The following is a 69,021-nucleotide window of genomic DNA, read 5'->3' on the forward strand; positions in this document are numbered from 1 at the left end:
AGCAGTTCACAAGAACTGCTGGTGCAATGATAAATGCAGAGAGCGTATGTTGTCGGCATTTATGGATGTGCAGCGGACATGATCCGCAATATCGGATCATGTCCGGTCGCACATTAATAAATAGGCCCCTATAACTAACTAGTTTGTTTCAAATGTATTAAAGGGACATTAAACTGCTGTGTACAACTACAGCATTATAGCTACTACCTATAATACTAGTGTTTTTTCTCTTGTGCCTTCAGCTCTCTTTAAAGATGTTCTCTTATTTAAACCATTTAGAAGTGTTGGTTAAAGAAGTTCTGCTTTTTTAACATTGGGCACCACCATCTTGAAGTTTAAGTTTTCTTACACCATGTGACCGAAGCAGTGCACACTCACAGATCAGTGATATCGTTGTCTACTTGACAAGCCTTATTGTGCAATTCAGTTGAAAGCGTAGAATACAAAGCCGGAGCTGTATGTTTGCCGGTGGCTGTATTTCTCTATATTTTTTATATATGTTATGTACTTTTTAAATTGAGCACAAAAAACTGCAAACATGTAAAGCCTGTGCTTTCTGTTGTGCATGATAAACCAAAGTGCAGGTACAGCTGTCAAAAAGTCAGTAGCAGCATTGGTCTGTAAAATGTACACTGCTTGTGTCACAGGATGCAGCAATACGTGTTTTACAAGATGGCGGTGCCCAGTATAATGATACAGAGCTTTACCAATTGCTTTTTGTAATGGGTTAAAATAAAAGAACGGCTTTAAAGAGAGCTGCAGGAAAAACAATAACATGAGAAGCAACCAATGTACAATCCAGCAGTTTAACTATAGGTTACATGCTAGTGCAATGCACTACTGGGAGCTAGCAGACATCAATGACAAGAGACAAATGTGTGTAGCCACCAGTCACTAGCTAGCTCTCAGCAATGCATTGCTGCTCCTGAAAAATGTATACTCTTCAACAAAATATATAAAAAGAACAAAGTAAATCTGATAAAGGAAACAAAGTGACAAGTCTTTTAAAATCTCTATCTGAACCAGGAAAGTTTAATTTTGACTTTAATATCCCTTTAGTTTAGAGTGTCAATGCATAAAAATCCATATAATCAGTTGTTATGCCCTGACCACAAGGGTGCACTCTCACTAGAATGCAGTATAATAATAGCAGTGTTTATTATAAACATATTGCAATCATATAAATCAGTAATAAGCTTTCAAGCATGATAATCATTAAACTATAAACGTTACTTTTCTTTGGATTTTGAATAAGGCATTAAGATCATTATTCAAGAATGGGCAGAATAACAGCTACTTCCTGGTATACCATCACCAGACAGCAGATGTGAGAGGTGTTTCTCTCTCTGATGTTGCCCAGAAACTTCTCCCACGATCACTCCTTCCAAGCTAGTCCACCCCCTTTACCAAGTCTAATAATTTAAATAGTTAGTGTAGCAGGCGTATCTAAGTGTTATGCCAATCATATTTCATAGCAATTGTGTTGGTTAAATGAACAGTTTTTCTTAAAAGAAAAAAAAAATCCTTCTCACAGATAATACCTTGCATAGGAATACAACCCCCCTTCTCCTTCTAGATAAGCACTGTATGACTATGAGAACAGACAGCAGAACAGAACAGAGAAATACATATGTAACTTTACCTAAAGGCAATAATCTTAAAGGCAAACGTGCTAAATAAATATATATGCTGAATAAATGTAAACATCCTGTGTGTATATGTTCTCTAATAAGCAAAGGTGTAATATAAACTGCTAACACATTGACTATTGATTAATTAATTGTGTACATAATTGTGAAAAGTTTCCCATCTCTTACACCAGTCTTTATAAATATCAATAAAAAGCATTTGTAAATGTGAACCAGTGCTGTCCTTGAAATCAGTTTCATTCTCACCTTTGTTTCTCAGTTTACTGTGACAGATAATACAATAAATTAGATAATTTGTTGTTTTTTTTATTGAAGAATCAGAAATATTGATTAGGAAAAAGAATATATAAAATTTAAGATTTTCCATTCTAATGCTACTTTAAATTATGAAAATATCTGTAGAAAGTATACTATTATTGCAAAAAATACAAAGATGTACTGACGCCACACCTCTTAACGCTATTTAATTCTATAAAAGATTATAATTCCTTCTTCGATTAGGCACTAATTATCCCTAGACTAGGCAAAGATCCTACCAAAGTAGAGAATAATAGACCAATTTGGTTATTAAATACTGATATTAAAATCTTTGCTAAATTACTGGTGAATAGACTGAATAGTCTTCTACTTGACCACATACGTGGGAATCAGGTAGCCAATGAGGCAAAGGATAACACTATCAGGGCGATATAGTAATTGACAATGCTTCGTCTCATCGAATCTGCTGGTTATTGTGTCAACAGATGTGGAAAAAGCTTTTGATCTCGTTTGTTGGCAGTTTTTTTGGAGGGCTATGCTTTACAAATGGGTCTAGGATATGACTGATCCTTTCCCTATTGCAAAATATCTGTAGAAACCCATTTATTCTGGATCATTATAGATAATAACATGCTGTGTGTCCAATAAGATGAAATTAGCTTTAAAAACCATATTGTATATGTAGATGCTCCACATAATTTCAAAATAAATATTTATTTTAAAAATACAAAGATAAATAAATATTTAAATATTTGAACACTATTTACACATTTTTTTGAACAGAACATTTACATTTAGCAACAAGAAGACCAATTTTCAAACTAAAGATGTTTTTTTTCACATTCACATCGATAGTTATATCACATTCATCAAATAACAACAAAGTTAAGGCTATTTAACTAGCAATAAAACTTTTAACAGTAGTTGGTATCCTATTATAGTATTAAAGGAATAGTCTAGTCAAAATAAAAATGTCATAATTTGTATAGAGTATGCAATTTTAAGCAACTTTCTAATTTACACCTATTATCAATTTTGCTTCTTTCTCTTGGTATCTTTATTTGAAAATGCAAGAATGTAAGCATAGGAGCCGGCCCATTTTTGATTCAGCACCTGGGTAGCACTTTCTGATTGGTGGCTAAATGTATCCACCAATCAGCAAGCGCTACCCAGGTCCTCAACCAAAAATGTGCCAGCTCCTAAGCTTACATTTAAATAAAGATACCAAGCGAACGAAGACAAATTGATAATAGAGTTTATTAGAAAGTTGCTTAAAATTGCTTGCTCAATCTGAATCATGAAAGTTTAATTTTGACTAGACTATCCCTTTAATATATTTTATATAAAGTATGTGTAAATGTAAAATAATATGTGAACAGAACATAAATGCCAGAACAGGCTTTAAAGGGAAATTAAACCCACATTTTTTATTTCATGAATAAGATAGAGCATGCAATTTTAAACAGCTTTCCAATTTATGTTCATTATCTAATTTGCTTTGTTCCCTTGCTGTCCTTTGTTGAAAAAAATACCTAACTGACTCTTTTTATTGGCTAGCTAGCTCCCAGTAGTGCATTGTATTAAAACAAAGGATACCAAGGGAACAAAGCAAATTTAATATTATTATTAAATTGGAAAGTTGTTTAAAATTGTTTTCTCTAACTGAATCATGGTAGAAAAAATGTGGGTTTCATATCCCTTTAACTCATGGAAAAATAAGTAAATCATTCCTTTAATATGTATTGAATCCAATGCATCAATGGGGGAAAAAAGATACAAATGTTCTCTTTTCTGCTGGTGAACTTCATCATTACATATAAAAATATTTTATTATAAAAATAATATTAATTACTGTTGTTTAAATACATAAATAATTCACATAGAAAAAAAATGGTCTGTGCATTATTTTGTTAGACACGCTCAAAATTAATAAATAAATAAATAAATATATCAATATAAATAAATACAAAAATAAATACATCTTAGTAACTTTTTGTAGGAGGGATTCTTAAACACATGAATCAACATTCTCCCTAAAACAAATAGTGCATTCTTTTAAACTTCTCCAATAGGACTGCTATCTTTCTTTCAAACAGCCATCCTCAAAGAGAATTATTGTCACAGGTATCTCAAAGGGAGATGGTTAAATAAACTGTAATAAATACAAATAATTACACATTTCATTGTCAAAATGTTTTGGTTTTCACTTCTTCCCTGAGCTTAAGTTGCACAATGGGCTATCACTTGAATGTAATATTATGAATGTTTCTTTGGTTTTAACATTGTATAAATAATCTTAGACATCTTCAATACTTTTGCTCTCAAGACCTGATCCTTTGCAGGAAACACACAAACACTTTCACTGGCACATAAATATTGAGTAGCACCTACTAATAGTTTCATGTTCCTTACATTACTGGGCTATAGCAGAAATCACTTGAGGTGGAAGGAAGTGGTAAACCAAAATGGATTACCTATAGGTAGATACGAGATGTAGTTTTGTTTTAGCTTATTACCCAGCTCTTGTAAATTTGGGTATTATTTGTGCTGGTCTTCCTTTTTAGCGAGGGCTTAGGCAACCCATTTTTTATCCAGAATTCTGAGCCAGTAACCTATAACTATTTTTTATCCGGATTTTTTCCCATAAACTTTTCCTTATAATATGTAGGCTCAAAATATTTGTGATGTTCTTCACAGTGAGAGGAGAGAGCAGGCGTCAATAGACAATACTTTTATCCAATAATAGAACATGGCTCAGTGTCCCATTGTATCCATCCATTCGCCAAACGATGGTGCAAAACTGTCAGCAGCTTCTGAAATGAAATGTTTATAAATTCGTAGGACTTGGCAACCCATCTGCTTTTGTTCAAAAGGATTGCTGGATGGATATTTTCCATAGTAAACATTCACATCAGTTACATGGTACTTTTTGCAGAGGACACAAGAAAGATTGGAGATAATCGCATTAATGGAGCTCAAAGTTCTAGTAAGATTTTTTAGCAAATGATGCTGTTTTGGGTTTAATTGTTTCTGTTGTGTTGTGATGTTGCCCAGTGCAGCAGTCATATATGTGAAGATTTTGAACATTTCAACCAGTTTCTCTTCCTCACTTGCCTTACTGAGATTATACTTGGGAAAGTCACCATAACTTTTATTGCAGACTATATTCAAATTTGGATGAAAACCTTGGCAGTGGACCTTGAAAGAAAAAAAAATACATATTTTAGGGAAACAGTAATATAATTATTAAAAAAAAAAATTTTTATACATTGTATTAAGTTGCGGTTATTTCACATTCTACCACTGTTTTGGTGGTAATTATATCTGAATTACAGCACCGTTTGTAAATTTATCTGAAAAATTAGTCCTCTTATTTAAGATACAGGAAAATCTACACAATTCAATCATCAGATTTAGATCTGAAAACTTTAAAGGGCCAGTGTACAGTAAAATAGTATTTCCAATGACTGTTTTTGTTCTTTGCAACTACAACCCATTAAAATAGATTGAGCTTGCAGGTAAAATCAGATCTCAATGTTTTATCACTATCTGTACACAGAAATGCTTCTTTATCTTATATCTTTCTGTATACGAAAGCCAAATACTTAGACAGAACAATAGAAAATTAACATTATATTGCTATCGCTCCTATACCCTACTGGTAGGGTAATTTCTTATGCTGAATATGTTTATATAACTTGTCAATAGCTTATACTTAAAGGGACACTGAACCCAAAAAATTTCTTTTGTGATTCAGATAGAGCATGCAATTTTAAGCAACTTTCTAATTTACTCCTATTATCATTTTTTTTCATTCTCTTGGTATCTTTATTTGAAATGCAAAAATGTAAGTAGATGTCGGCCCATTTTTGGTGAACAACCTGGGTTGTTCTTGCTGATTGGTGGATACATTCACCGACCAATAAACAAGTGCTGTCCACTGTCTGAACAAAAAAAAAATAGCTTAGATGCCTTCTTTTTCAAATAAAGATAGCAAGAGAATAAAAAAAATTGATAATAGGAGTAAATTAGAAAGTTGCTTAAAATTGCATGCGCTATCTGAAACCCAAAAGAAAAAAATTGGGTTCAGTGTCCCTTTAAAGATACACTAAATAAATCCTAGATAGCATGAGGCATTCAAAGAAAAGAATAGTCTAAGAAATACATGTAGATGTATTTTTTTAAGTTTAATTAGATGTTTAAATATTGACAAAATATGCGTAAAGTTGTAGAGTATATAAAATAATAGAACTGCCATGTTGTAACTTAAGTTACCTTCTCTACTGTGGCCAATTAGGGACAGTTATATAAATAGGTCACTAGAGTGTGCAGCCAATGGCTTTGTGGAATATAAGTGTTCTGCATTTCTAAAAGGAACTGAAAAGCTCACAATTTCAGAATGGAATTACAGAAAAAGGGACAAAATAATTAATTATAATCTATATACGATTTATCATTTAATATTACCATCTCAAAGTATTTAATGTCCCTTTAAGTATAAAAACTTTCAGTATAGCTAGGTTTACCTCAGGCTAAATCAGCTATTTGAAATGCCAAAAAAGGTTAAAGGAGCTATTTGTAAACAATATAATATGCTCGGTCAATTAAATAATAATAACAAAAACCTTCATTAAATTCCATGTAGACTTTTTTAACAACTAGTAAACTTCATAACTGCAATACGACCTAGCCCTGTGTTTTTCAATGTTTTTGCTATGATACACCAGAGACAGATAGTACCCTTAGGCAGAGGTTAATTAATTAAATGCTTCCTGACTTTTCAATGATGTCATCACATACACATTCCCCAATGTCTGGTTGGCTGATTTGGCTGCTAAGTGTAAGAATACAGAATATTAGAGAATAGCAATTGCTTGCAATGTTCATTTATTAATCAGGCACTAAAGAGAGTGCTTGACTGTTTTTTTTTTCTTAAAATATATTATAAGGTACTACATATGTGTAAAAAGCCTGTTAAAAATACTCAAAATAAACTAAATCGGGACTAAACAAAACTGAAAATATATTCAGTATTTAGTAAATTATATTAATGATATATATATATATAAAATTCCTCATATATTGCCAACTTCAGACACTCGTGTCTGGTGGTTGGAAATGACTGATCTATGCTATAATAGGTGTATGTGACAATTAACAAGAGGCCTGTAGTAATAGTTTGTTTAGCTATGTTTCTATTTATCTATATTCTTATGAAAGAAATGCATTTGTTTTGTCTAAAGATGCATTGAACAGAATGGCATACTTACATAGGTGTCATAGAGGGTCCCAGCAGATGAGTTCAGAAGCAGCAATTGTTTCTGGATTTGGTGCCTGATAAGACTGTTGTCACTTTTGCAGTCTGTAATTTTTGTACAGATCTGTCCTGCTAAGTTCAGTGGGATCGCTCCTCCTATCACTACATGCCAGTACTGGAGAAACAGTAGTTGCACAATTCCTATTCACCAGAAAAAAAACAAAACATGTGTTTTAGATTATTCTACTTAAGCACTTTTTTTCCGACATGACAAAAGAGATCTAAAATGTCACTATTGCGTGATTGCTTAAATGATTTGTTTTAGCTTGTGTCATCACAATATTAGCTAGGAAATTGTTATAGCACAGCTTTTCACTTGAACGGCCACCCTGCAGCTTATTATCAAGCCAAAGGATGGTGATTATTTTTAGAAATTATGCAAATAAAAGTAAAACGCTATACAGTGTGTTTATATATATATTATATATATATCTATATATACAACCTTCAAATAATCATTGCTTATGATACATGTAGTTCAATCTTTTGTACCTCTGTTGTTGCAAAGAACCTGGCACACACATAGGGTATCGTTCCCCAATTTTCTGTCTCCTACATCTACAAATCTATCTATTTGTTGCTTGAAAGGGTTAATATAAGATCAAAAGTACTAAACTTTCTGCATAACTAAGACATTATGCTTTATGGGCCAGATTTTGAGTTTAAAGTTGGATAAGCCCTGTATAAGTTTTTTTTCCTATGTTACATGAACATTAAAGAGCTACTAGCACCTTAAAACCTATTTTTTTTTTTTTTTTTTTTTAAAACACAATTCTAATGTAATAGCTGTTTTCTGTATCAATTAGTCATTATCACAGCAGCCTGCTGGGAAAGCATATGATAGTTGGAAGTTAACCCAAGCCTTGGCCACCACAGTCAGCATCACCGTGAGAAGCTTCAGAAAGTACCAGATACATTAGATATTTTAATTTAAAAAAATTGAGGGGACAGGGGAAAAGCACACAATCAGACTACATCCATTACACAATACTTCACTGTCTTATTAAAAAACTATGTGTGTATATGTATGTGTGTGTGTGTATATATATGTGTGTGTGTATATATATATATATATATATATGTGTGTGTGTGTGTGTGTGTATTATACAAGAAACTATTCTAGGGATAGAGCAGACTACACATACACAAACTCCCCTGTACAAACATTTTAAAATTGTAATAAAATAGTACAGTTAGCAATACATTGACGTATACCATTGTAGAGACTTGTACTAAACACTTTTTTGAGAGTTCAAAACTGTCCACTAAAAGTTTAGTTTTAAATTCTTGCACTTCTCAGTATTTAACTATTACATTCTTGGGTTAAAAAAAAAAAAAAAAGTAGTACTTGGAAGTTGTCCATTTCTTTAATGGATAAGCAACATAAAAAAGTATGCTGCAGCCAGTTACTTCTGCCAAAGAGAATCAAACATATAATTACATATTTTACATTCCATCAAAAATGTTTGGTATGTCATTTTGTGACAGTTCCCAGAAACAGAGTTAAAGTTCTATTACTATTGCAGTAGCGAGTGATCTTTGCAAAGAACTGAAAAGCACCAATAAAAAAGTATATACCTGTTAAAACCTTCATGCTACACGTGTTCACAAATTCCTTTGGGGCAGTCAGTTCTATAGCTGGTAGCTGTAAAGTATCTTACTGAAAATTATGCAAAGCCTTGACTTTTATAGTAAGGAATGAATGTAAAAAAAAAACTTCACTTGAGCCAATCAGCAAACAGGAAGCTAACACAGGAAAATTTGATTTTTTTTTTTCCCTTGAACAGCCGTCATCAAAAGTTGTGGTTTTTTTTTCTAGTCATTAACCATTTAAATGAAAATGCATCTTGGACAGCTGCAAGCTTAAAACATTTTATATTCTGTAAAAGAGTGACAGAAAAAATGAGTCGCTGTTTGGCTCATAATACCCATAGTGAGTCTCCAAAAACCCCAAAGAAAGTGATCCAAAGTGTGTTAAAAGGTGAGAGCTGAGTCACACAACTTTCTCTCTGAATCAGCTCTCATGGGCTTATAGAAGTGAGACTCTGGGGAGTAGAGAAGGACTGTAACAAAGTGATGAGAGAAGAGAGGTTTCAGGTCATTTTCTAAATGAGTGAATGGGAAATCTATCCATAGTATGACTAATAAAGGTTACAGTGTGTGATCACAAAAGGGTAAAATGTTGGCTAGGGATTTTAGTTTAACATATATAACAAAACCATACACATTTTTACCCAGACAAACTTCTATAAACATTAGGGTCATGCCCACGTAAAACGCAAGACATAGACATTACACAAATAGATTTTAATCAGATGAATTATCTACTGCTCATAGACATTTTTGTTTAGTGAAGGATGCAGTGTTCATGCTTTCCAGTTGTCAGTAAATCTGCACAGCAGAAGCTACTTTAACAGGTATCTTTCTGGCTGCCTGTGGTACTTACCTGTGACAGCATAAGGGCCCCTCCAAGAAGTATAATTATAGGAACCAAAATCTATAAATTAAGAACAGATTAATGGGAATGAAGCCAACAGGAACTGTCAAATGTTAGGAAGATACGTGTGTATGTGCATGGATGGAAAATGTAGAACCTTTCCTTCTATGACATTTAAATTATACATTAGTCTTGGACTAGTGGGAATTTCCAGCGTATGCATGTATTTATGTGTGTGTATGTATACATGTATTTATGTATGGGTGTGTATGTATACATGTATTTATGTATGTGTGTGTGTATGTATACATGTATTTATGTATGTGTGTGTGTGTATATATACATGTATTTATGTATGTGTGTGTATGTATACATGTATTTATATATGTGTGTATGTATACATGTATTTATTTATATATGTGTGTGTATGTATGCATGTATTTATGTATGTGTGTGCATGTATACATGTATTTATGTATGTGTGTGTATGTATACATGTATTTATATATGTGTGTATGTATACATGTATTTATGTGTGTGTGTATGTATACATGTATTTATATATGTGTGTATGTATACATGTATTTATTTATATATGTGTGTGTATGTATGCATGTATTTATGTATGTGTGTGCATGTATACATGTATTTATGTATGTGTGTGTATGTATACATGTATTTATATATGTGTGTATGTATACATGTATTTATGTGTGTGTGTATGTATACATGTATTTATGTATGTGTGTGTGTATGTATACATGTATTTATGTATGTGTGTGTGTATGTATACATGTATGTATGTATGTGACATATGTGTGTGTATGTATGCATGTATTTATGTATGTGTGTGTATGTATACATGTATTTATGTATGTGTGTGTATGTATACATGTATTTATGTATGTGTGTGTGTATGTATACATGTATTTATGTATGTGTGTGTATGTATACATGTATTTATGTATGTGTGTATGTATACATGTATTTATGTATGTGTGTGTGTGTATGTAGGCATGTATTTATGTATGTGTGTGTATGTATACATGTATTTATGTATGTGTGTGTATGTATACATGTATTTATGTATGTGTGTGTGTATGTAGGCATGTATTTATTTATGTATGTGTGTGTGTATGTATACATGTATTTATGTATGTGTGTGTATGTATACATGTATTTATGTATGTGTGTGTATGTATACATGTATTTATGTATGTGTGTGTGTATGTAGGCATGTATTTATTTATGTATGTGTGTGTGTATGTATACATGTATTTATGTATGTGTGTGTATGTATACATGTATTTATGTATGTGTGTGACATGTTTCTGAATGAAATTTTCTCCTTTAATACATCCACAATTAAAACTCAGCCATCCATATATTTATGCTCTTTATTCTCAGGTGCACGAGTACATGCAATGTTTAGACCATCACAAAAGTCCCAGTAAGGGCTGAAACATTAGCTGTACTAATGCACTCAAGGTGTATATATATATACTGTATATTCCATCAAATTGGTCAGTATTGCTTCAGACTTGAAAAAGGAAGACACTCTTCTGAAAGCTTGTCATCTTATAAATGTATAGTTAGTCCAATAAAAAAATCAATGCAATACTCTTGTTATTTTGATATCTAAATCTCTGGAATTACATGGCTACTCCAATCAACATATATATATATATATATATATATACATATATAAATAAAGGAACCAAAGAGAGCACTTGCCATAAATTAAAGAATATATTTAATCCAAAGTGTTGTATACAAAACTTTGGATTAAATATATTCATTAAATATATTAAATATATTCTTTAAATATATTATTAAATATATTCACTAAATATATTCTTTAATTTATGGCGAGTGCTCTCTTTGGATCTTTTATTTGTATATAATGTGGGATGCACCCCAGCTTTATGGAGTATAGCGAGTGCTGGACTTTTTGTACTTTTATATATATATATATATATATATATATATATATATATACACAAGAGTAGAAAAATATCACTATGGTTTACTGGTCAAGGGTTAAAAGCTCCAAAGCTACTAGCCCAGAGGAATGAAGTTACTAGTCCACTCAATGTTAAAGATAGGAAAAATTAAAATTTCTAAGTCATCTGATGTAATTTCTAAGTTGTCCTGGACTAGTGGACCACTGGAAATTTCAAATATATATATATATATACATATATACACATATATATATATATATATATATATATACACAGACATATATATATATATATATATATATATAGAAACACACACATATATATAGATGTATGGATATATATATATATATATTTATATATAAACCATATATACATACACAGCCATATGTACACATACACAAAGCCATATATGCACATACACAGCCATATATATATATATATATATTTATATATATATATATATATATATACACACACACACAGCCATATATACACATACACAGCCATATATACACATACATACACACACACACAGCCATATATACACATACACAGCCATGCACACACGCAGCCATACACACACGCACACAGCCATACACACACAGAGCCATACACACACACAGCCATGTATACGCATACACAGTCATACACACACACAGCCATATATATATATACACACACAGCCATACACACACACAGCTATATACACATTGAGCCAGATACACACACACAGCCATATATACACATACACAGCTATATATACACGCACAGCTATATACACACAGAGCCATACACACACACACACACACATGCACAGCCATATATACACATACACAGCCATACACACACACACATACACAGACATATAAACACACACACAGCCATATATACACATACACAGCCATACACACACACACACATACACAGACATATAAACACACACACAGACATATATACACATACACAGCCATACACACCACACAGCTATATATATATATATATATATATATATATATATATATACACACACACACAACCATACACACACAGCCATATACACACTGAGCAATATACACACAGCCATATATACACATACAGAGCTATATATACACACACACATTGCCAGAGGCGTAACTAGAAACCACAGGGCCCAGGTGCAAGAATCTAAGACGGGGCCCCCCCACCACCCCTCCCTCCTCCAAAAAAAGGTGAATATAATACATTTTGTTTTTTTTTTTTACATTTAACACAGAAAAAAATGTGAATCAGATTACATGTCTGCAAAAGGAGGTACCCTGTGCCACAGTCTGTGAGATGGTCTGACCCCCTATTACTGTATATATATATATATATATATATATATATAGTGACACTATTTAACCCCCTCAGTACTGTATATAGTAAGTTAGTGACACAGCCTGTTAACTGCCGGTGAGATGGCTGGCCTGACCCTACCCACCCAGTACTTTATAAAGTGACTACAGTAGTCAGTGACATGGTCCACCCCCCCATGCTGTATATAGTGGTACTGTATAGTGACACTGTTTACCCCCTGCCCGCCCATGCTGTAGTAACAAGGTCTGTAATTTGCTGGTTCCACAAAGATACACAAACACACATACATACACATACATACATGCATAAATACACACACAGTCACATACATACACACACACACACCATACACACACACATAAACACTAATGGGTAAAACAGAAACACTAACCCCTGTAGTCATGTCACACTCATGATATCAGTGCAGGTAGTGGTAGGTTCACGTTTTTTATTAAAACATTTTTTTTATTTTTTTTTAAGCTGGGCCCCCACCCTCAGGGGCCCAGTCGCACCTGCGACCTGTGCACCCCCTGTAGTTTCGCCCCTGCACATTGCCAAATATACACACACAGAGCCTTTTTTTTACACGCATATACTCACTTATCCAAAAGAGAAACAGTTGAGGGTCAAATACTATAGCTGAGAAACTCAGCAATGCATCACTATACAATGCACTGCTAACTGTTTTAGAAGTGGAATTTTAGAATATTTAGTCTATAGCACATTTAAATCTGAATAAAGTACAATGGTTTGTTTTATGTATTTCATTTCTCCCCATTCGGAAATACCTACCAAAGCCTGGCATTCTTTCTATCTGTTCAGGACAGTTACATTGTGCAGACCTAGTTTCCTTCAGAAAAAAAATCCCTAGTTCATGCATTTTAAGATCAGTGCTGTGGAGGCATGCCTAGGCAAAGCTCATATATTAGATTACTTGCAATTTTCCAGGGAAATGATAATGACATTTTGAACCAGACTTTCAGAAACAACATAAGGAATTTTGAGTGTTACAGTTCTTGTCTAACTAACGTGTTTATGAACTCCAGGTGGAGAGTTATTGACATTATTATTTTAAGCAGGTAAAAGGAGTAAACTGAACATCCAAGTGTCTGTATGGAACACAAGGCAATCTGTGACTTCTAGTATCATATCAAAATGTGACACTAGAGAATTACTTAGTAAATTCAGTTTGTCTTTTTTTTTTTTCCTTTTTATTTTTAAACCAGCATTATTGAAACACACCTACTGGATGGCATTCCATGCATGCACCAAATTTCTGTATCTTGTGTGCTCCAAGTTTCTTCTCTTGTTCATATACTTGTATTATCAGTGTTATTTATTTGGAAATTCCTTTGGATAGCAAGTGTAATTACTAAATTTGTAATTTAAAAAAAAAAAACATTCCATACCATCAGAGTTGTCAAGTCTCAATATGAGATGGTGTGACACACTCCTTGGGGTCTGTTCACTGTCTCACACTACACAAAGTAGTGTGTATATATATATATATATATATATATATAATGTTTGGATACATAATTAATATCTTTACTTAAATCTGATTTTGTGTAATTTAAATGCAAAATAATTTATATTTATCTAAATTATATTAAAGGGACATGAAACCCAAAAATGTTCTCTTGGTATTCTTTTCTAAAGGAACAGTAATCAGTGGCGTATTTAGATTTTGTGCTGCCTTAGGCTCACAAAATTCTGCTCCCCCCCCCCCCCCCCACACACACACACACCCTAGGTTTTAGGCTTTTCTTCAACCATTTTTTGGTCAGGTCAGGGTATAATTTGACTTTTGTTTAGAAAATGTTCACCCCAGGACGTGTATGTGTATGGCTCAATTATTTATATAAGGGACAGACTAGGTATAATATCCACATCATGGGCTCCATGTACTAAGCAGTCAGCGAGCTACCCGCAACAAATCTCGCGTCAAAACTCGCAAACTGATATGTACAAAGTCGTCAACTATGTTCAAACTCGCATCTTTAAAATTGCGAGCGTACTTATCCGCCAAACCTCGCTACCTCTCCATTTTTCACTGTAATTAGACACATTTGACCACCAACTCGCCAAAAACGAATGTACTAAAAAATCTATTTGTCCGCTCGCTACAATTTCCGCTCCCACCTCGTTATTTTTGCCTCGCCACCTTTTAGGTGGCGGGCAAGGTACAAAACAATAGGAAAGTCAATCTAGACGCCAGTCTAGACATATATAAAAGGCAGTAATATCAGCATTGTACAGCATAACTGGCGTCTAATTTGTCTCTCATTTCCATGTACATAAATTGCGCCAAATTTGTCGACTGTAATTAAAGAGTAATCTATATTTTAAATTTGTATTGTATAGTTGTCAATCTTTATAATTATTTTTATATTAATATTTATATATTATCAGATCCAGATGAAGCCATATCCAAATTGTAAATAAATATTACAAAAATAACGCTCTGTTATCACTCTTCAAAAAATTTGGAACAATAATAAAGTTGTTTAGATAAGTTGAACTTTTATAGGAGCAAAATTCTATTCCCGCGACTACTATGATGTTCGTGACACCTTGCATGTCACGTGTTAATAATTGGCCAGACAATTCAACTGAAAGTTAAGTACATCAGCTTAGTCGCGGCGAGCGAGGCGTCAAATTTATCAATAATCCGCCACTGCTCGCGGCGGGCTAGACTTGTCTATTTATTGGGGGATTATTAGTACATAGTGACAGCAGACACCATTTCGCCCGCGGCGAGTAACGGCGAGTTTATCCGCGTCTAAAATGACGGATGAATTGACGGCTTAGTACATGGAGCCCCATGTGTGAATTAGATGCTGCAACACCTGAAAACTGATATCAGAACCACTTGAAAGCAAACAATACATAGAATGTACAAAATAAATCAAACATTCCAAAATGCATAAACTAATAAGAAAGTCTATGCACAAAAACCAAGTGACCGGTCACTGACAATATTAGCACCAAATAATGAGAGTGCACAGAGAGCTGCAGAATACAGCTGGCATAAAGGACACAGATAAAGTCAGCTACACCCCATCTGAAACCTGGACTCCCCGGAACACACCATGGAGGTGAAGCCAGGAAAGATAATAACGAGGATCTAAGCTTTCAATCTCTGGTCTAATGCGCAGGATAGACTAAGCATAAATTAGGGACAACGATACAGCAATAGAATAAACAAGAGATGAAGCCGAGTACACTATACCTCTACTATCCCTAGGACTCCCTCCCTTGAAATAACCAAAGGAGCTATACCTGGGTAGTAAACATACTTGGGGATCTAGGTGTCTCAGTTTTCTCTAATTTATGCAAACATATAAGCAATCAGTAACTTAGACAGAATGTCCTAGGGATAGTAGGGGTGTAGTGTACTCGGCTTCATCTCTCGTTTATTCTATTGCTGTCTCGTTGTCCCTAATTTATGCTTAGTCTATCCTGCGCATTAGACCAGAGATTGAAAGTTTAGATCCCTGTTACTATCTATCCTGTCTACACCTCCATCCATGGTGTGTTCTGGGGGGTCCAGGTTTCAGATGAGGACAGGCGCAGGCCTCAAGCCTAACGTGTCGTGCACATACACCAGACTAGCACTTGCGGTTATAACTTCCTGCTTACCTGGTGGCATCAGCCACATTCCTAACAAAGAGGGAAGAGTTGGGTGGACTGGCCGCGAATATCTAGACATGACGCGGCAGGAGCCGGACAGCTGTGAATCTCAGACAGGACTATCATGATATTGGTTTCAGTCTGAATCCAGCGGAGGTGTAAGAGGGCGGTGCGTCTGGCCTCAAGGAGGCGACGGTGGGTATGAGATGAGGGCCCGGTAGCCATATTTGGTTTTGGCAAAGCTTGAAACGGTTGTAGCATGCACTTTCAAGTTATTTTTTATTTGTTTTAATGACCGCATATTCAGTGCAGCCATGGCAAGTGCTGCCCCCCAAAATCTGTCGCTCTAGGCACTGGCCTTGTTGGCCTATGCCTTAACACGCCCCTGACAGTAATGCATTACTGGGAGCTAGCTGAAAGCCAATAGCAAGAGGCATATTTGTGCAGCCACCAATCAGCAACTTCTGAGTCTAGCTAGGTATACTTTTCAGCAAAGGATACAAATAGAACAAAGCAAATTAGATAATTTAAAAAATGGAAGTTATTTAAAATTGCATACTATATTTGAATCATGAAGGAAAAATGTTGAGTTTCATGTCTCTTTAAATAAGAATAATCAGAATTAACACATATTTACTCTTTAAAATAAAAATAAAATAAAAAAACTGGTAAGCCCAGATACCCTCTTTATTTGATCATGCTTTGAAAGATATTTTTATTACATTGTTTTATAGAGGCTGGGCATTAACATCTGAATGTGACTGTAGAAAAACAGAGCAAAAGGATAAAATTAACATTGATAAAGGGAGAGTGTACTGTAATATTGTTTTCCCTTAAAGGGACATGAAACCAAATTTTTTTTCTTTCATGATCAGTTAGAGAATGCAATTTTAAACAACATTCCAATGTATCAAATGTACTTATTCTCTTGCTATCATTTGTTAAAGAAGCATCAATGCATTACTGGAAGCAAGCTGTACACATTGGGTGAGCTAATAGCATGAGGCATATAAGTGCAACCACCAATCAGCAGCTACTGAGCCGAACTATGTATCCTTTTCAACTAAAGGATACCAAGAGAACAAAACAAATTAGATAATAGCAGTAAACTGGAAAGTTGTTTATTATTACATGCTCTCTCTAAATCATGAAAGAATAAAAATTGGGTTTAATTTTCCTTTAATTTCATTACAATGACTTGTTATACCTGCTGCATTGTTTAAAATCTATGGGTAACTAGCGCTGCGGAATCTGTTGGCGCTCTACAAATAACCGATAATAATAATAAAAAATAATTGCCCTTTATGTATATGTTATTATATCAGCCATCCTATTATATAAAAGGCCAAGTGTGTTTGTCCGAAGCTGTCATGCGCAGTAGAGACAGCACGAGGACAAACACACCTGGCCTTTGAGTCCCTACCTGATCCAGATCTGCGGCAGAAGTGGGCGTGGCCGGACATTGGGGGGCGTGGTCGGTCGTGGAGGACCGTGAAAGGGGCGTGGCCGGGCTCGGTTGCTCACGCAAGATAGAGGGGATAGAGAGAGAGAGGGAGACAGAGAGAGAGGGAGAGAGAGAGAGCACAAAAGAGAGGGGGAGAGAGAGAGCACAAAAGAGAGGGGGGAGAGAGAGAGCACAAAAGAGGGGGGGGGGGAGAGCACAAAAGAGAGGGGGGGAGCACAAAAGAGAGGGGGGGAGAGAGCACAAAAGAGAGGGGGGGGAGAGCACAAAAGAAAGGGGGGGAAAGAGCACAAAAGAGAGGGGGGGAGAGCACAAAAGAAAGGGGGGGAAAGAGCACAAAAGAGAGGGGGGAGAGCACAAAAGAGAGGGGGGGGAGAGCACAAAAGAGAGGGGGGGAGAGAGCACAAAAAAGAGGGGGGAGAGAGCACAAAAGAGAGGGGAGGAGAGAGCACAAAAGAGAGGGGGGAGAGAGCACAAAAGGGGGGGGGAGAGCACAAAAGAGAGGGGGGAGAGAGCACAAAAGAGAGGGGGGGAGAGAGCGTAAAAGAGAGGGGGGAGAGAGAGCGCAAAAGAGAGGGGGGAGAGAGAGCGCAAAAGAGAGGGGAGAGAGCGCAAAAGAGAGGGGGAGAGAGCGCAAAAGAGGGGGGAGAGAGCGCAAAAGAGAGGGGGAGAGAGAATGCAAAAAAAAGGGGGGGAGAGCGCAAAAGAGAGGGGGGAGAGAGCGCAAAAGAGAGGGGGGAGATGCACAAAAGAGAGGGGGAGAGAGAGAGCACAAAAGAGAGGGGGAGAGAGAGAGCACAAAAGAGAGGGGGGGAAAGAGAGAGCGCAAAAGAGAGGGGGGAGAGAGAGGGGGTAAGGAGGGCGCAAAAGAGAGGGGGAAGAGAGAGAGCGCAAAAGAGAGGGGGAGAGAGAGAGCGCAAAAGAGAGGGGAGAGAGAGAAAGCGCAAAAGAGAGGGGGAGAGAGAGAGCAAAAGTGAGGGAGAGAGAGAGAGAGAGCAGAAGAAGGGGGATAAAGAGAGGGAGAGAGACAGCAAAAGAGAGGGGGAGAGCGCAAAAGAGAGGGGGGAGAGAGAGTGCAAAAGAGAGGGGGGAGAAAGAGAGCACAAAAGAGAGGGGGGAAGAGTGCAAAAGAGAGGGGGAGAGAGCGCAAAAGAGAGGGGGGAGAGAGAGTGCAAAAGAGAGGGGGGAGAGAGAATGCAAAAGAGAGGGGGGGAGAGAGCGCAAAAGAGAGGGGAGAGAGAGAGCGCAAAAGAGAGGGGAGAGAGAGGGGGGAAGGGAGCGCAAGGGGTGGGATCGCTGTACTGCAAAAAATGGCCCGTGTGAACGGGCTTTAGGACTAGTTTGTAAATAATTTAATACACACCAGCAGGTAAAATAGATCACTGAGAAGACATTAAAGGGACATGATTCAGACAGAGCTCCCATTTCTGTTATCAAATTTGCATCATTCTCATTGTATTCTTTCAAGTCTGGAGCGCTACATGGCAGAAAAAATAGTGCTTTTGCAAATGTATAACATTCTTGAAAAACTGCTGCGATTTAGTACTGTAGACACATGCATGTTCCTGAGCTCACCTCCCTGCATGCTCGTGCAAGCTCCATGAGCTTACCTCCCTGCTTTCCAACAAAGGATATCAAGAGAATGAAGATAATGTGATAATATAACTAAATTGGAAAGTTGTTTAAAACTGCATGCTCTTTATGAATGGGAAAAAAATGGGTTTCATGTTCCTTTAAGGAGAGAAAAATCAAAGTACACTGTCCCTTTAAACAAAAAATCACATGTAAATGAAAGGTGGTAGGAAATGCTATGTCACTTACAGCACATCTCTCTCAGTGATGCAGTCTGTAGGCAGATTTGTGAGGCTGTCAGTTCTGCAGCTCACCTGAAGTATGTTCATCCTATATTATAAAAGACAAGTGTTTGTCTGAAGCCGTCATGCGCAGTTCAGACAAACACTTGGCCTTAGATTCTATTCTCGCGCACCTCGGCATAGCTGACAGCTGACAGATTGGGAGCGCGAGGTACACAGCATACAAGCAGCTGTGAGATAGGGAGCGCGAGCTACTCAACAGCTGTGAGGTCTGCTGCGTGAGAAGCGGCAACGCGCTCCCCAGACCTCACAGCTGTTTGTGGCCGACGGGAGTGTCGCGAGGGGCGTGGCCGGGCGTCGCGAGGGGCGTGGCCGGGCGTCGCGAGGGGCGTGGCCGGGTGGGTGTTGCCGCGATGGGGCGTGGCTGGGCGGGGTCCCGCGAAGACAGAGCCACGCCCCTCGCGGCGCCCGGCCACGCCCCTCGCGACACTCCCGTCGGCCACAAACAGCTGTGAGGCAGAGAGCCAAAGAGAAGGGGGGGGGCAGAGAGCCAAAGAGAAGGGGGGGGCAGAGAGCCAAAGAGAAGGGGGGGGGGCAGAGAGCCAAAGAGAAGGGGGGGGGCAGAGAGCCAAAGAGAAGGGGGGGGGCAGAGAGCCAAAGAGAAGGGGGGGGGCAGAGAGCCAAAGAGAAGGGGGGGCAGAGAGCCAAAGAGAGGGGGGGCAGAGAGCCAAAGAGAAGGGGGGGGCAGAGAGCCAAAGAGAAGGGGGGGGCAGAGAGCCAAAGAGAAGGGGGGGGCAGAGAGCCAAAGAGAAGGGGGGGGCAGAGAGCCAAAGAAAAGGGGGGGCAGAGAGCCAAAGAGAAGGGGGGGGCAGAGAGCCAAAGAGAAGGGGGGGGGGGCAGAGAGCCAAAGAGAAGGGGGGGGCAGAGAGCCAAAGAGAAGGGGGGGCAGAGAGCCAAAGAGAAGGGGGGGGGGGGCAGAGAGCCAAAGAGAAGGGGAGGGGCAGAGAGCCAAAGAGAAGGGGGGGGCAGAGAGCCAAAGAGAAGGCGGGGGAAGAGAGCCAAAGAGAAGGGGGGGAAGAGAGCCAAAGAGAAGGGGGGGAGAGCCAAAGAGAAGGGGGGGAGAGCCAAAGAGGGGGGAGAGAGAGAGCCAAAGAGGAAAAAGAGCCAAAAAGGAGAGAGAGCCAAAGAGGGGGGAGAGAGAGCCAAAGAGGGGGGAGAGAGAGCCAAAGAGGGGGGGGGGGGAGAGCCAAAGGGGGGGGGAGAGAGCTAAAGGGGGGGAGAGCCAAAGAGGGGGGGAGAGAGAGAGCCAAAGAGGAAAGAGAGCCAAAGAGAGAGACAAAGAGGGGGGAGAGAGAGCCAAAGAGGGGGGGGCAGAGCCAAAGAGGGGGGGGGAGAGCCAAAGAGGGGGGGGAGAGCCAAAGAGGGGGGGAGAGCCAAAGAGGGGGGGAGAGCGCCAAAGAGGGGGGGAGAGAACAAAAGAGGGGGGAGAGAGCCAAAGAGGGGGGAGAGAGCCAAAGAGGGGAGGGGAGAGCAAAAGAGGGGGGGGGCAAAGGGGAGGGGAGAGCCAAAGAGGGGGGAGAGAGAGAGCCAAAGAGGAGAGAGAGCCAAAGAGGGGGGAGAGAGAGCCAAAGAGGGGGGAGAGAGAGCCAAAGAGGGGGGAGAGAAAGCCAAAGAGGGGGGGAGAGAGAGCCAAAGAGGGGAGAGAGAGAGCCAAAGGGGGGGGGGGAGCCAAAGAGGGGAGAGAGAGAGCCAAAGAGGAGAGAGAGCAAAAGAGGGGAGAGAGCCAAAGAGGGGGGGGGAGAGCCAAAGAGGGGGGGGAGAGCCAAAGAGGGGGGGGAGCCAAAGAGGGGGGGGGGAGAGCCAAAGAGGGGGGGGGAGAGAGCAAAAGAAAGGATGGAGAGAGCCAAAGAGGGGAGAGAGAGAGAGCAAAAGAGGGGAGAGAGAGAGCAAAAGAGGGGAGAGAGAGAGCAAAAGAGGGGAGAGAGAGAACAAAGGAGAGGGGGGAGAGAAAGCAAAAGAGAGGGGGGAAAGAAAGCAAAAGAGAGGGGGAAGAGAGAGCAAAAGAAAGGGGGGAGAGAGCAAGGGGTGGGACCGCTGTTCTGAAAAAATGGCCCGTGTACACGGGCTTTAGTACTATCATATTTATATATTTATAACTGTTTAAAAAATGTGAAGAGAGAATAATTTCATAGAGGGTTCAACAAATAAAATAAAATTCAGCGATCAAATGTTTCCTATAAAAAAAAAATATAATCCTTTCTTTGATCATAGCTTTACCTTGATATAAAGCCATGCCACACTCTTCTGACAGGGATTGTCCTGCTAATAGACAGAGCAGGTGTAAAATATCGGACAGTCTTTTATTTGTCCCGCGAAGACAGAGCCACGCCCCTCGCGGCGCCCGGCCACGCCCCTCGCGACACTCCCGTCGGCCACAAACAGCTGTGAGGCAGAGAGCCAAAGAGAAGGGGGGGGGGGCAGAGAGCCAAAGAGAAGGGGGGGCAGAGAGCCAAAGAGAAGGGGGGGGGCAGAGAGCCAAAGAGAAGGGGGGGGGCAGAGAGCCAAAGAGAAGGGGGGGGCAGAGAGCCAAAGAGAAGGGGGGGGGGCAGAGAGCCAAAGAGAAGGGGGGGCAGAGAGCCAAAGAGAGGGGGGGGGCAGAGAGCCAAAGAGAAGGGGGGGGCAGAGAGCCAAAGAGAAGGGGGGGGCAGAGAGCCAAAGAGAAGGGGGGGGGCAGAGAGCCAAAGAGAAGGGGGGGGCAGAGAGCCAAAGAAAAGGGGGGGCAGAGAGCCAAAGAGAAGGGGGGGGCAGAGAGCCAAAGAGAAGGGGGGGGGCAGAGAGCCAAAGAGAAGGGGGGGGGCAGAGAGCCAAAGAGAAGGGGGGGGCAGAGAGCCAAAGAGAAGGGGGGGGGCAGAGAGCCAAAGAGAAGGGGAGGGGCAGAGAGCCAAAGAGAAGGGGGGGGCAGAGAGCCAAAGAGAAGGCGGGGGAAGAGAGCCAAAGAGAAGGGGGGGAAGAGAGCCAAAGAGAAGGGGGGGAGAGCCAAAGAGAAGGGGGGGAGAGCCAAAGAGGGGGGAGAGAGAGAGCCAAAGAGGAAAAAGAGCCAAAAAGGAGAGAGAGCCAAAGAGGGGGGAGAGAGAGCCAAAGAGGGGGGAGAGAGAGCCAAAGAGGGGGGGGGGAGAGCCAAAGGGGGGGGGAGAGAGCTAAAGGGGGGGAGAGCCAAAGAGGGGGGAGAGAGAGAGCCAAAGAGGAAAGAGAGCCAAAGAGAGAGACAAAGAGGGGGGAGAGAGAGCCAAAGAGGGGGGGGCAGAGCCAAAGAGGGGGGGGGAGAGCCAAAGAGGGGGGGGAGAGCCAAAGAGGGGGGGAGAGCCAAAGAGGGGGGGAGAGAGCGCCAAAGAGGGGGGAGAGAACAAAAGAGGGGGGAGAGAGCCAAAGAGGGGGGGAGAGAGCCAAAGAGGGGAGGGGGAGAGCAAAAGAGGGGGGGGGGCAAAGGGGAGGGGAGAGCCAAAGAGGGGGGAGAGAGAGAGCCAAAGAGGAGAGAGAGCCAAAGAGGGGGGAGAGAGAGCCAAAGAGGGGGGAGAGAGAGCCAAAGAGGGGGGGAGAGAAAGCCAAAGAGGGGGGAGAGAGAGCCAAAGAGGGGAGAGAGAGAGCCAAAGGGGGGGGGGAGCCAAAGAGGGGAGAGAGAGAGCCAAAGAGGAGAGAGAGCAAAAGAGGGGAGAGAGCCAAAGAGGGGGGGGAGAGCCAAAGAGGGGGGGGAGCCAAAGAGGGGGGGGGGGAGAGCCAAAGAGGGGGGGGAGAGAGCAAAAGAAAGGATGGAGAGAGCCAAAGAGGGGAGAGAGAGAGAGCAAAAGAGGGGAGAGAGAGAGCAAAAGAGGGGAGAGAGAGAGCAAAAGAGGGGAGAGAGAGAACAAAGGAGAGGGGGGAGAGAAAGCAAAAGAGAGGGGGAAAGAAAGCAAAAGAGAGGGGGAAGAGAGAGCAAAAGAAAGGGGGGAGAGAGCAAGGGGTGGGACCGCTGTTCTGAAAAAAATGGCCCGTGTACACGGGCTTTAGTACTATCATATTTATATATTTATAACTGTTTAAAAAATGTGAAGAGAGAATAATTTCATAGAGGGTTCAACAAATAAAATAAAATTCAGCGATCAAATGTTTCCTATAAAAAAAAAATATAATCCTTTCTTTGATCATAGCTTTACCTTGATATAAAGCCATGCCACACTCTTCTGACAGGGATTGTCCTGCTAATAGACAGAGCAGGTGTAAAATATCGGACAGTCTTTTATTTGTATATTACCTAGATGTGCAGCACTATCTAAACTTTTGCATCCTGAAGCGTGTCTGTGTGGGCATGTCTGGACGTAGTTCATTTCAGAGATGGTCAGGAAGACTTGTTAATAATTATGCAACATTATGATGCAACAAGTGGAAATGAAAGTTTTATTAAAGCATATTTAGGCTTTGCTAATTTTAGAGAATATTACCGGAAGCTTTTTTTTAAAAATTGTTAGTTTGTTGAGAAAGAACAAAATATATCTTACAAGTAGTAAGCAGTGTATTAAATGCTATAGAAAGTATTACATTTAAACAAAGGTAAAATGGGACACTTTACCAATTATATCATACTGTTAGCTAACTTTATCCACTGTTAATATTACTGCAGTTTAGCTTCAGTTTAGTATGTCAAGGAAAACTATTTTTATTTCAAAAGCCTGTTTTATTTTAGAGGCAAAAGTAATTTGATTCTAAAACAAACTGCTTTTGCCAGAAACCATTGAAATAAATATATATATATATATATATATATATATATTATAGTAGGCTCTATAGATCCTCCTCAGATGTCTTTAGAGAGGAACTGGCGAAGCTCAGTATATATTACCTAAACTACAACTGTATAAGAAGTGAAAGAGGTGCAAGTTTTTAAGCTTCAAAATAAAGCCAAGTGGTTTTAGTAGTTAATTCACATGCAATCGTATTAAATTCCTCAATATAATGTGAATAATGAATATATGTAGAGATGGACACATGGTAGTATTGTGTTCGGCTAAAGAACACATAAACAGAAATGACATTTGGAATAAGAGAAAAAAACATAATACAGGCACAGTCAAAAATAAAAAAGTTAATAAGACACAGCACTCAAACTGCTTCTACCATGGAGTAGATACAATAATAGTGAATACAAATTGTAACGTGTTACTTGAATGATATACTGATTGCTTGCAGTTATCAGCACTTGTGTGGTTTTGCACTACACACATGTATTTATACTGTGAACTAAGCTAGAAAAGATAATGAAGGAGTTGCCGATGAATTATGAACAATGTAGTACATTATGGTATAAATGGGGTTAGACTGGAGTGAGATTAAGTAAACTTGGGTTGAAGGATAAAGAGACAGAGTAGATTACATTCAGGGATGATCAAAAGAATTACAGTGAATAATATGGGCAGAATAGGAAGGAATATAGTCTGTTAAGTGTGCTCTGGCGCTCTCTACTGGTGGTTCCTTATATCCTGCAAATGACAAATGGGAGCAGCAGGAAACAGGTGCAGTTGTATGGTCAGGTGATATTGAAAACATTCTAGTGTGTACTGAAGAATGATGTGCCAGTCATATGGATATAATTATTGCATTGTCATTATTACCAGTGTAACATTTTCTTTATTTGAATGAAATAACATACTAAAAAATGTATAGATTCCAGAATATATACGCTCCTTACACAGGCAGTCCAGTACTGTGATCTGGGATTTCTATTATATTTTTGTAGTCACATAGTTTTACAGAATCTTCAACTCAAAATGCCTATGGACAGTGAGATTTAAACATGTCATTTTGACTTGATTAGGAACTAACGGAGAATACATGATAAAGAAGCCTCGGCTGCTGACTGAGTGGTTGATATGGACAATTCTCACTTTTGTATTGGCAGACAAACTTCTTCTACAGCATAAACACAAAACATTGTTTTTGCAGATAAAGGTATCATTTAAAGCTGTAATACGTTTTGGCATACTGTTTTTAAGTCTTTATTCTTTTAAGCTTTTGCTTGTAGGCATCCAGCAGATCAAACGATCCTTTAAATGACAGTGTATGTAAATACTTTTTTTTAATACATGTGAAATAATTAAGCACATTAAATATTATTTTGCTTGTTTGACTAATTTCAGTTTTATTATTATTGTAAACTTTTTAAATGTCAATTTAAAAAACATAGATAAAAACTTTCAGGAAGATAATTTGTGTATACTATGTTAATTTTCATAAGCTAATAGTGACAGCTACCTTAGCTGTATTTAGGTGGATATACCTCCATTAGTCTGACAAGAAACAGTAGGTTTATTTAGCATATTAAAAAAAAAAACATCTTAACAAATATCTGTAATGCATTTTTAAAATGCGCTGCTTATGATGCAGCAAATGAAACCTGACCATAATATGATCTTTATCCTGGGTTAACCTAGAGCACTGGTTTTCAAACCAGTCTTCAGGCCACATTTTGAAGATAGCTGAACTGGAGCACAGGTGAAATAATCAGTTGATTAGTAAACAAGGTAATTTTTCCTGCTCTAATCCAATGTAATCCAGAAAACCTGGCCTGTTGGGGAGGCCCGAGGACAGGTTTGAAAACTAGTGGTCTAGGCTGACAAGGCCAAGGGGCACTTTTTGTGATCTGCCTCTTTGTACTGCCATCCCATTAAGTGATATATTCCACACACAGCCACAGGAGTCAGGATGCCATCTAGCACATGCCAGTGTGATCTTATTCATTCTCACCATCATTATGCATTACTTGCACATGCTGTATCTGCTGTTCCTGTTACTTATAGAGCCATATCCTACCACTGGTTACAGGTCAGTGTAAAATTACCAATTGCATATGGACTGAAACCTGCAGAGATGTTTGATTCATGGAATACCCCACATTGGCATATTGCACTCAGAGTGGGGGAGATGCTGCACTCCAGCCCTGGATATTCCCTTCCCTTGGCATGTCCATAACCTCATATTTATTAGGAGAGCGAGTGGGTGCCTTCTCCCTGTCTGAGTATAATTCTGAAAACTGGTTCATTCTTCTGGGGGTTTTACAGTGGGAGGGGATGTTGACAGACTAAAGAGAAGAGGGTTCTTGTTCAGACAGCATGAATATCAGCAATGTAGTAGTGCCATTAAACAAAGTTAAATTGGAAATAAATAAATAAAAGTACCAATTGCAAAACTAACATGATTAAGCTTTGTGTCTAATGATATAGGTTAGTGTAGTTATGCCTGTGCTATTAACCCTTTCATGACCGGGTTAAAAAGTTTACATCGGAACAGCGTTCCGATGTAGACAAATTAAAATCACACGATCGTGAGATTTCAATTATGGGTTGGGATCTTGGGGGGTTACCTATGATGCTAGGAAGCCTAGTAGGCTTCAGGACAGCCGTTTGCGATTACGGTGTATTCCGTCATAACGGCTTTAAAGCCCAGTGCCGTTGTGACGGAATACAACGGCATAACAGCATTAAAAGGTTAAGTATTGTTTGTTGGATATCACCTCAGTTACGAGTTATACATGCTGTAGTGTGTGTAGGGAGGAGCATACATTGTAAAACTGGACAGCACTGTTCATTTTACTCCTTCAAATAACCCTGCAGCATGTATAATTCATAACTGCCCAGGAAAACATAGCTGAGGTGGAAGCCCTAGTTCCGTCTGTCTGTCCATCTATCTATGTATGTTTGAATTATATAATTAAAACAGATGAGCCCCCAAAATACTGAAGAGACTTACAACTATATCAGTCAAAACTTAGAAACCAGAACTATATGTATATTGTGTAAGCCACATGTATATTGTGTAAGCCAGGGGTCAACAAATCTGTTTAACATTTTGGAGCCAGTAAGAATATTCAGGAGACAGGCACACTTTTAGGAGCCAGACAGTGGTATTTTTATATAGATATATGGAGAATAACCCAAAAAGTTAGGAGCCAGGGGTAAAATTCTAGGAGCCAGTGGCTCTCAGGCTCCTGGGTTTGTTGAGCCCTGGTGTAAGCTAATGTTTTTATTTTTGAATATGACAAAATATTATATTATGTGTGTATGGTACTGTTTGTGCATATACTGTATGTCTATAAATCTATGCTAGTGTCTGTGCGTGCATCTGTATATGTGTGTTTGTATGTATGTGGCAATAACTGGCAAGCTGTATGAGTAAACTGTGGGTGTCTAGGGCTGTAAGATGCCCATTATTTAAAATTGTGATGAATACCTCAATATTTTAGGTTGTGAGGGGTTCATTTTTTCTTTGTGTGTTAATTATTTTGCTTTTCCAGATGAGCATTTCCCTGTGTCTATCCTTAAAAAAACAACAACATCCCCCCTGTAGTAAATAGATTCACTTGAGCACGTTTCACTTAAAGGGACACTGAACCCAATTTTTTTCTTTCGTGATTCAGATAGAGCATGCAATTTTAAGCAACTTTCTAATTTACTCCTATTATTAATTTTTCTTCGTTCTCTTGCTATCTTTATTTGAAAAAGAAGGCATTTTTCTTTGGTTCAGTACTCTAAACAGCACTTTTTATTGGTGGATGAATTTATCCACCAATCAGCAAGGACAACCCAGGTTGTTCACCAAAAATGTGCCGGCATCTAAACTTACATTCTTGCATTTCAAATAAAGATACCAAGAGAATGAAGACAATTTGATAATATGAGTAAATTAGAAAGTGGCTTAAAATGTCATGCTCCTATCTGAATCATGAAAGATTTTTTGTTTTTGTTTCAGTGTGCCTTTAAGCAAACATTATTACACACAGAGACCTCTGGCCTCAAGTCACTAAAGTGTCAACACAGAGACATGAGAGACAGAGCCACATAGCCCTGAGGTGAAATAAGGGTTAGCGCTGAATCAAATCAGAATAAGATTTGTCTAAATATTATGCATTTAAGACATCTCTTCTACTATACTTATTTGTTAGAAAATGTATTTGGGAATTATTTCCTGTGTGGGCCACCATTATAGAGTTTCTGGGTTAGCAGCACTTGAATATAAAATTTAGTGTTATATATATGTATAGCTAGTTCTGGCATAAGTTTATGGCCCCTTGTGAAAAATCATCCCAGACTCCTCTGTGTGCCCTACCAGAAGAGGCAGAGTTAGCAACCTGATATCCCTGGTATTACCTATATTTTGGAGAATTAAGAACTTTGTCATTCTACATGGGAGGCTGCATTAAACAGCATAAGTGACCGTCTTTCCTTGCCAAGCTCCATTGGGACAGATATCTATGTTAGTACATTATTATGTTCTGGTTTTTGCGTGTAATTGTGTTTAACTCCTTTTTTTACATACATTCACTGTGACTCTTTTTGTTCATAATAAATGTTCCTTTATTAAGTTTTTGCTTTTGTCTAATATTTGAACCATGTTACCAAAGAGACTTGCAATAGCAGTACTGTGTTTTTTAGATTTATTTTTAATCTGGGTTTTTCCTTTAGGATTTCCCATTTAATAATCTTAAGGTGGTGGCAGCATATAGATAGTTTAGTGTGGGTGGCATTTAAGGGGATTTTGTGCATATTTCTATGTCTGGTACAGACAAGGGAGTGTTTCTTAACCATTGCACCCTCCTGAACTTGACTGGAGTGGCTAGATTGTGACAAACTGAGTAAGGTTGAAAGGGTCAGTTAACCCTTTCTGTGACAAACGGGTGACTATTGCAGGGTTGATTAACCCTATACGTCACAAAAAATTAAAGTGGGCATCTCTTATTTAATTAATTGGAGGTTCAATCAATGTGAGCATATAGATGATGATGAGGTTCTTGACAAATAATCTAATCTGAAGTCTGACATGGGCATATGGTTGAAGGGAGCTTCAGTGTCATGGGGTTTGATGTTTGGTCCAATATGAGCATAAGGTTTACCAGGGGTTTCAGGGTTTAAGCTATGGTATGATATGGGCATATGGCTGACATGGGTTTCAAGGCATGGGTCCAATATGAGGTGTAATACATACATATGGCTAACAGGAACTACAGAACCATTTTTTCTGTTCTGAGGACTAATCACCACTCTTCCAATTATCAAGTATTTTTATGGAGGATAGCTGGCAACCCTACCGTGTGCAGGTATCTGCCATTTGCACAATATGTATAAACATGTTTGGCTATCGAGGTATGTATGTACATAAGTGTTTGTATCAGTGAATATGTGGTGTGTGTGTTTGCCAGGGAGTATACGTCTGTGTTTGTCTTTGTGTTCCACTCAGTGAAGGTTTAGCAATGGAAAGTGTGTGTCTGCTGAGTGTATCAATGGCTATCTGTCATCAAACTTTAAGTTTGGATTGAAATTCTGTTATATAGATCTTTCTTTTTCAAGTGCTAAGATTTCATGAACTGTAAAGTGAAAAAGAGTGCACACTTAGTTTCAATCTGGCAATATCTACAAATGTAAGCAAAAATTCCAGATATGTTTGTATATAAAGATTGGATATAGCAATTTTTGTACATGTGCACTGTGGGGAAAACCCCACCATACAAAAAAATAACACTATATTTAACATGTGCTCTTGTGATTGGGGTTATTACTGCAGTTACACAAGTGCAATGTTTTTTTTAATTAAAAATCATACTTTATTATTATTTGAAACCTTAGAAAACATTGTGATATTTCTTTTTTATAACATCATTTTTTGTGGGGATTTAAAGAATGTATTACTTTTGGAGGAACAGAAACTGATTTGCTTTATTTTCAATTGATGAGCTCTGGCTTGAGGAAATGCTATTTTTGAAATGAGCAGTAGTGATTTTTACACCTCAGCTGAAGTGTTTAAATCAGAAATCTATTTCATGTATCTTCAACTGTGAGATGCGGTTTAGGTTTGGTTTCATATAAATGGGTATTCTGTTACTGTGGCAGGAATAGAAAGTAAAATGCAAATGATTTTTGTTTATGATCGCATTTGGTGGTGAAATGGTGGCATGAAATATACCAAAATGAGCCTGGATCAATACTTTTAGTTGTCTACTTAAAGAAAAATATATAGTTTTGACAGGTAAATAAAAAACAAGGCTCTATTTCTGTTTAAATAGAGTGATATCAGAAATGCTAAAAATTCTCTGGTATTTTGGGCAAGTTCTTCTCTGAAATTCCCGGTAGCAAAGGGGTTAAAGGGAAATTAAACTAAATTTTTTTTTCTTTCATGATTTAGATAGCGCATGTCATTTTAAACCACTTTCTAATTTACGTCTTATCACATTTTCTATGTTCCCTTTGCATCTTTTGTTGAAAATCAGGGATGTAAACTCATGTGTCTGGAGCCCTATATAGTAGCAGAGCAATGTTATCCATTTGCAAGAGCACTAGATGGCAGCACTATTTTGTGCCGTGTAGTGCTCCAGACACCTACCTATCGGCTAGATTACGAGTTGTGCGTTAGGCTGAAAAAGCAGCGTTAACAGGTCCTAACGCTGCTTTTTCACTACCGCTGCTATTACAGGTCTTGCAGGTTTAGGGCCACCGCACACTTCTTTGGCCTTACCGCAAAATGACTTGCGTAAACTTCGTAAACCCTTTTTTTCTATGGGACTTCCATAGCGCCGGTATTACGAGTCTGTCCTGGGAGGCCAAAAAGTGAGCGGTACACCCTCTACCTCCAAGATCCGTAATGCATTATGAGTTTTACACTACAACGCCGTAGCATAAAACTCCTAACTAAAGTCCTAAAAAGTACACTGACACCCATAAACTACCTATTAACCCCTAAACCGAGGCCCTCCCGCATCGCAAACACTAAAATAAAATTATTAACCCCTAATCTGCCGCTCCGGACATCGCCGCCACTAGAATAAACATATTAACCCCTAAACCGTCGCACTCCCGCCTCGCAAACACTAGTTAAATATTATTAACCCCTAATCTGCCGCCCCAACATTGCCGCCACCTACATTATTCTTATTAACCCCTAATCTGCCGCTCCGGACACCGCCACCACCTACATTATACTTATTAACTTCTAATCTGCTGCCCCCAACATCGCCGACACCTCCATTATATTTATAAACCCCTAATCTTCCGCCCCCAATGTCGCCACAACCTACCTACACTTATTAACCCCTAATCTGCCGCCCCTATAATAAACATATTAACCCCTAAACCGCCGCACTCCCGCCTCACAAACACTATTTAAATATTATTAACCCCTAATCTGCCATCCCTAACATCGCCAGCACCGACCTACATTTATTAACCCCTAATCTGCCGCCCCCAACGTCGCCGCCACTATACTAAATGTATTAACCCCTAAACCTAAGTATAACCCTAACACCCCCTAACTTAAATATAATTACAATAAATCTAAATAAATATTAATATTATTACCTAAATAATTCCTATTTAAAACTAAATACTTACCTATAAAATAAACCCTAAGCTAGCTACAATATAACTAATAGTCACATTTGAGCTATCTTAGGGTTTATTTTTATTTTACAAGTAAGTTTGTATTTATTTTAACTAGGTAGAATAGTTATTAAATAGTTACTAACTAACTATTTACTAACTACCTAGCTAAAATAAATACAAATTTACCTGTAAAATAAAACCTAACCTAAGTTACAATAACACCTAAAACTACACTACAATTAAATAAATTAAAAACAATTAAATAAATTAAATTAGCTAAATTACAAAAACAAACAAACACTAAATTACAGAAAATAAAAAACAAATTACAGATCTTTAAACTAATTGCACCTAATCTATTAGTCCTATCAAAATAAAAAAAAGCCCCCCAAAATAAAAAAAACCCTAGCCTAAACTATCAATAGCCCTTTAAAAGGTAATCGGCTCTTTTACCTGTAAAAAATTTACCTGTAAAAAAAAAAATACAAACAACCCCCCCCAACAGTAAAACCCACCACCCACACAACCAACCCCCCAAATAAAATACTAACTAAAAAAAAACTAAGCTCCCCATTGCCCTGAAAAGGGCATTTGGATGGGCATTGTCCTTAAAAGGGCATTTAGCTCTATTGCAGCCCAAATCCCTAACCTAAAAAATAAACCCACCCAATACACCCGTAAAAAAACACTAACCCCCTGAAGATCGACTTACACTTCTGAAGACCGGACATCCATCCTCAAGGAAGCCGGGAGAAGTCTTCATCCAAGCCAGGCGAAGTGGTCCTCGAGACGGGCAGAAATCTTCATCCAGACGGCATCTTCTATCTTTATCCATCAGACGCGGAGCGGGTCCATCTTCAAGACATCCGACGCGGAGCATCCTCTTCATCTGGAGTCTTCTTACTGAATGACGGTCCTTTAAATGACGTCATCCAAGATCGAGCCCATTAAATTCCGATTGGCTGATAGAATTGTATCAGCCAATAGGATTTGTTATACCTTAATTCCGATTGGCTGATAGAATTCTATCAGCCAATCGGAATTAAGGTATAACAAATCCTATTGGCTGATACAATCAGCCAATAGGATTGAGCTTGCATTCTATTGGCTGATTGGAACATCAGCCATTAGGATTTTTTCAACTTTAATTCTGATTGGCTGATAGAATTCTATCAACCAATCAGAATTCAAGGGACGCCATCTTGGATGACGTCCCTTAAAGGAACCTTCATTCTTCAGTAGTCGTCGTCAGAAGAGGATGCACCGCACCAGATGTCTTGAAGATGGAGCCGCTCCGCATCGGAAAGGATGAAGATAGAAGATGCCGCCTGGATGAAGACTTCTGCCTGCCTGGAGGACCACTTCTTGCCACTTGGATAAAGACCTCTCCCGGCTTCGTTGAGGACTTCTGCCCACTTGGAATGGTGGAATTAACTTGCAAATTAGTACCGAGCCGCTCATAACGCAAAACTCGTAATCTACCCGTAAGTCTGAAAGCATCTCTGTTTAAAAAAAAAAAAAAAAAAAAAAACTGGCTTTTTAAGTATTGCATTCTCAGACTGGCACAAGTTCAAATGATGTTAATGTTAATTGATTAGTGGCTTAGTATTCTCCGAGACATGTAAAAGGCATTGAGCTTAGACTAAAATGCTAAAAGAAGCAAATGTGCTCTACAAACATGCTAAAACTGTGCACTGGGTATATCCCTACTATAATTTTAGCTATAAGGTATCGTTAAGGAGTTCATAGAATACAGGAAGGTGTAAATAGTGTACATGTATCCGTGTTCTTTCCAGAATCCATTTAGCACTAGATTGCAAGTAGTGATGTCGCAAACCTAAAAATTTCGGTTCGCGAACGGCGGACTCGAACTTCCGCAACTGTTTGCGATCCGGCGAACCGGGCGAACCGCCATTGACTTCAATAGGCAGGCGAACTTTAAAACCAACAGGGACTCTTTCTGGCCACAATAGTGATGGAAAAGTTGTTTCAAGGGGACTAACACCTGGACTGTGGCATGCCGGAGAGGGATCCATGGCAAAACTCCCATGGAAAATTACATAGTTGATGCAGAGTCTGGTTTTAATCCATAAAGGGCATAAATCACCTAACATTCCTAAATTGTTTGGAATAACGTATTTTAAAACATCAGGTATGATGTTGTATCGATCAGGTAGTGTAAGGGTTATGCCCGCTTCACAGTGACAGACCAAACTCCCCATGTAACGCACCACAAACAGTCCATTTGCACAACCACGAGATAGATAGATTTGATAGATAGATTACATAGATCAATAGATGCAATATACATTTGATAGATACAAATTACATAGATCAATAGATGCAATATACATTTGATAGATACGATTGATAGTTAGATAGATTTTATAGATAAATAGATAGATTTGATAGATATATAATTTCCCAGACAGAGAATTACAAGATGTGCTGTCTGGGACCCATGGTAAGGTTCACAGAGGCAGTTGCGGCGCCAGGGGACGTGTATATGGCATGGATTTTCAGAACCGGGAGATGGAAAAAGATGCTTGGTCGGTACTCCTGCTTCAAATTTGGGGCACTGCGCGTGCAATCTATTGTGCCACAAGATATGAGTGGTGTGTTAAGTAGTACTATTCTGATCAGTTTAATACCTGTTACTCCCCCTATCGGGGGAGGTGTATATGGCATGGATTTTCGGAACAGGGAGATGGAAAAAGATGCTTGGTCTGTCCTCCTACTTCAAATTTGGGTGAAACACAAGTGGCTGTCACAAATCAGTCCGGCCACGAGATAGATTTGATAGATAGATACATAGATTACATAGATCAATAGATGCAATATACATTTGATAGATACATAGATTACATAGATCAATAGATGCAATATACATTTGATAGATACATAGATTACATAGATCAATAGATGCAATATACATTTGATAGATACAAATTACATAGATCAATAGATGCAATATACATTTGATACAAATTACATAGATCAATAGATGCAATATACATTTGATAGATACAAATTACATAGATCAATAGATGCAATATACATTTGATAGATACAAATTACATAGATCAATAGATGCAATATACATTTGATTGATAGTTAGATAGATTTGATAGATAAAGAGATAGATTTGATATATATATAATTTCCCAGACAGAGAATTACAAGACGTGCGGTCTGGGACCCATGGTAAGGTTACTTCCTTTTGCACAATCGAGTACAGGTTGGGGTCCGGGATTGCCTTTTGTGCAAAGAAATTGTGGCCGGGTACCTTCCACTGCGGTGTCCCCTATCAGGGGACGTGTATATGGCATGGATTTTAGGAACCGGGAGATGGAAAAAGATGCTTGGACACCCAGTACAGGTCGTTCTCCTTCAGCCTTTTTATACGAGGGTCCCCGACCCTCAACAGGCACGACAGCATGAAAGACCCCATAAGCTATGACTTCCTTTTGCACAATCGAGTACAGGTATGGCATCGATTTTAGGAACCCGGAGATGGAAAAAGATGCTTGGTCGGTCCTCCTACTTCAAATTTGGGGCACTGCGCGTGCAATCTACTGTGCCACCAGATATGAGTGGTGTGTTAAGTAGTACTATTCTTAGCAGTTTAATCCCTGTTATGTGCTTTTTTTTTTGTTTGGTTTTTGAAGCCACAGTGCAGCACCAGAGGCCAGAAAAATTAGGCATGTAGACATGCCTAAAAAATTAGGTATTGTTGCAGCCGCTGCTATAGCAGCGGCCAGAAAAATTGATGTTTGTTTGACAGTTAGAAAGTGCCCTAAAACATTGTGGCTTGAACCCTAGTTGTTGGCGGATAAGTCACGCAAGTCATCTGGCATTCGAAGATAAAATACAGCAGCGTGTGGACCATTTTTAGCCCAAGGCAGCTCATCTCATCAGGCCTTTTTTACTCGAATGTATCGCCCAATGTCAGTCCCTTCGGGATCCATCCCTCATTCATTTTAATAAAGGTGAGGTAATCAAGACTTTTTTCACCTAGGCGACTTCTCTTCTCAGTGACAATACCTCCTGCTGCACTGAAGGTCCTTTCTGACAGGACGCTTGAAGCGGGGCAGGCCAGAAGTTCAATTGCAAATTGGCATAGCTCAGGCCACAGGTGAAGCCTGCACACCCAGTAGTCAAGGGGTTCATCGCACTTCAGAGTGTCGAGATCTGCAGTTAAGGCAACAACACGTCTGGAAAGCATCCTGTCCTTGCCGGCGTGGTTGTGAGAGGAGGAGTATTACTTTCACCTCTTCCCCTGTTAGATTCCTGTTGTGCTGTGACATCACCCTTATACGCTGTGTAAAGCATACTTTTTAATTTATTTTTTAACTGCTCCATCCTTTCCAACTTGTGGGAATTCGGTAAAATTTCAGTCACTTTATGCTTATACCGGGGGTCTAGTAGCGTGGACACCCAGTACAGTTCGTTCTCCTTCAGCTTTTTTATACGAGTGTCCCTCAACAGGCACGACAGCATGAAAGACCCCATTTGCAGAAGGTTGGATGCCGAGCTACTCATGTCCCGTTCCTCGTCCTCACTGATCTCACTGAAGGTATCTTCTTCCCCCAGATAGGTGACAACAAGCACCCTGGGATGCCTATTGTGCTTGGTCTTCCTCCTCCTCCTCAAAACCACATTCCTCCTCTGACTCCTCTTCCTCACAATCCTCTTCCTGCGTTGCCGCAGGTCCAGCAAGCGATGCTGATAAGGCTGTTTCTGGTGGTGATGGTGACCACAACTCTTCCTCTTCACGCTCATCTATGGCCTGATCCTGCACTCTTCGCAGGGCACACTCCAGGAAGAAAACAAATGGTATGATGTCGCTGATGGTGCCTTCGGTGCGACTGACTAGGTTTGTCACCTCCTCAAAAGGACGCATGAGCCTACAGGCATTGCGCATGAGGGTCCAGTAACGTGGCAAAAAAATTCCCAGCTCCCCAGAGGCTGTCCTAGCACCCCGGTCATACAAATACTCGTTAACGGCTTTTTCTTGTTGCAGCAGGTGGTCGAACATTAGGAGTGTTGAATTCCAACGTGTCGGGCTGTCGCAAATCAAGCGCCTCACTGGCCGCTGGATATCTGACAAGTGCGCCATGGCCGTGTAGGAACGCCTGAAATGGCCACACACCTTCCTGGCCTGCTTCAGGATGTCCTGTAAGCCTGGGTACTTATGCACAAAGCGTTGTACAATCAGATTACACACATGTGCCATGCACGGCACATGTGTCAACTTGCCCAATTTCAATGCCGCCACCAAATTACTTCCGTTGTCAGAAACCACTTTGCCAATCTCCAGTTGGTGCGGAGTCAGCCACTGATACACCTGTGCGTTCAGGGCGGACAGGAGTGCTGCTGTGGTGTGACTCTCTGCTTTCAGGCAAGTCAACCCCAAGATGGCGTGACACTGCCGTATCCGGGATGTGGAATAGTACCTGGGGAGCTGGGGGGGTGCCGTTGATGTGGAGCAAGACGCAACAGCAGAAGAGGACTCAGCCGAGGAGGTTATGGAAGAGGATGGAGTAGGAGGAGTAGAGGAGGTGGCAGCAGGCCTGCCTGCAAGTCGTGGCGGTGTCACCAACTCATCCTCTGCAGAGCCAGGCATTCCATGCTTGGCAGCCGTCAGCAGGTTTACCCAATGCGCAGTGTAGGTGATATACCTGCCCTGACCATGCTTTGCAGACCTGCTATCAGTGGTCAGATGGACCCTTGCCCCAACACTGTGTGCCAGACATGCCATTACTTCCTTTCGCACAATCGAGTACAGGTTGGGGATTGCCTTTTGTGAAAAGAAATTTCATCCGGGTACCTTCCACTGCGGTGTCCCAATAGCTACAAATTTTTTGAACGCCTCAGACTCCACCAGCTGTATGGTAAAAGCTGGCGGGCTAAGAGTTCAGACAAGCCAGCTGTCAGACGCCGGGCAAGGGGGTGACTTGGTGACATTGGCTTCTTACGCTCAAACATGTCCTTGACAGACACCTGACTGTGGGCAGATGAGCAGGAATTGCTCCGGAAGAGAGACGGATTGGCGGATGGTTGAGAGAGGGCAAGGAGCACAGCAGTGGTTGACGTGGCTGAAGGTGCTGGACCAGGAGGAGGGTGGCGGCTTTGAGTTTGTGTGCTGCTTCTACTCATGTGTTCATCCCATAGGCGTTTGTGATGTGAGATCATGTGCCTTCGCAAAGCAGTTGTACCTAGGTGGGTGTTGGACTTCCCACGACTCAGTTTCTTTTGGCACAGGTTGCAAATGGCATTGCTGTTGTCAGAGGCAGACACATAAAAAAAATGCCACACTGCTGAGCTCTGCGATGACGGCATTCTGGTGGTGGCAACAGCATGCGTTGATTGGCGTGCTGTCTGGCTGACCCCGGGTGCCGATGCATGCTGTCTGACTGTGCCACTAGCTCCTTGCGACGACCTCCCCCTGCTTCCAACTCGTCTCCTCCTGCTCCTCTCTGTCTCCCCATCTGAACTTTCCCCCTGTTCTCCATCTCTTCTACCGGGCGCCCACGTGACATCCACGGACGCATTGTCATCATCAACCCCTTCACTTGTATCTGACAACTCAACAACGGAAGCAACGGCGGGTACAACATCATCATCACACCGTGCGTCGTCCATGTCTGTAATGCTGCCTGACTGAGACATATCACTGTTATCTATATCCTCTGTCAATGATGGTTGCGCATCACTCATTTCTTCACATTGAGGTGTACATAACTCCTCTGACAGATCAAGTGAAGCGGCTGTGGTGCTAGTGTCGGTGGTGGCGGCAGGCGGGCAAGTGGTAAGTTGAGAGGTGCCCGAAGCTAAGCTAGAGGAGGAGGAGGATGGTGCGTCAAGGTTACGAGCGGAAGCTGTAGAAGATTGGGTGTCCTGTGTTATAAAGTCAACTATTTCATCAGAACTTTTCGTGTTCATGGTACGTGGCCTAACACTGGGCATTATTCTATGGCCAAAGGGAATCAGAGCACCATGACCACGATGGCCCCTGCGGGTTGGCCTGCCTCTGCCTGTCATTTTTTTTTTCAATTAGTGCTACTATGCGTGCAAGCTACTGTGAGTGGGCACAGTATACGCTGTGAGCCTGACACAAAAATGTTTCACAGTCAAAATATTTTTTTTATTTTTAAATGTACACTTACACTACTATTAAACAAGATATGAGTGGTGGCACTGGGCAAGTGGGCACAGTATACGCTGTGAGCCTGACACAAAAAAGCAGGCTGATGTTTCAAAGTCAAAATAGTTTTTTTATTTTTAAAATGTACACTTATACTACAATTAAACAAGATAATATGAGTGGTGGCACTGGACAAGTGGGCACAGTATACGCTGTGAGCCTGACACAAAAAAGCAGAATGATGTTTCACAGTCAAAATAGTTTTTTTATTTTTAAATGTACACTTACACTACAATTAAACAAGATAATATGAGTGGTGGCACTGGGCAAGTAGGCACAGTATACGCTGTGAGCCTGACACACATGCTGGCAGTGGCAGGCTGGCCTGGAAACTGAAATTAGATTACACTAGCAGACTGATGTAAAAGTTTTTTGTTTTTTTTTAAATTTACACTAATGTTACACCAGATATGAGTGGTGGCACTGAGCAAGTAGGCACAGTATATGCTGTGAGCCTGACACACAGGCTGGCAGTGGCAGGCAACTGCTATTAGATTACACTAGCAGACTGATGTAAAAGTTTTTTTAAAAAAATTTACACTACTGTTACACCAGATATGACTGGTGGTGGCACTGAGCAAGTAGGCACAGTATATGCTGTGAGACTGACACACAGGCTGGCAGTGGCAGGCTGGCCTGGCAACTGAAATTAGATTACACTAGCAGACTGATGTAAAAGTTTTATAAAAAAAATTTACACTACTGTTACACCAGATATGACTGGTGGTGGCACTGAGAAAGAAGGCACAGTATATGCTGTGAGCCTGACACACAGGCTGGCAGTGGCAGGCTGGCCTGCTGGCAACTGAAATTAGATTACACTAGCAGACTGATGTAAAATGTTTTTTTTTTAAAATGTACACTAATGTTACACCAGATATGAGTGGCGGCACTGAGCAAGTAGGCACAGTATATGCTATGAGCCTGACACACAGGCTGGCAGTGGCAGGCTGGCCTGGCAAATGAAATTAGATTACACTAGCAGACTGATGTAAAAGATTTTTTAAAAAAATGTACACTACTGTTACAACAGATATGACTGGTGGTGGCACTGAGCAAGTAGGCACAGTATATGCTGTGAGCCTGACACACAGGCTGGCAGTGGCAGGCTGGCCTGGCAAATGAAATTAGATTACACTAGCAGACTGATGTAAAGTGTTTTTTTTTAATTTACACTAATGTTACACCAGATATGAGTGGTGGCACTGAGGAAGTAGGCACAGTATATGCTGTGAGCCTGACACACAGGCTGGCAGTGGCAAGCTGGCCTGGCAAATGAAATTAGATTACACTAGCAGACTGATGTAAAAGGTTTTTTTTAAAAAAAATTACACTAATGTTACACCAGATATGAGTAGTGGCACTGAGGAAGTAGGCACAGTATATGCTGTGAGCCTGACACACAGGCTGGCAGTGGCAGGCTGGCCTGGCAACTGAAATTAGATTACACTAGCAGACTGATGTAAAAGTTGTTTTTTTTTTTTTTTAATTTACACTAATGTTACACCAGATATGAGTGGTGGCACTGAGCAAGTAGGCACAGTATATGCTGTGAGCCTGACACACAGGCTGGCAGTGGCAGGCTGGCCTGGCAAATGAAATTATATTACACTAGCAGACTGATGTAAAAGTTTTTTTTAAAAAAAATACACTAATGTTACACCAGATATGAGTGGTGGCACTGAGGAAGTAGGCACAGTATATGCTGTGAGCCTGACACACAGGCTGGCAGTGGCAGGCTGGCCTGGCAACTGAAATTAGATTACACTAGCAGACTGATGTAAAAAAATTTTTTTTTAAATTTACACTAATGTTACACCAGATATGAGTGGTGGTGGCACTGAGCAAGTAGGCACAGTATATGCTGTGAGCCTGACACACAGGCTGGCAGTGGCAGGCAGGCAATTGCTATTAGATTACACTAGCAGACTGATGTAAAAGTTTTTTTTTAAAATTTACACTAATGTTACACCAGATATGAGTGGTGGCACTGAGCAATTAGGCACAGTATATGCTGTGAGCCTGACACACGCTGACAGGCAGGCAAATGCAATTAGATTACAAAGAAAAAAAAAACAAACAAAGAAAAAAAAAACGACTGATGTTCTAGCCCTAAAAAGGGCTTTTTGGGGTGCTGTCCTTACAGCAGAGATCAGATGAGTCCTTCAGGACTGTAGTGGACACTGAATACACTAGCCTAGCTATCAATTTCCCTATAAAATCAGCAGCAGCACTATCCCTCCTCTCACTAAGAATGCAGGATCAGAATGAATCTAAAATGGCTGCTGCCCAGGAGCTGGGAGGGAGTGTCTGCTGCTGATTGGCTGAAATGTGTCTGCAGACTGTGAGATACAGGGTCAAAGTTTACTCAATGATGATGAATAGGGGGCGGATCGAACATCGCATATGTTCGCCGGGAACTGTTCTCCAGCGAACTGTTCGCGACATCACTAATTGCAAGTGGCTTGCTAACTGTTACGCACAAGTGAAAAGGGGTTTATCATGGGTGTTAGCGCACGTCGGGTTTAGTGCTCGTATTACAAGATGAAAGTAAAAGTTAACGTGTGAGCGCATTCGCAATTTACACTAGAATGATTACCGTGTCCTCAGAGCTCTGGTTAACTATATCGCAAAATAAAAAGTGTCACAAAACACTTCAAAAATACATTACAAAGAATAGTTACTCATATTAACAGTATCTAATAAAAATAAAAACAAAAAAGTTATAAGGGCTCAAAGATATGAGGTCTCAGGTGTTAGTAAAAAAAAAAGAGGCTGCTTTAACATACACACACACACACACACACACACACACACAAATAAAATGCATAGGAACCCTTTGCAGTTAAAGGGACACTAAACCCAAAAAAATTCTCTCATGATTCAAGTAGAGAATACAATTTTAAACAACATTCCAATTTACTTGTATTATCTAATTTGCTTCATTCCTTAGATATTGTTTGCTGAAGAAATAGCAATTCACATATGTGAGCCAATCACACGAGTCATCTATGTGCAGCAACCAATCAGCAGCCACTGAGCCTATCTAGATATGCTTTTCAGCAAAATATATCAAGAGAATTAAGCAAATTAGATAATAGAAGTAAATTAGAAAGTTGTTTAAAATTGTACTCTTTCTGAATCTTGAAAGAAAAAATGTGGGTTTCATGTCCCTTTAAGTATATGAAAATATGAAAAATCATATTTATGCAATATTCATATTTAATGTGTTATGCAGTGTATTTACTGTAAATATTTTACATTCCAATGTTCTGCACATAGCAGGATATGTTCTAAGTATTTTTTTAATTCGATATTCCTATATATATATATATATATATATATATATATATATATATATATATATATATATATATATATATATATATATATATATATATATATATATATATATATATATATATATATACATACAGGGAGTGCAGAATTATTAGGCAAGTTGTATTTTTGAGGATTAATTTTATTATTGAACAACAACCATGTTCTCAATGAACCCAAAAAACTCATTAATATCAAAGCTGAATAGTTTTGGGAGTAGTTTTTAGTTTGTTTTTAGTTATAGCTATTTTAGGGGGATATCTGTGTGTGCAGGTGACTATTACTGTGCATAATTATTAGGCAACTTAACAAAAAACAAATATATACCCATTTCAATTATTTATTTTTACCAGTGAAACCAATATAACATCTCAACATTCACAAATATACATTTCTGACATTCAAAAACAAAACAAAAACAAATCAGTGACCAATATAGCCACCTTTCTTTGCAAGGACACTCAAAAGCCTGCCATCCATGGATTCTGTCAGTGTTTTGATCTGTTCACCATCAACATTGCGTGCAGCAGCAACCACAGCCTCCAGTTTGGCCATATTTCAGAGCTGCAACATCACTGGAGTGCCCAAAAGCACAAGGTGTGCAATACTCAGAGACATGGCCAAGATAAGAAAGGCTGAAAGACGACCACCACTGAACAAGACACACAAGCTGAAACGTCAAGACTGGGCCAAGAAATATCTCAAGACTGATTTTTCTAAGGTTTTATGGACTGATGAAATGAGAGTGAGTCTTGATGGGCCAGATGGATGGGCCCGTGGCTGGATTGGTAAAGGGCAGAGAGCTCCAGTCCGACTCAGACGCCAGCAAGGTGGAGGTGGAGTACTGGTTTGGGCTGGTATATATATAAATCCAGAAAGTGGCAGAGCGCAAAAAAGCGCAAGAGGACTCCTTGTAAGATAAAAAAATCTTCCAGCTTTATTCAAAACGATACACGGAGTAAAAACATGACAGCTACCAGGGCTGTGTGTAGCACAATTGATAAAAATAAACACAATGTCTGCCGATCAGGACCTCACGCAGACATGTTTCGTGCGGTTGCGCACTTGATCACTGCATGTGTGTGGTCCTGATCGTAACAACTTTATAGCTTAATTTCTTAAAGTAACAGTATATAGTTTTTTGAGACATTGTGTCAAAATTCTAATCACTTAAACCTAAGTTACTAAAAGTTTGAGGAAGAGAACAATGTTTGTATTAAATATATATTAAGGCCCTAATTACACTAAAAGTTCTGTGGTACACATATATTTGATTATATATATTTTTTGAAAGTTGATATGTCTTAATAGTTGAGTTGACACCTATTAGAATGTTTTTTAATTTTTAATTTTTGACTACATCTGTCTACATTGTATGTCTAATAAGATTTAAGGAAACATAGTTTCTAGAATGCTGATTATGTGTTTTAATTTACAAATAAATCCAAATCCCTCCTCATGTTGAGGCCTAAAGGATTACTAGTCTGCAACTTAAAAATCCAAAAAACTTCACGCTTGTTAAGTTTGTCTTCCCTATCTCCCCCTCTTTTCCATAAAGGGACATGATCTATGCCTTGAATCTATAACAGGGAGGCCTCAGCATTATGATGATTTTTTAAATGTCTGGATACCGGCGTATCCGTTTCCTCATCCTCAATGGATCTTAAATGTTGGAGAAATCTATCTTTAATACTACGCTTCGTTTTACCTACATATTGAATATTACACATTTGACATGTGAGTAGGTACACTACATGGGGGGTAGTTATCAAAAGGTCTACTTGAAATCCGCCGAAAATCCGCGTCGTACACGTCGCGAACTGGCTTCGCCTCAGTTATCAAAGTGTCTAAATCGGCCGAAGTTGATTTTTGGTGACGTCATATACGAATCGGCGCTCTCAATCCGACACAGATCGATTCGAATAGAAAACCTCTGGAAAACTTGCGGATTCAATGCTTTCGCCCTGCTATTCGACACAATTAGAACCTTTCTGATAGTTATCAAAAAATGACCACTTACGCTCGCGTCTTATCCGACGCAGCGTACCTCATCTTCAATGCGCCGCCTCAGAGGTCGCGGATCCTATAGTAGTCAATGGGCTCGAGTCGATCATGTCACCTAATTAAACAATGGAAAATCTAAATTTTTTTGGCCACTTGTTACAGTTTATGGAACTGAAAAACACATGCACACAAAGGATAGGAAAAGAATGAAAACACTGCACAGCAATTGTTCCATTTTGAAAATTAAAAACACATGCACACAAAGGATAGGAAAAGAATGAAAACAATGCACAGCAATTGTTCCATTTTGAAAATTAAAAACACATGCACACAAAGGATAGGAAAAGAATGAAAACAATGCACAGCAAATGTTATAAATTTGAAAATGAAAAACACATGCACACAAAGGATAGGAAAAGAATGAAAACAATGCACAGCAATTGTTCCATTTTGAAAATTAAAAACACATGCACACAAAGGATAGGAAAAGAATGAAAACACTGCACAGCAATTGTTCCATTTTGAAAATTAAAAACGCATGCACACAAAGGATAGGAAAAGAATGAAAACAATGCACAGCAATTGTTCCATTTTGAAAATTAAAAACACATGCACACAAAAGGATAGTAAAAGAATGAAAACAATGCACAGCAATTGTTCCATTTTATAAATTAAAAACACATGCACACAAAGGATAGGAAAAGAATGAAAACACTGCACAGCAATAATGCTATCAATTAATTATACACAATACAAAAGAGGCTATTATTTAATTACATACAATACAAATTAGACTATCAATCAATTATCAAAAACACATGCAAATTTACATCGCCATTATATGATTTCTGATTTGGTTTGGATGGCAGCATCGTTGAGGCTAAGGTAAATCACTAGGATAATGTTTGATAGTCATGTTTTTAAGTCAGTTGCTAGTATCCCTTTTTGGAGATAAAATGCCTTTATAAATTTCATTGCTTTATGTCACTGTGTAACTATGTACTATAAAAATACATTGAAATGATTTCAGTCATTTGCTAGGATCCCTTTTTGTAGCTACAATAATTATAAATGTCAGCTTTATGTCAATGTTTAACTGCACTTTCAAAATACATTTGATTTGTAAATGTTATTAGGAATCACATCAAGAATAACAAAATATTTCACATAATGTTCAATACAGCATTCTTTTTGTTACTTAGGATTGAAAAATCTTAATTCTCTAATATTTAATAGTAAAACACAGTAATCACTGACCTTTTTCACCTTCATAATGCTGCCATCCAAACAGAAAAATATGAAATAACATTGAAACTAGAGCAACATACTCATGCGTTTTGAATAAATAATTTTGATAATTAAACAGACACCTGCATTTCTTACAGGTGATACACACCTGAATGGCTCAATAAGATATGTTTATGAACATCGTATTGTGCTCGTCAAATGACGCGATAAAAAAGACATATACGTCACAAGTATTTAGTAGATCAATTAGTCACTTTAATTGAGCGTTATATGACGCGATACTTAACTAAATGTGCAAGTCATGGCTTAGGTAATGATTGCTGCACCAATTTAATTAATTACTGAAAACGTTCACATCTGTGAAACTAGGCATTATATAAGGGGCTGTTCAATCACTGTTTTTCATTATTATTGTTTGGTTCTTGGTTTGAGGATGGACATCCTCAATGTTGTCAATTTTGTGCTTTTATTAAGGAGACGCAGGGCAAGACGGGTGTTGATGGCTGCAATACAACATGGAAGACGCCGGCGAGTGCCAAGGGTTTTCTACCCAAGGATTGGGCTCCATGCCCTCAGTGACCGAGAGGTGATCCGTCGATTTCGACTGGATAGGGCCTCTATTGAGAGGCTCTATGTCGAGATCGCGGACTCTCTCGAGCCACTCACTAGAAGAACGAGGGCAATCCCTGGGATGGTAAAGCTTCTTGCGGTCCTCTATTTCTTGGCAACTGGGTCATTCCAGGCTGTGACAGGTCTAGGCGTTGGTATGAGCCAGACAACCTTCTCACGTCATCTGAAGGTTGTCCTGGATGCTTTGCACCGACGCCTAGTCCATCATGTCCACTTCCCAAACACACCGGAGGAGTGGCATGCTGTCAAGCTCCAGTTCTACCATCGAGCTGGATTGCCAAGGGTATTGGGGGCCATCGACTGCACTCACATCCTAGTGCAGCCTACCAGGGATGAAGAAGAGCCCTACCGGGATAGGAAATTCAATCACTCGCTGAATATCCAGGTCATCTGTGACGCCAGGTTGAGGGTGATGAGTGTTCGATCTGGACTCCCTGGCTGCAATCACGATTCCTTCATCCTCCGGAATTCTGCCATCTACCATCGGTTCCAGGAGGGCCAAATGCCAGAGGGAATCCTGATAGGTAAATATCTATTACATACTGTAACCCAGTGATTTGAAACCTTTTATTGTCCGTGGCACACTTTATTACATTTTAAATATGTTACTAAATCATACATTGTAGCCTTATACAGGATATATATATATATATATATATATATATATATATGTGTTTATATATATATATATATATATATATATATATATATATATATATATATATATATATATATATATATATATAATATATTTTTATTTATATTTATGTGTATATATATATGTGTTTATATATATATATATATATATATGTTTATATATATATATATATATATATATATATATATATACAAACACACACACACACACAAACACACACACACACTGTACTGTGCTGTCATGCAATGCCTCCTACAAAATATACATGACATATTGACACTCATTCACAATCAATCATAGTGATTGTCTGTGAATGAATGTCAATGTCATGGTTGTAAATGATGCCTGATGATCCCGTCAAATACCTCCCAATATTTAGAGTTTTGAAAGAGGTACACAACTGCACTGTTGTCAACCACAGCACACCTGAGGATCTCTGACATGGCACACTAGTGTGCCACGGCCCATTGGTTGAAAAACTGCTTTAACCATATGTATATGAAATATTTTAATCATTCATATTGCTAATGTCAATTCTCTATTTTGTTTTTTAAGGTGATTCTGGGTATCCGTGTCTTCCGTGGCTGTTCACACCCATCCAAAACCCCAACGGAGTGGAAGAGGTGCGCTACAACCGTGCACACAAGTCAACAAGATGTGTCATTGAGCGCACCTTTGGCGTGCTGAAGAGCCGTTTCCGCTGCTTGGACATCTCTGGTGGTGTCCTTCAGTACGCCCCCTCCAAAGTCTCCTTAATTTTTATGGTTTGCTGTATGTTGCACAATATTGCCATAAAAATCCCGGATATAGATATGGAGAGCTTGGACAATGAATATGGTGAATTCATCGACCCAGACATGGAGCACAATGCTCTGGGTGTCCAAGCTCGATCAGTCTATATCCAGGGGGGTTTTGGGCAAGAAGGTTGATTGTGCAACATACAGTTTTTATTTGTGTTTTTCTTTACTTTACATTATTATTTGTAATCCAAAAGCTGCTATATTTTGGATTACCTTTGAGCAAATATTGTCGCTTCTATGAATGAAATTGTATATCATTGTAAAGCCATTGATTGAAAATGGTTTATTTTTGAATATGTTGCTATTGTTTAATGTAAAGTTGATGAGACACATGTTTAATAAAATCTCATTAAAAAATTTTTTTAAAGATCTACACTTGACTCTTTTGTTATTTGTAAGGCTCTAACAATAAATATTTATTAATGTGTTAATATTCTTTTTTTTTTTTTGGAAAATCACCATTTTATTTAATTAATTTAGGCATACTTGTGTTTTAGAATAAACAGGTTTATCACCATAAATGTTCCAGATAAAATAATTACATTCTTGCATTTACAATTAATCTAACAAGATAATGAAGAACATCAGTGAATAGTAGTAAATTAAAAGGTTGCTTAAAATGTCATGCTCTATCTGCATAATAAATAAAAGAAATTCATTGGTTCATTGTCCCTTTAACGTGCATGAGCTGAATGTTATGTATATTAATTTTAACGGTCACATTATAATAATCTAAAATCTAAGATACTATTATTTTTTTCATTAATGGACCTAGCAGCAATGCACTACAGTTCTATACATGGTTTTTTTGGTGCGGCCTGTCTTTATCTACATCACAGTTTTTCTCTCTCTATCTCTCTCTCTTTCTCACAATCCCCCCATCACAATCCCTCTCTCTTACTCACATTCCCCCCGCACAATCTCTCTCTCTCTCTCTTTCTCTCTTTCTCTCTTTCTCTCTCTCTTTCTCTCTCTCTTTCTCTCTTTCTCTCTCTCTCTCTTTCTCACAATCCCCCCTCACAATTCCTCTCTCACAATCCCCCCTCACAATTCCTCTCTCTTACTCACATTCCCCCCGCACAATCTCTCTCTCTCACACAATATCCCCCCTCTTTCTCTCTCTCACACAATATCCACCCTCTTTCTCTCTCTCTCTCTCTCTCTCTCTCTCTCTCTCTCTCTCTCTCTCTCTCTCTCTCTCTCTCTCTCTCTCTCTCTCTCTCTCTCTCTCTCTCTCTCTCTCTCTCTCTCTCTCTCTCTCTCTCTCTCTCACACACAATATCCCCCCTCTTTCTCTCTCTCACACAATATCCACCCTCTTTCTTTCTTTCTCTCTCTCTCTCTCTCTCTCTCTCTCTCTCTCTCTCTCTCTCTCTCTCTCTCTCTCACACAAACAATATCCCCCCTCTTCCTCTCTCACACACAATATCCCCCCTCTTCCTCTCTCTCTCTCTCTCTCTCTCTCTCTCTCTCTCTCTCTCTCTCTCACACACAATATCCACCCTCTTTCTCTCTCTCTCTCTCTCTCTCTCTCTCTCTCTCACACACACACACAATATCCCCCCTCTTTCTCTCTCTCACACAATATCCACCCCCTCTCTCTCTCTCTCACACAATATCCCCCCTCTTTCTCTCTCTCTCTCTCTCTCTCTCTCTCTCTCTCTCCTCTCTCTCTCTCTCTCTCACACAATATCCCCCCTCTTTCTCTCTCTCTCTCTCTCTCTCACACACAATATCCCCCCTCTTTCTCTCTCTCTCTCTCTCTCTCTCTCTCTCTCTCTCTCTCTCTCTCTCTCTCTCTCTCTCTCTCTCTCTCTCTCTCTCTCTCTCTCTCTCTCTCTCTCTCTCTCTCTCTCTCTCTCTCTCTCTCTCTCTCTCTCTCTCTCTCTCTCTCTCTCTCTCTCTCTCTCTCACACACACAATATCCCCCCTCTTTCTCTCTCTCTCACACAATATCCACTCTCTTTCTCTCTCACACACAATATCCCCCCTCTTCCCCTCTCTCTCTCTCTCTCTCTCTCACACACAATATCCCCCCTCTTTCTCTCTCTCTCTCTCTCTCTCTCTCTCTCTCTCACACAATATCCCCCCTCTTTCTCTCTCTCACACAATATCCCCCCTCTTTCTCTCTCTCACACAATATCCACCCTCTTTCTCTCTCTCTCTCACACAATATCCACCCTCTTTCTCTCTCTCTCTCTCTCTCTCTCTCTCTCTCTCTCTCTCTCTCTCTCTCTCTCTCTCTCACACACAATATCCCCCCTCTTTCTCTCTCTCTCTCTCTCTCTCTCTCTCTCTCTCTCTCTCTCTCTCTCTCTCTCTCTCTCTCTCTCTCTCTCTCTCTCTCTCACACAATATCCCCCCTCTTTCTCTCTCTCTCTCTCTCTCTCTCTCTCACACAATATCCCCCCTCTTTCTCTCTCTCTCTCTCTCTCTCTCTCTCACACAATATCCCCCCTCTTTCTCTCTCTCTCTCTCTCTCTCTCTCTCTCTCTCTCTCACACAATATCCCCCCTCTTTCTCTCTCTCTCTCTCTCTCTCTCTCTCTCTCTCTCTCACACAATATCCCCCCCTCTTTCTCTCTCTCTCTCTCTCTCTCTCTCTCTCTCTCTCACACAATATCCCCCCTCTTTCTCTCTCTCTCTCTCTCTCTCTCTCTCTCTCTCTCACACAATATCCCCCCTCTCTCTCTCTCTCTCTCTCTCTCTCTCTCTCTCTCTCTCTCTCTCTCTCTCTCTCTCTCTCTCTCTCTCTCTCTCTCTCTCTCTCTCTCTCTCTCTCTCTCTCTCTCTCTCTCTCTCTCTCTCTCTCTCTCACACAATATCCCCCCTCTTTCTTTCTCTCTCTCTCTCTCTCTCTCTCTCTCTCTCACACAATATCCCCCCTCTTTCTCTCTCTCTCTCTCTCTCTCTCTCTCTCTCACACAATATCCCCCCTCTTTCTCTCTCTCTCTCTCTCTCTCTCTCTCTCTCTCTCTCTCTCTCTCTCTCTCTCTCACACAATATCCCCCCTCTTTCTCTCTCTCTCTCTCTCACACACAATATCCCCTCTCTCTCTCTCTCTCTCTCTCTCTCTCACACAATATCCCCTCTCTCTCTCTCTCTCTCTCTCACACAATATCCCCCCTCTTTCTCTCTCTCTCTCTCTCTCTCTCTCTCTCTCACACACACACAATATCCCCCCTCTTTCTCTATCTCACACAATCGCCTCTCTCTCCCTCTCTCCCTCACAATCCATCTCTCTCTCTCACAATCCCTCCCTCTTTCTCTACCACAAACCCTCTCTCTTTCAATATCTCTATGTATTAAGTGTTTTCTCTCTCTAAATATATTTTTTATAATGTTTTAACGAATAAAGAGACCCCCGAACTTAATGATTTTTTATGTGTTATTTATATAGAGCATACAAATGTAATAAAATTATTAATTATTCAATTGTTTTTTAAAACTAATCTTTATATATTTAAAAAAAAAATTCATTTCTGTAACTTTACATGCCAACCCATTTTGTTGAACTACCTTGGTTGTTCTTGTTGATTGGTGTATACATTCATCCACCAATAAATAAGTTCTGTCCAAGGGTATGGACTTTAATTTTAAAATAAAGATATAAAAACAATTAGCAAAAGTGTTTTAAAATGTGAATATCACATGTTAACAATTAATATTTTAAACATAAATATTGATTCAAGTTCACTTTATTATAATAACATTTTAGCCAAAAGCTCAATATTATAAATCTTCTAATAAAATAAAATGTAATATGTTTATTAAATTTAACATTTAATAATAAGAGTATTTAAAGGGCCATGATACCCACATTTTTTATTTCATGATTTAGAAAGATAAATCATTTTTCAACATCTTTCTAATTTTCTTCTATTATCTAATTTTTTAATTCTCTTGATCTTCTTTGATGAAAAGCATATCTAGATATGCTCAGTAGCTGCTGATTAGTTGCAGCACATAGAAGCCTCATGTGATTGGCTCACCCATGTGCATTGTTTTTTCTTCAAATTAGTATATATAAAATATTAAGCAAAATAAATATTAGAATTAAATTGTAATGTTGTTGAAATTTGTATGTTCTATATGATTCATGAAAGATTTAGAGTTTAGTGTCCCTTTAATATATTACTTATGCATTCAATTCGAACATCAGTCATTTTTAACTTGTGAATCAAGTAATAACAAACACATTTTTTAATGTTTAAAAAAATATTTTTATTTTCAAACTAGAATAAAAAAAATTTAATCATATGTTTAAATTAATACTCATAAAAAGAGAAAAACATATAATAATTTAAAAATATTGTATACATATTTTTAAATAGAAAAGAATAAAAACATTACCAAATTTAATAATTTAAAAATATTTTATTCATATTTTTAAATTTAAAAACATAAAAACATCGACATTTATTTAATTTTAAAATATTCATTACATATTCAAAAATTAAAAATAGTAAAAACATCGACATTTTAACATAATTTAAAAATATTATTGACATATTTTTAAATTAAAAATCATAAAAACATCAAGACATTTACTTTAAAACTTAAAAATATTTTATTCATATTTTTAAATTTTAAAATAATTGAAAAATAAACTTAGATTAAAAACCCTAATAAAATGAGCACATTAAAACACCCTAATCTTTTTTTCTTTTGGGTGAGGGAGAGAGGGGGGGTGATCTCTCCCTTGTTGCCCTTCTCCCAAAGTTTAAAATCATCTGACGATTTAAAACCCTGTTGTCTTCGTCCACCCTCTCCCGACGCTGCCGTTCTAGCTGGTCTTCAGCTGCTCTGGCCCTCTCAAAAGCTAATCTTTCCCTATCCAAATGTAACCTATCCCTCTCCAATTCTAATCGACAACTATCCATGCGTCTATTTAATTCTAATTGTTCCCTCTCTAACTCTATTCTGATACTGTCCCTACGTCGCTCATATTCAAATCTTTCCCTCTCTAAATCTAATCTAGCTGTTTCTACTCTAAACCTTTCCCTTTCTATATCTAATCTTTCCCTATCTACTGAGATGACCCAATCTAATATCTGCCCCTGTTGGTCAATAGATAAGCGTAATGCCCCACGCAACTCACGGTGTTCTGCCCGGTACTGCCTGGCCAGATCTAACATTTCCCCGACTGCCTCCTCATCAGTGATGCGAGGCAGTCGGTGGCCAGGATCAGCATGGCCATGAGCTGATGGGGCATGACCAACAGGGGCATGAGGGTCACCAGGGTCCAAAGCAGCTGGTTGTTCGGGGTCAGGAGGGGCAGAACGGCTGAGAGAACCTATTTCTGATGTTCCCTGGGAGAGTCCCTGATCCTGTGATTCTGGAAATAGGTTCTCTCCCAGGGACGACTCCTCTGTGAAATCTCTCAGCTCACGAAGACAACAGTCAATCTCCTCCGAAGTCAGTAATGCGCGCTCTGCATCTAAAGAAATTAAAAATAAAATATATATTGTTAGTTAACTTAATGTATTTGGCAGTATTAAATGCATATGATATTAAACATATATCTTAAATCAATCATAACACAATCAAATTGTTAAGACACAGTATTTTAACATTACTGATTTGTATATTGTATGTTCTCTGAAATTTATAAACTAAATAAGAATGTGTTTATTAATTTATACTTTTAAAGTGGCTTAGTATAAAAAATATCATAATCAATTTTTTTTATAATTAATGACCGTACAACATCATTTTTAACACATCAATGTTATACATTCAACAATATAAAACTCGGTTTATTCTGTTTATTAATCAATGACATGATTACAAGCACCACTAATGGTGTTATGAGCTTAAGTATTGACAATGATGTTGCACAGAGAATATATTCTAGGCCTATTTATCTTTTTCGGTTGGACATGATCCAACAGTGCAGATCATGTCCAAAATAACTCACTGAATGTAGAGAATGCCCCCTTCAGAGTCATGGACAATGGCCCGTCAGCACTGTGTTGTTCAATAAACAAGATCAGACTCAATTGTGGTGAATAGCGTCAAGGGTATGGAGCAGCTTTCTTTATACGTATGATGATAAATGCATGTTGTGTAAAGCCTGGATGCTCGCAATAAAATTTGTAACTACAACTCCATTTGTCGGTTAAAATATGAGAGAGAGAGAGAGAGAGAGACATAGAGGTCCATTTATCAAGCTCCTTATGTAGCTTTAAGGGCTGTGTTTATTGGGAGTATACTGACTCTTTGAAAAAAACTCTTATGAAGCAACAGTCTAAAGACCCCTGCTCCATAACCCTGTCCACCTGCTCTGATTTCTGATAACTTATTGCTCTACACATTCAGCTATGTCTGTCATACCTGATCCGCACTGTTGTTTTGTAAATAGGCCTCAAAGAATGGTCATGCAATACACAGGTGCTTATCCAAACATAAAATTCATTTTAATTTCTAAAGAGTTGTAAATTAAAATATATGTAATGATCATCAAAGTGATAGTCTAGAAAGAACTAAACTTACATGATTCAGATAGATCATTACATATTAATCAAGATTATTAGTTAATCCTATTATCAATAATGATTTTCTTTTTAAATTTCATTGAAAATCTATACAAAGTAATAATACCATCAGGCACATTATTTTTCAATAAAATGACGACCGTTTTTTGATTGGATGGTTACATATAGAGAACAATGAAAAAGCGGTACCCAGGTGGTAAATCCAAAATGGCCTGTCTTTTAAGCTTACATTCAGGATTTTCAAAGAAAGATAGTAAGATAACATTCTATTTTTATTTTTTCGTTTGCCTGAGGAGGAGATCGTAGATCTTGGAGGTGGTCCTAAAGCCCTTCGGACATCAACTAGATAAATAAAAATGAATATACATATTTAGAATTTAGACCAATCAGACAAGTGAAAACAAATAAATTCAAAGCAAGCTAATAATATTAAACATACCTGTAGATCGGCCAATGCTTGCTACATCAGGGGTGCTGCACATAATGTCCGGGTGCGTGGCGGCCGAGGAGAAGCTGTGGCTGGATTCAGTGTGGATACTGACGGGCAATAGCAGTGTATTATCTTCATCTTCATCATCTTCACTCTGGGATTCAGCATCAGCAGCCACAGCAGCTGCTGCACTGGTAGATGCTTCAACAAAATACAAGAAATAAAATATGAGTAATATTGCACATAATGATATTAAAAGGGTCACTAAACCGAAAATCTTTCTTTCATGATTCCGATTGAGAATATAAATGTAAAACACATTTCTATTGACTTTCATATCTTCTTTTTCTCTATTTGTAAAATTTCATTATTTGAAGAGAAAGCAATGCACAATGTTTTTCAAATCACATGATGCTTTTATGTGCATCATCCAATCAGCAGCTATTGAGCATATATAGATATGCTTTTCATCAAATAATCTGAATAGAATCAAACCAATTAGATAATATAAGTAACTTTAAATTATGTTCTACATTAAATTCTATTTCTAAATCATAAAATAAAAAATGTTGGTGTTATGTCCCTTTAATAAACATTTGATGGAACAATCACAAAAATGTGCAACATGAAGATTTCAAGTAATATCATCTTACCTGCCAACTCATCAGTATCATGCCCCACTAAATCCAGACCGAGCGTTAGGTTTGCTCCCAGCTTCTCCCGCAGCTGAACCTCATATTCAGTAAGTTCAGCCACATATGGCTCACCACCACCGGTCCGACGTGCAGACTGTAACTCCCTGGCCAGCTTGGCCTTTAAGTGTCTTTTGATGTCCGAAAACCTTTTCTTACATGCATCCGCCAGTTTTGGATAATTCCCTTCGGCGGACACACTGTCAGCGATTGCTCCCCAGATTTGTTTTTTCCTGGAGAGCGAGGTTTTCTGGGCTTTAGAACCAATAATAAAATCGTAATGCTGTAAAACAAGGGTCACTAAAACTTTGTTTTGCTCATGATTAAATTGTATGCTGCGCCCTGACTTTGTTTTACCAGGCGCAGACATGACAAAGATAAAAATAGCAGCAAGAGAATAAATAAATAAGCAATGTAAATAAATATCTAAACAGTCTTGTAGCTCTTGTACCTACAGCTCTTGTAAAGCATAGGTGATTAGACTCCATTTTACATTCCCTTTTATAGACTTTAAAAAAAAAAAAAATTAGCAGTTAACAATTGTAATTTTTATTTATTGTAATTATAAAACAATTAATATTAATATAAATACGTCATGTATGACGCCCATTTAATGTAACGATCGAACGATCTCGATGTCTTAGATAATCTTTAATATTACATCTATGTCGCAGTATTAATTATGTTATGACGGGGAAGCCGTCATACTTGTCTACAGTGTGTCATCCATGTGTACAGTGTGTCATACATGCCTACAGTGTGTCATAGTTGTCTATAAAAGGGGTCAGTTTATTTTTTACTTTGAGGTCTATTGTCCAACAGGAGGGATCTCTTTAATTTTTGGCATTTACTTTGTAGCCGCATGAATACAAGGCAATCACAATTTATTTCAATAAACCGTAAGTAAAATTTGTTTTATGTTGCTTTAATACTGTCGCATGATTTGTTTATAAGGAGTTAACCAGCAAGTTATGAACCCGTGAAACATAAACCGACAAGCAAAAACTTTTGTTACACTTTAAAGTTATAGTGAACACGTGCGACATGCAAATAAAGTTATAGTGAACACGTGAGACATGCAATCAGCCAACCGAATATCATATTTATTTACAACCAATAACCAATCACATTTGGATTTATTTTGTATATCGCCGTCGCAATAATCAATAATATATTTTTTTTAATGTAATAATGCTGTCTACATCCACTCAGGCAGAATTGTAAATATTTGTTTGGGATGAATACTAGTATATATGTATGACATCCTATAGACTAGCATGACGAATTATTAGCACTTATTTATATGTCGCCATCAATGTTTTTTCACTATTTTTGCAAATATATTCATTGCAAACATAACAGTTGTGCCTAAGTGAATGTTGACGAAATATTAATACACCTTTTAATTTTTTAAGGCGACAGCATTATACCTGACAGTAAATAAAGGAACATTTCAATCTTTGAAATTTAAAGGACGTATGATTCGACAATCGTTTGTATTTTGAATTGTTTGTTATTGACATGCAAGTAATTAGTGGCGCATGTGTTAGATAATGTGAAAATGTAACACGTGCTGCATATAATCCGCCAACCAAATATTGATATTTTTATGTACACTTGCAACAACCAATGATATTTCTCTATGATTGCTATATATACGTCGCACTTTAAAAAAAAATCAGAATTTTTTTTATTAATTTAGTGCAAGTATGTCTACCCCATTCACCCAGGGAGAATTGCTAATACTTGTGTATGGGATGAACAGGTACTTTCCCCGTCGCATAGGCGGGGTAAGGGGGATTCAGCACGAACATAGAGACCGCATCATCTATGAGATGATGCGGAGGATGAGGAGGGTGTCCGGGATTACCCGGACACGTCGAAGCTGTCTGAGAAGGTTTTCGGACCTTAGGCGGCGGGAGACAGAGCGCTATGAAGCGTTGAGAGCGCAGGTCCGAATGTGTAAGTGATTGTCTTCGAAGTTAATAGCATAGATGGATACTTAAATGACGCAGTTCAATGAACAATTACATTAGTGGATCATAATTGTTTTGATATTTTATTGTGTTACATGATTATATATTTGATTTCTTCAAGAATCGTATTGCCTTTTTAGCAGTCCATTTATTTTTGATATTTCTTTTGTATTTTATTTACTTCAATAACAAAAATTAGCATAACACAAAGAAATTATTACTGTAGAGCAGTGTTTTTTAAACATTTTTTTGCCATGGTAAACTTTTTTACATTTTAAAATCCTGTGGCACACCACCATCCAAAAATTAAAAAAACAATCACACATTGAAGCCTAATACAGCATATATATATATATATATATATATATATATATATATATATATATATATATATATATATATATATATATATATATATATACATGTACACAAACACATACTGTATGTATTGTGCTGTTATGCCATGCCTCCTACAAACTACCCCTGCACTGGGAGTATAAAAAATAAAAAAATATGTCACACTGTTGTTCACACTGTTGTAAGTCTGCCGTGGCACACCTGAGGATCTCTCACGGCACACTGTTTGAAAAACACTGCTGTAGAGGATCAATGCAATACAATTTAGTTCAACATTAGATTATCAACATAATTGAATCTATAGAGACTTTAAATAAAACATTCATGCTCCATCATGTTTATTAACAATGAAACAAAGTTTAATAATATATTTAAGATATATTTATATATATATCTATATCTATATCTCTCTCTCTCTCTCTCTCTCTCTCTCTCTATATATATATATATATATATATATATATATATATATATATATATATATATATATATATATATATATATATAAAGAGAGAGAGAGAGAGAGATATTCATATGGATATGTATGTATATAGAGCTATATATCTATATAAAGCTATATCTCTCTCTAATCTCTCTTCTCTTCTCTCTCTTCTTCTTCTCTATTCTTCTCTCTTCTTCTTCTCTCTTCTTCTCTCTTCTTCTTCTCTCTTCTTCTTCTCTCTTCTTCTCTCTCTTCTTCTCTCTCTTCTCTCTCTTCTTCTCTCTCTCTTCTCTCTCTTCTCTCTCTTCTCTCTCTCTTCTCTCTCTCTCTTCTCCCTTCTCTCTCTCTTCTCTCTCATGCATTGATGCTGAAGATACATAACTCAACAATAATATTTAACCTGTATCTAATGTGTACATACAACTTTATATTTTAACAGATCGCAGGCGTGCCCAGGTACCACGCTATATTCGGCCAGTCTCTATGGCTACGCCACGGAGCAACCGCTCCTCACCGCCATTGCCTGTGCGGTTTCTAACAGCTCCTCATGGTAATTAGAATATTATCATATTGTGTTTGAATTATTTAACTTTAAAATTTTGGTTATTTTACATGTTATTAAAGGCAGCATGTTGAAAGGACAATAAAACGAAAGATTTACTTTCACAATCTAGATAAAGATTTGATTATTTTTTAGAGTTGACAGTATAGTGGTAATCCATTTACTTCATTATATATATATATATCATTTGATGAAGTAATCAGATTGCATATGGATGTGTCATGTAATCAAGGCATCTCTGATTAACAAATCTTCAACTACAGAGAAAATCTAGACATGCTTTTCTTAGAAATATAATAGAACAATTCATTAAATTATCATGATTGAAAACATTTAGAATCTCTTTATATAAGATGAAAGGATTGTTTTTTAATTTCTCATTTACACTTGATGTATTTATTTATAAACCAAAAAAGTCATTTTGCAGACTTATAAAATTGTTTTTAATGTTTTTTTTTTTAAATTTTGAATATGACATTGATCTTACTAATACTTATTCATTATTATGATTCATCTATTACAGAAGACCAAATACCGCCAATAGAAGAGGCACAAGCTCTTTCACCAGCAGTAGAGGTGGCTAGGGCGGAAGAGGAGGAAGAGGTGGATTTTATGGAAGAGGTGCATAGGGAGGAAGAGGAGGAGGCGCCTATGGTTGAATGTAAGTTGAAAGAATATAATGTTTGACAAATTCAATATTGATAAATAATTTATCTAACATACATTATTTTGTTCTTTTTCTAGATCGAGATCAGGGGACCCAAACTGGTCAATTTTTACAGCCAGTTTTAGATGAACTGGCTGAGGCCCTAAGAGCTGTTGCCAGGGCAGTTCGAAACATGCAGCAGGCCCTAAATGAGATTTAATCATTTAAATTTGTTTGATTTAAAAAAAAAAAAAATATATGAATAAAAATTGTTTATTTTATAGTTATTAATGTCTCACTGTATTCATTTAATGATTAATTTATAGTGACATGACAAAAATCAAGAAAAAAAAATATAAATATGCTACAATATTTATAAATCAATAGCTGCTGATTAATGAAAGCACATAGATGCATTGACACACATTTATTAAGGAGATGTGATTCTGGCAATTAGGAATCTACAGAAACCCAAGTTAGGGAGCAGCAGTATAAAGACTGATGATCAATAACCCCGTCCAACTGATCTTATGAGGTGGACAGTAATCTCAAACGTTAGAAATGAAACAGAACCATCGGGTTGATTGACACTCCCTGCTGGTAGTCAATTATCCTCAAGTCTGCAGGGTGCAGCATTGCAGCATGAGCACAGAAGAGCTGCTGGTGCAATGCTGAATAGAGAAAGAATAATCAGCAAGGTCTTGCGGACCTTATCCGCACTGTCGTATAAGGTCCGCCAGATATTTGTAAAATTAGAAGCGTTATATGATTTACTTTCACATATGCATTGCTATTTCAAGTAAAATAGATTATCTGAGTAACGTGAAAATACACATCAAATGTTATTGTTAATGCTTCGAATATTAACTTTGGAGTAGTATTATGAGTAATATTTTTATCTATTTTTATCTATTACAATATCTCTTGCTATGTATGTATGTACATATATAGATATATACATATATATATAGAGAGATATATATATATATACATACATAAACACATCTATTCGTATATTGGAAATTGACATTTAAAAATATGTACATACATACAGAGAGAGATATTAAATTTTATATATATATAGGGAGAGAGAGAGAGAGAGAGTGAGAGAGAGAGAAATATATATATATATATATATATATATATTTATATATTAATATATATATCTCAAAACAGAGAGAGGGAGAGACATCTCTCATATCTATATATATATATATATATATATATATATATATATATATATATATATATATATATATATATATATATATATATATATATATATATATAGAGAGAGAGAGAGAGATAGATATCTATAAATATATGTGATGCAAAAGAAAAATAAGTAGAAAATATGTAGACACGAGGGGGGGGGGAGGTGACATGCAATGCTTGACATATAATTTTAATTAAAAATTAAATGCCTGTAATGAATTAGGCTACAAGTGTGTCTCTCTCTAAATATTACTGATTACATAGTTTGTGCACAGTGTGGGAAATAACCTGACAAAATTTATTGATATCAAAATACAAAAAAAATAAAAAATAAAAAGGCTCAGAGATAAGCTAGCTGTCACAGGTGTAAATTATATTTATATATCTGAAGGGGATAGCAAACAATATATGATAGATATATATCGATATCTATATCTATCTATATCTCTCTATATGATGCTGCAAAAGAAACATGTCAATTAGAAAATATGTTGACCCGGAATTGAAATAGAAAATACAAAATGAATGTTTTTACATAATTAGGCTCCAAGTATGACTCTCTTTAGTGCACATTGTTGAATCTTACTTTGCGCAATGAATTAATATATAGAGAAAAGAAACGTCTCAATGATCATCTAGCTCCCACTGTTGTAAATATTTTTGTCATATCCCGTTTAGATATTAGTTATTAAATACATATACTCTGTATATATACATACACGTTACACTTGAAACTATAAGGATAAATATGTCCAATAGATTAAATTTTGCAGACCAATAAATATACATTTTGATATGAATTGTGTCTGCTACTTGCTATATTTTAAAATATTGCTAGCAAAACAAATTGCAGTGTGTATATATCTATCTTAATATATCTCTATCTATCTATCTATCTATCTATCTATCTATCTATCTATCTATCTAGAGATATATTAATCATTTGCTGACAAAGGTATGTTATGTGCTCTGTTCTTTGAATGTACTGGAGATTTAAATAAAGTTGGGAAAAGCTCGAATCGATGAGACATCGATGACTGTTTAGTTAACAAAAGTACGCGGCTCTTCGCACCGTACTTGACGCGCCTATTTTGGACTGTTTTTTTGATAACTAAGGCGAACGTATTACGGTCCGCGACGGCGATGTATGTCGAAGTGTGGCGAGCGTACTTGACGTCGCGAATGCTTCATATTAGACGCTTTGATAACTACCCCCCCATGTGTTGTTGTGCAATTTATGTAATAATTAATATTATGTTTTTGTTGAGTAGCATGTGAGATAAAATTATCCCCTTCAATTACATGGTGACAAGTTTTACAGATGTTTCTTCTGCACTTGAAGAAACCTTTTCTTCCTTTCAACCAACATTTGTTGGTCTTAGTAGGGAGATCAGATGGAGAAAGATAATTAGATAGAGTCTTACCTCTTTTAGATACTATATCTATTCCTTTTGCTAATTATCATTTTTAACGTAGGGTCTGAGTATAAAACAGGAATTGTTTCTTTTATAATTTTTTTGATGTTATTGAAATCTTTACTATAGGTAGTAATAAATCTAAGTTTATTTTTATCTTTGGAATCAGATTTTTTTGTCCTATAGTTAAGTAATTCTTCCCTAGTTTTTACCTGTACCTCTTGTTTGGCCTTGTTTAGTGTGTCCTCATTGTAACCTCTCTGTTTTAATCTAGTAGTTATGATATCGCATTGTCTAGCAAAATCTTCATCATTAGAGCAGTTTCTTCTTGCTCTTATGTACTCCCCTTTGGGGATGCCTTTAAGCACATGTTTGCGATGACATGAGTCATACTGTAAAGTGGTGTTGCCAGCTGTTGGCTTTCTATAAAGAGATGTTGTTATGACTTCCCTTTCCTGATTTGCTTTTAATTCCAAATCCAAAAAATGAATGGACTCGGAATTGTAATCTCCCACAAATTTTAGGCCACATTGGTTCTGATTTAGATAGTTACAGAAGCCTTCTGCTTCAGATGTATCCCCTTCAAAAATAAAAAGCAGATCGTCTATGTACCGGAAAAAATGTGCCACATTTTCCCTGTAGGGGTTTCTGTCTCCAAAGACGTGGAACAGCTCCCACCAACCCATAAAAAGGTTGGCGTAAGAGGGGGCAAATTTGGCCCCCATAGCTGTTCCACATCTTTGGAGAAAGAACTCCCCCCCCCAAACATAAAAAAATTATGAGTAAGGAGATATTCAATAGCATTTAATAAAAATGCTTTGGTTGCAGATTCATAATCACTGTAGCGATTCAGAAAGAATTCTATCGCTGTTAAACCTAAGTTATGCTGTATACATGTATACAGCGAGGATACATCCACTACCAAAAATGTATAGTTGGCTTTCCACTTGATGTTATTTAATTTGTTTAATAAAGCTGTGCTGTCTTGTATATAACTTAAAAGACCTTTTACTAAGGGTTGAAGAAACACATCTATGAAATCTGAAAGGGGCTCATTTAGAGAATTAATCCCTGCAATGATAGGGTGCCCTGGTGGACTAACTGGGTCTTTATGTAGTTTGGGAAAATAATGGAATACAGGTATAACTGAATTAGGAGGTGTAAGTGCTTCTGCTGTAGACAGAGTAATGATATTATCCAATTTGGCCTTTTGGACTATTCTCATCAGTTCTTTTCTATATTCCCTCAATGGATTTGTCATGAGATGCAGGACATATGCAGGACACAGCAATGATGGTACAACTCTATTTCATTGCAGAGCATAACAATACACATCTAGTCAGGTTGATTGTACTAAAACTAACTCCGACACAGACACCGGACCTAAGCCCCGCCCACATACTAGTGACATCACATCCTGCTCTCATCACATCTTCCCCTTTTTCAAATGCAAAGCATACATTTGCATATAATAAATAACAAGGTACACCAACAGGGTATACAACAACATTTTTGTTTTTGAACATTATAAAAACAGATAGATTAGAAACATGAACAAATAAATTACATCCTGACTTGGACATCGGGGTAGACTACCCTAGTCCACAGTGACCATGGGATTATTCTGCCCATACTTCCGGTCACTGTTCTAGCTAAAGTCAGTCCCTGTATCGGGCCAGAAGTTTCACCACTCTTCCGCTTGATGTAACTTTGCATGAACTGTCCTCTGATACAGAAGATGGTGAACAAGAGTCTGCTGGAGGCAAAGATATATCCCCGCTGTGATCTTGCTGAGGGGAAGGCATCTCTCTTAGAACAGGGGATCCCACCGGCGGTGGTACTGAGGTATCCGGTTCCAGACTCTCAGGTACAGGCTGAAGATGTCTTCGGTTACGGCGTGTAACCGTCCCTCCCTCTGTAAGGACTGTGTAAGACCTTGGTTCTGGAGAGCGGCCCACTACCGTAGCAGGCGTCTTCCATTTCTTCTCATCATCCAGTTTAATTCTGACACTTTGGCCCGCTTTCAGTTCCTGTAAAGGCCTGACAGAATGTCTCCTGTCGTAGAAGAAACGATAACCCTTTTTGGCCTCTTCATCCCTCCTAAGGACTTCGTCCCGAGGAACAGGGCCAGGTGGCTTGAAGACACCCACTGAGGGTAAAGTGGTGCGAATCTGGCGTCCTAGCATCAGCTGTGCTGGGCTAAACCCGGTGGCTTGAATGGGCGTCGCCCTGTATGACAAGAGGGCTAGGTACGGCTCAGATTGCTTTAGAATGAATTTTGTTGTTTGAACTGCCCTTTCAGCCATTCCATTGGCCTGCGGATAATGTGGACTTGACGTGGAATGTACAAAATCATATTCCCTGCTGAAAGCACTGAACTCTGTAGAAGCGAACTGCATACCATTATCACTCACCAGCTCCATTGGAATGCCCCAGCGGGCGAACAAGCTCTTCAGGCGAATGATAACGGCCTGACTTGTGATATCATTCAGGGGTGCAATTTCCAAATACCTGGAATAGTAGTCAATCACAACAAGAAACTTTTTCCTGTGCAGTTCACACAAATCAGCAGCTATTTTCTGCCACGGCCTCCCTTCTCTGAGTAGGCCGGCGTTCCCGGCAAAAGGCACATTTAGACACGTGATTTGCAATGTCGGAGCTGATCCCAGGCCACCACACAGCTGTAGCTGCCCTTTCTCTGCACTTTGTAATGCCTAAGTGCCCATCGTGAATCCTGTTTAACATCTCTTTCCTCATGCTGACAGGAATTACAATGCGGTCTTGGAACAGCACCAACCCCTCCAGCTCCGTGAGCTGCGACCTCTCTGGCTGGTAAGCATTTAAAGACATCCAGGCTGCCCGGCTCTCGGGCCAGCCATCTTTTATGTACCTTATAACTTCTTGCAGATCTGTGTCCAAATATGTCTCTTTCTTTATCTCTTCCAGTTTCCTTGAAGAAATGGACTTAGAGGCCAGAACTGAATCAACATACACTTTCACAGCCGATTCCGTGGAGGATTCTTCAGCAGCAGCCAGCGGGAGCCTGGATAGTGTATCTGCCACAACCAGTTGTTTCCCCGGCACATGCACTGCCTGAACATTGAACCTGAGCAGTCTCATTAAAAGTCTCTGGCATCTCAAGGGTGTTTTGTTAATGTCATAAGAATTGATTAGAGGGACTAGCGGTTTATGGTCAGTTTCCAGACTAAATTTCTCCAAACCCACTAGATAACGCTGAAAGCGCTCACAGGCCCAAACTGCATCCAGGCACTCTTTCTCAATTTGAGCGTATTTTGACTCCGCAGCCGTCAGTGTGCGGGAACAGTAGGCGATGGGCTGTAGTTTGTTGTCATTCAGCTGCAGGAGTGCAGCCCCCAACCCATAACTGCTTGCATCAGCACTAACCACAGTCTTTTTTGAAGGGTCGTAGAACCCCAGCACTGGTGCAGACCCCAGCAGGGACTTGGCATGCAGGAACGCTTTTTCTTGTGAGGGTCCCCAGACCCAGGCAACATCTTTCTTAAGCAACTCTGTGATAGGGTGTAAAACTGTAGATAAATCTGGAAGAAACTTGCCCACGTAATTTACAAGGCCCAATATCTGTCTCAGCTCATGTACATCAGAAGGGCTTTTCATCTGTTCAATAGCCCGAATTTTCTCGGGCTCAGGCTTGATGCCATCCCCGTTGATGATATGCCCAAAGTAGCATAATTCAGTTTTCCTAAAATGACATTTTTCTTTATTCAGCTTCAGCCCAGACTCTTTGATAGCCTGCAGCACACAACTCAAACGCTGATCATGCTCCTCCACTGTAGACCCATACACTAGAATGTCATCCATGACGACCGCTGTGCCCACGTGGCCACTCAGGAGAGAACTCATTTCCCTTTGAAAGATTTCAGGAGCGGAGGATATCCCAAAGGGGAGTCTGCAGAAGCAGAACCAACCTACTTTTCTTTGTTGGATAAATTAGTATATTGTTTCTTTCTTTTCTTAAGATTTTTTTCATTTAAGATTCGTAATTTATCCTCCATAATTAGCTTCACCTTGTGCCAAATGCTCATCCATACCAAAGAAATGCTTTTGTAAAGTAAGTTTTCGGACAAATTTATTAACGTCCAGTACTGTCTTAAAATGAGCAGTTGGCACAAAGTTAGATAGCAACTTGATTTGTGTGGCACTCAGAGTTATTTCTGACAAATTGCATACACTTTTATCATTATTTATTTCTGTTTGGTCTGTCCTTGTGATCTTGTTAAGTATTTCTTCTGCTGGTTCTTCCTTTTTTGTTGTTGATTGTAGTTTCTGTCTTTGCCTTCTCCCTTTGCCCCTTTTACCTCTGTGTGTTTTTTTTTTTTTGTTTTTTTTTCTGGGGATCCTCGTTTTTTGACTCTTTATAATTTAAGGGAGAAGGCAAAGACAGAAACTACAATCAACAACAAAAAAGGAAGAACCAGCAGAAGAAATACTTAGCAAGATCACAAGGACAGACCAAACAGAAATAAATAATGATAAAAGTGTATGCAATTTGTCAGAAATAACTCTGAGTGCCACACAAATCAAGTTGCTATCTAAAGGCCTTAACTTTGTGCCAACTGCTCATTTTAACCTTTTTGAGACAGTACTGGACCTTAATAAATTTGTCCGAAAACTTACTTTACAAAAGCATTTCTTTGGTATGGATGAGCATTTGGCACAAGGTGGAGCTAATTATGTCACTAACACTGCATTAACTACTGACAATACATTAATGTTTACTGATCTTTGTGCTATAAGGGATTTGCAAGACTTAGCAGAGGAAGGTAGTAATGAAACCACAGATAAAAGAGAAAGATATACAATTTTCACATTTGAAAAAGAAAAATACATTCTATCCTATACACAATAGACCAAAGGTGTTAGATATCTTTCAAAAGACAGTGGAGGATAAATTACGAATCTTTAATGAAAAAAATCTTAAGAAAAGAAAGAAACAATATACTAATTTATCCAACAAAGAAAAAGAAGCACTTAAAACACTAAAAGATAATCAAAACATCATAATACGTCCATCTGATAAGGGTGGTAACGTAGTTATTTTAAACACCCAAGATTATCTTAGTGAGGCAAAAAGGCAATTATCTGACAAAGAAGTCTACTTAAAACTGAAAAGTAATCCATTGAGGGAATATAGAAAAGAATTGATGAGAATAGTCCAAAAGGCCAAATTGGATAATATCATTACTCTGTCTACAGCAGAAGCACTTACACCTCCTAATTCAGTTATACCTGTATTCCATCATTTTTCCAAACTGCATAAAGACCCAGTTAGTCCACCAGGGCACCCTATCATTGCAGGGATTAATTCTCTAAATGAGCCCCTTTCAGATCTCATAGATGTGTTTCTTCAACCCTTAGTAAAAGGTCTTTTAAGTTATATACAAGACAGCACAGCTTTATTAAACAAATTAAATAACATGAAGTGGAAAGTCAACTATACATTTTTGGTAGTGGATGTATCCTCGCTGTATACATGTATACAGCATAACCTAGGTTTAACAGCGATAGAATTCTTTCTGAATCACTACAGTGATTATGAATCTGCAACCAAAGCATTTTTATTAAATGCTATTGAATATCTCCTTACTCATAATTTTTTTATGTTTGGGGGGGAGTTCTTTCTCCAAAGACGTGGAACAGCTATGGGGGCCAAATTTGCCCCCTCTTACGCCAACCTTTTTATGGGTTGGTGGGAGCTGTTCCACGTCTTTGGAGACAGAAACCCCTACAGGGAAAATGTGGCACATTTTTTCCGGTACATAGACGATCTGCTTTTTATTTTTGAAGGGGATACATCTGAAGCAGAAGGCTTCTGTAACTATCTAAATCAGAACCAATGTGGCCTAAAATTTGTGGGAGAATACAATTCTGAGTCCATTAATTTTTTGTATTTGGAATTAAAAGCAAATCAGGAAAGGGAAGTCATATTAACATCTCTTTATAGAAAGCCAACAGCTGGCAACACCACTTTACAGTATGACTCATGTCATCCCAAACATGTGCTTAAAGGCATCCCCAAAGGGGAGTACATAAGAGCAAGAAGAAACTGCTCTAATGATGAAGATTTTGCTAGACAATGCAATATCATAACTACTAGATTAAAACAGAGAGGTTACAATGAGGACACACTAAACAAGGCCAAACAAGAGGTACAGGTAAAAACTAGGGAAGAATTACTTAACTATAGGACAAAAAAAATCTGATTCCAAAGATAAAAATAAACTTAGATTTATTACTACCTATAGTAAAGATTTCAATAACATCAAAAAAATTATAAAAGAAACAATTCCTGTTTTATACTCAGACCCTACATTAAAAATGATAATTAGCAAAGGAATAGATATAGTATCTAAAAGAGGTAAGACTCTATCTAATTATTTTTCTCCATCTGATCTCCCTACTAAGACCAACAAATATTGGTTGAAAGGAAGAAAAGGTTTCTTCAAGTGCAGAAGAAACATCTGTAAAACTTGTCACCATGTAATTGAAGGGGATAATTTTATCTCACATGCTACTCAACAAAAACATAATATTAATTATTACATAAATTGCACAACAACACATGTAGTGTACCTACTCACATGTCAAATGTTTAATATTC

At 38.5% G+C, this 69,021-nt stretch overlaps 1 protein-coding gene and 1 long non-coding RNA gene across 2 annotated transcripts; one reads left to right on the forward strand and one right to left on the reverse strand.

Annotated features, from left to right (window-relative positions):
* Positions 1-4,661: 4,661 nt before the first annotated feature.
* LIF (LIF interleukin 6 family cytokine) lies at positions 4,662-22,162 on the reverse strand. The gene is made up of 3 exons (XM_053699839.1): positions 22,147-22,162; positions 7,178-7,365; positions 4,662-5,105 (listed from the first exon to the last, which is right to left on the reverse strand). The coding sequence occupies exons 1-3, from the start codon at positions 22,160-22,162 to the stop codon at positions 4,662-4,664; spliced, it is 648 nt and encodes a 215-aa protein (XP_053555814.1).
* A 3,242-nt stretch (positions 22,163-25,404) lies between these two features.
* Positions 25,405-59,702, forward strand: LOC128647840 (uncharacterized). Its single transcript, XR_008400431.1, has 3 exons — positions 25,405-25,450; positions 58,983-59,093; positions 59,629-59,702. It is a non-coding gene; the product is annotated as an uncharacterized LOC128647840 (long non-coding RNA).
* The last annotated feature ends 9,319 nt before the right edge of the window (positions 59,703-69,021 follow it).

Source organism: Bombina bombina, chromosome 2 (assembly GCF_027579735.1).
Source record: "Bombina bombina isolate aBomBom1 chromosome 2, aBomBom1.pri, whole genome shotgun sequence".
Taxonomy (NCBI): Eukaryota; Metazoa; Chordata; class Amphibia; order Anura; family Bombinatoridae; genus Bombina; species Bombina bombina.

What these genes read in the sequence shown, in the direction of transcription:
- LIF (XM_053699839.1), bottom strand. An exon ending in GGACCCTCTATGACACCTAT is followed by an intron (nt 5,106 to 7,177) that starts GTAAGTATGCCA and finishes TTTTCTTTCAAG; the next exon opens with GTCCACTGCCAAGGTTTTCA.